Here is a 72,089-nt window from a genome sequence, read left to right as displayed (position 1 = left end):
TTGCGTAGTGGCCCACCCTTTCTAAATACAACAATATTTGTTTTGTCAAGGTTTACCCTAGTTTTGAATTTGTACAATATAACTGGAGTTGGTTGAAAAGTCTTTGTAATTTAATAGCACTCTCTGCAATGAGTACTAAGTCATCTGCAAATAAAATGTAGAAAAGCTTAACCATACCAATAGAGCATCCATCTATCCATTAATCTTTCTTGAACTCATCGTATAAGTCATTAATGAAAAACGAAAACAGAAAAGGTGAGAGAATACAGCCTTGTCTTACTCCATTCGGACAGTTAAAGAAATCTGTCAATCCATCATGGCTCAATACACATGATTTCACTGAATCATATATTGACACAAGTGTCTCAAACATTTTACCCCGAAGTCCTGCCTTTCCCAACTTATAAAACATTGCAGGTCTATTCACTCTATCAAAAGGCCTTTTCAAAATCTATGAACGCACAATAAAATCTCCCTTTCTAACATTTATATACTTTTGAATAAGAGTATGCAAAATGAAAATATTGTCAATTGTACTGTAACCTTTTCTAAAGCCAGCTTGTTTTTCTCTTAAAGGAGCAACGTTTTCTTCCCAAACCGAAGTCTGTTATAGAGAATACGTGTATAGATTTTACTATGATGGGTAGTAATGTGATACCTCTGTAGTTTGTTGCTTTTGACTTATCACCTTTTTAAAGATCGGAAATATTATACCCTCGCACCATGAATCTGGAAATGTACCACTATCGAAAATTTTATTGAATAACTTGCACAAAAGAGGGCAGATTTGATCACTACATTGCTCATTGATTCGAGGAATGTCTTCGTTTTAATCAACTGTTTGTATTCTCTTTTCATAATCTTGTAATTTATCAAGTCCTGGTGACTATGACTTGACCTGTAATTATTCAGTTTAGCGTAAACCTTGCTTCTCACGCGACGACATTCCTCATCGAACCAGCCGTTATCTGCTGAATGGCCTTTTCTACCATATTGCAAGGGTTTTGGCACTTTGTAAAATAACTCATTGAATATGCAAACAGCCGTCTGAACGTCGTCGTCATCTTTGCTCACTGATTCGAGGAATGTCTTCACAATGGCTTGCAATTCGGTTGGCTGTACTCGCTCACAAATTTTTCAAGTAGAAATGAATATTTGTTGAAGGTCTTGCTCGAAATGGGTTGAGTTTAAAAATCTTGGGTTACTACACCACACACCCTTAAATCTACATTATATTTAACAATTAATGGAATGTGGTCAGAATCTAATCGTCTGCCAACCATAAGCTCTACAATACTTGAAAAAAGAGAGGATGAGACTATGACGTAATCCACTACACTTTGACCTCTCTCTGACATGTATGTGAATTCTCCAGCTTGATCGCCAGGTACTCTGCCATTTACAATATACAAAGAAGTTGTTTTGCATAAATCAATCAAATGTCTACCATATATATTTGCTTCAGTGTCACAAAAATTTCTGTCTATTTCAACATCATCATTGACATAAGTATTTCCATCCAATGGCAGATGGTCGGTTGTATCAAGTAAATTATGTCGTCAAGTCCACCTGTCCGTGCATTAAAATCACCTAATAACATAAATTGACAATCATCATATTGGTTTCGAAAAAAGGACATATTATTTTCAATATGAATAAAAATATCATCGTTGGAATATCTTGACGAGCCCTGGGGTGGGACATAAATCGTACCCAATATAATTGCTTTATTGGAAAGGTCCAATTTTAGCCATAAAACTTCAGTTAAATCTAAATCACTATTGAGTTGTTTGACAGGTTTACTCAGCTCTTGTTTTACGAAACATAGAATACCTCCACTTGGCCTACCTCTGCCGGAAAGACTTGAACGAATTACTTCAAAACAAACATAACCCTCCAAGAAAAAGCACCCTTTCAGTCGCCCAAGTTTCAACTAGACTAATAATATCATACCTTCTAATAAATTTAATGAAATTGTCATCCCGCCATTTGTATTTTAGTCCTCTGAAGTTCCAAGCAATATGGGATATTGAGTTCGTGTTACCAACAGGCTGTGACGTGCAACCAGGTTGATGTTTCAAATGTTTGTTCTGTAAAGGGCCTGGCCAGCCTCCTTTGGGCGAGATGGATGGGATTCTGTCTGATAGTGCTGTCTGGATGAAATTTCAACGACTTTTCCAGTGAGATCATCGTAGGCAAACACTTGGCGGCCTTTAGATTCCGAATTCACGACCAGTTTACGGCTGACTCGCAGCGTGTTTGCAAGGTTATATCTGATTGGTCGATTGTCACTATTCACAGCAACTTAGGGAGTTTATTTGTATTGTTTTTCATTATATTGGTAAGATTCAGCCAACCAATAGGATAACAGCTTCGAAATCGCTGCAAGTCGCCCCCAGTTTGTCGTATTTTACCCATGCTCTGGCAGACTTATCATGTTCCAGGATTTCACGACGACAGGCGAATAATTTTCTTCTTGTGGCTCTCGTTCGAGGAGCAAAGTCTTCATCTATTGAAATATTACTAATTTCAGTTTCGATGCCCCACTTAGAATATGTTGTTTGTCCTTAAAGAATGTAAACATGGCAACTATGGGACAAAAGCCACGAACCAATGGTGCGCTTGCAATGCGGTGAACACGTTCGAAGGAGATGTTATCATTGATATCAAGCTTATATTTAATAATATCCTTTAATTTTGTCTCTGAAGTCTCCCAGTCTTCATTTTCTCTCTCTTGTGGTACTCCGTAGAAGAGCAAGTTGCAACGCCGTGTTCTATTGTTCAAGTCCTCGTTGTCTTTGCGTTGTTGTTGTAACTCATTTCTTGTACGTGTCAGCTCTTCTTTTAGTTCTTTTAAACCCTGTTTATCTCTATCTTTTTCTATATCGTCAATTCTTTTAGAGTTTTCATTACCTCTTTCTTCCAGACTGTGTAGTGTGTATTCTATGTTGTTCATCCTAGTCTCAAAACTTGCAAATTTCTCCTAAATTTCTTATGGGTCGTTCGAAAGGTCGTTTAACTTCTCCAACATATTTTCCACATCTTCTCTGGTGACTGCACACTCTTGCGTGCTTGACCGGGTCGTTTTAGGTCCTGGGTTAGCTTCCACGTTACGTGTATAAATATATATATATATATATATATATATATATATATATATATATATATATATATATATATATATATATATATATATATATATATATATATATATATATATATATATTTATGTGTGTGTGTGTGATATAAACTTCTTAGAAAAAATCACACAACTAAATCTGAGTATCTCTTCACAGCAAATTTTTGGGGCTTGAAAAAATGAGCCATGTAGGACTTGAACCCGCGTCCCCCGAATTCATTTCGGGTGCTCTACCAACTGAGCTAACGGATCAGTTCAAGTTGGTTTGACGTGCGCCGTCCTGTTCGCCTTTATTTTCCCCCGAATGAGACCTCAGATTTACACCAGTTTTTCTCTCGAAGGAGTTGTTTTAAGGAACCGTTAATATGTAACTAGAGACATGTTTGTGTAGCGTGGAAATTTAATGTAGAAACTTATTTGAAAAATCACACAAATATATATATATATATATATATATATATATATATATATATATATATATATATATATATATATATATATATATATATATATATTATATATGTCATACATGCTATGCATGTACTGTCATACTTCTATTGTTCAGACGGTACTGATGTGAACCTATATTCAGCTAGTGAAAATACGAATTATATTTTCACTGTAACCGAACTTTTTACAGTACGCGTAAGCGTGACCTTCGCTGGTATGCTTGACCTTCATTGGTATATGTAAAAATAAAACAGCTGAGCGATAAAGACAAATGACAATCCGAAACGTCATTATGATTTAGGTCAAAATTATGTTGTTTGCAGTCACTTCATGGGCATTGCCCTTAGGCACAAGTACAGTTGTACCAAAAACAAACAAACAAACGTATCGAAAATTTGTATCATTTGCCGCGTTGTGGCTATCGACACGATGATCGTGTCGGTAAGCAAGAAAAGGCACCTTATCGACACGATCATAATAACTTGCAATTAAATGCACATTGTATTCTTATGTCACCATTTTCCTTTATAAAATGGTCTCAAATTACGGCTTTCACTGGGCAAAATGCTTGATATACAACAATATTTACACATATACTGATTCTGTACATTTGTCAAATACATTCAGTATACAGTACGTATGCTAATAAAATGCAAAACTACAGTGTACACGTAGTGTTCAAAACTTGCATTACGTATACTCATGATCTGTATAGAAATACGCTACTCATATCAACGTATTGGAATGTTCCATATACAAAGATATAAACTGCATATGCAATTAGTATTCTATTCCATATACATCAATATACGTAAATATGCTAAGAGCATATAAAGCATTTTTCTAGTGTTCGTGTTAAATAAAGTTTCCTTGTGTGACACAAAGTTTATTCTCCGTATTTAGCCTTAGGCCCACGCGTTTAATTGACAATTAAATTGCTGACATCGCTTGCTAAAATCCAATCCAAACGCCATTTCATAACAAACAACCAATGAAATCGTGTTCGAGATCTTAACATTTTACATAGATCATAAAACAGCTCGAGACTCAAACTGTCTCCAAAAATGAATTAGAGAGCATAACAAACAAAATTGTAGCTTCACATATACAGGACATGGTTATTAATGTGGCATACTGGGATAGGGCATGTGAGGGGTGCGGAGAAATGCGTTCCTCCAAAGCAATTGTGTTCGAATCCCACTCTGGACCTAGAATATATATTTCTTTTTTCTCTTTCATTCAGTCTGTTATTTTGTAATTTTTCTCTTCTCTCCCACTCTTCCTTCCCATTTTTTCTCTTTCTCGGTACATTCATTGTATTTTTGACAATCTTCGCTGATCTTTGACGAAGATTCAGAACTTTAAAAATTACGAAATATCATGCCTTTGGCTAAAAGGAAGACAAGAGCATCGATAGATATTAAAGTGAATTTGCTTGACCGATGAGGCATTAACATTACGTGATTTTGCTGTGTTTGATAATCCAAAAAAACAAAGACTCATGATCATGTCAATTTTCAGATTTTCCAGTTTATTTGCACAATCATCGTGCAAATAAGCGGAAAATGCTTCTTATAGACACGATCATCGTGCAAATAAGAAAGAAAACTGCGTATTTGCAAGACCATCGTGCAAATAAGCGGAAATGGGTCTTATAGACATGACCATCGTGTCAATAAGTAAAAAGGACACGCTTGCTGACACGACCATCGTCATGACCGTGTCTGGTGGCACTGGTACGGTCACAGGCGCTCCTTAGCTGGGTCGTCTGCTAAGTCGGTCGCTTTTAGGGTCGATCTATCGATCCTGTTGTCGATATTCCTGCCACAGAAAACCTAAATACTACAGCAGGACTGTTTCGTTTATGAGTGTTTTTTTCGCTGTTCTCGCATAAAAGTAGCTAGCAAGCTTATAAAAAACTGTGGAAACTAACACCGACCACACAAAAACTCTGTGGATAAGTACGGCTACCCTGTATCCCACACACAAGTACGCGGGTGCAGCTAATTATAGCCGGTAAACAGCTGTGGTTGTCCGTGCTGGGTGATCTCATTACCAAGCTCGAGCTTGACTCATACATTGAACAACTAGTGAATTTTTTATTTTTTTTTTAATCTTGATGGTCATAATGTGACATTCATTAAATAATTGATACATAACATCAATGACAAGATTATAGAAATAAAATTTGAAAAAAAAGAAAAATTACATGCAACGGCCTTGTGTACTGTAGCAAAGCCTTTCTAGCAATATGATTGCCATTTATTCTGTCCCGTTTCCATCAAAATAGGGAAAGAGGGCGCTTTGGGTCAAACTCATATAGCAAGAGCTATAAAGAGTTGACCTTATTGAATATTAAATTTGTATAGGCCAGAGAAGGAATAAAAGCTACTTGCCCAATAATATAGTTGTCACGTTGATAGCCCAGAACAGCTGAAAGATGACAGATCACCTGGACGTGATTGGTCACGCTAAAGTTTTCACTTATTTGATTTAAAGTCTGGTGCAGTTGTATTAATATATATATATATATATATATATATATATATATATATATATATATATATATATATATATATATATATATATTATATATATATATATATATCATAGATGCTATGCCTGTATTGCCATTCTTCTATTGTTCAGACGGTATTGATATGAGCCCATATTTTAACTAGTGAAAATACGAATTATATTTTCACTGTAACCGAACTACTTACAGCGACACGTACGCGTGACCTTCGCTGTATGCATAAAACAGCTGAGCGAGTAAGGCAAATGACAATCCGAAATGTCATATATGATTATGGTCACAATTCTGTTGTTTGCAGTCATTTCATGGGCATTGAACTTAGGCACAAGTACAGTTGTACCAAAAACATACAAACAAACGTATTGAAAATTTGTATAATTTGCCGACGCCTGTCAATTCACGGCCGGTCCCGTGGCGGTGCACGGTAAGTGTTTTCGTGTCGTCTACGCTGCTGAAGATTACACCATGGATGTATGATTATACGTAAAGATATCTGTTAACAGAGCATCATGATAGAACCGCTTTACGACAAGTTTCCTGTTGATGAACTTAAAGTATCTGGGTGGTGAATTACATCGTTTACAGCCGTAAATGAGCCACGGAAATCCAACCGCACTGAAAATACTCGCGATAGGCAAGGTTGAAGGTGCACATTATATTCCCGATTTGTACCTGTCAGTGTACAGGTCATGATCGTGTCTGGTGGCACCGATGCGGTGCGGGTTTCAGATACAATGTAAGATCTAGGGAAAGTCAAACTTTCGCTTACTAGGTTTAGTTTAGTTCTATTTAGGCAAGCCAGGAACGAAAGTATACGAGCAGACGACGGAAATACCTTTGAAATGTTTTATTCGTACAGCAACAAAATCACGAACGAGTTACGACACTACAGCTTACAGTGTACTCACTTCATGTTTTCCCTAATCCGCTTACTGCGATGGTAAATTCGGCATATTGACATCTGGGGACATGTATAATTCTTCAAAATAAACTTACTGGTACTGGTATATCCACTGTATGTGTATTCATAGATGTCGCAGAGCTGCTTGCTCTGTGCTCTCAGCTGTTCATACTCGATAAAGTTTGAGCGTGGCGCGAGTATTTTGGCCCGATTTTGGCGGCCTCATAACTTTCACGCAGGGATGGGGTTATGTATCAAAACACGAAAACACACCCATTTTACAAAATCCCGCCTATGTTTACATCCACCGTCATTTCAAACTAAAGATAAATCTTCTTCAAATTGTGAAAACATGTGTCGACATCGTAATATTTAAATTGTTCGCTTTAAAAGTGCTCATAAACCCTTCTTTGAAGTGGAATGGCCCAATAGCGGAATAATATCAAGAAGTGATACGGTGTCATCAGTCCTTAGCAACCAACTTTTTATAAGTACAGCCTGAAGGAAGCAAGGTCGATTTCAAGTTGATTTCGTCGCTAATTTCGGAGCGTCTGTAGGAAAACAGTCATAACCAAAGCATGCATGTATGATAAAGGGGTTATTACACGAAGTTAGGGCGATACCGCGTCGTATTCTCGTGATGTGTCCGTATTTTGACTCGTTGCTGCGCAACTCGTCAAAATACGGACACATCACTCGAATACGACGCGGTATCGCCCAAACTTCGTGTAATAACCCCTAAATATATATATATATATATATATATATTATATATATATATATATATATATATATATATATATATATATATATATATATATATATATATATATATATATATATATATAGATGTCTTGCATCTACCTTGTGTTTTATTCACTGAGAACGTTTGAGGACTGGGGCATTGTCACGATTTATATCATCGAAATTTCAAATCGAAAATTTCAAAAAAAGTGTTTTAGAATAAGATATATCAAGAATCGTGACATCACAAGGGGTGGCACGCAATTTGTCACGGATTCACATCTTGTTGATAAAAGCATGTGCAATTGAATTTCATTTTTTTTCAGTAAAACAATCACTACCAGGACATGTCACGAGATATGTTGACCGCACTCAATGTATATGACTCGGACATTCCAAATGATATAATGTTACATGAAAAAATACGATGAAGTTAGCGAACTCTTTTAAACAAAATTAAGTACAAAAAATAAATCTATAATCACTGAGTGAAGGGATAGAGTACAAACTGTAGAAGTTTACAGGCTACTTATTTCAGCTAGGATGCACAAAACTACAGTATCTGAGTTGAGACAGACCGATGAGCAAGTAGTGCTTTGGCTTGGAGGCTAGTGCAAAGTACGTTGTATATATCTAGCGTGGATGTGAAGGCCTTGAAATCTTGAAATTAAAATATAATACTGCTGAAGTTTCCAAGTTTGAAGTAACACGCAATCGGCCTAATCCCGAATGTGTGACTGAAAGCAGAGCTTAGCAAAATATGCAAATAGTCACACTGTAAAAAATAGCGGACGCCAGACGCGGTTTTTCGCATTAAAAGTGTAAATTTGGTGTTCAGATTTGAACAGCTTGTGTTCATGTTGTTAACACTTGTGTTCATACTACTAGCTCACTTGTCTGTCTCTCCGTGTGTGTGTGTGTGTTTGTGTGTGTAGATGTGTGTGTGGGTGTGCTGTGTGTGTGGTGGTGGTGTGTGTGGGTCTGTTTACACGATAACTCAAAAACGCCTGAACAGATTAAGGTCAGATTTGGTACTTGGGGTACCATATGCTACTTGCAAGAACTGATTAGATTTGGTTATGTTATGTAGGTCATTTCCCCCACACTCATCATGACCTGAGTTCAATTAGTCTAGAACATTCTCAAGGTCACTGCCCTTGATGACCTCACAACCTTGAATTCAATTAGTCATGTTTGGAATGTTCTGGAAAGTGGATTAGTTGTGTAAGGGAGATAATTTTAGAACAGTAATTAGCATGTCAATAAAAGTTCTAGATTGTTCTTATATGCCTTTATAAAAGGGACGTGCACAGCTTCCAGTCAGACTTTTGGGATCGTGTCTCTTGTGTGTTACTAAACTCCAGCAGTAGTCATTCTCAAGACTTTTCAAGACCTTCACTGCCAACGCTGGATTTATACTGTGGACTTTGTGCAACTACAAGCCTGCAAGCCGAAGGACTGTTCATTCATCCGACTGACTGTTACAACTCTGAGACTGGAGCTTTGCCGTCCCAGCTGAGATAAGTAGTCTGTACAATTTTAAAGCTTGTACTCTATCCCTGACTTAGCAATTAGTTTTATTTTTGTAATAAATTTTGTTTAAACGTTAACTGCTGAGTTCACCCTTTTGTTCGTTTTCTCTGCACGTAACAAAATTGGGGGCTCGTCCGGGAGACGAATATTTTGAGCCGTTTGACAACATTTTGCCTACCTTTTCAAAACTACTTTACACTGTGAACTCAGCGAAATTCAATCATGGCGGAATTCAAGCCAGACGAATTTATGGATGACCTTGATCAGGACACATTTAATTCCCTCAGAAAAGACAACCTCATAGCACTGGCAAATTTCCTTAAAGTAGATGTCAAAAGATCTATGCGCAAGCGGGAAATACAGTTCAAGATTGCAAAACATTTAGTTAATTCTGGCCATTTTGAGGAGTCTGCCTTAAAAGATTATGAGCCTGACGGGGAGTCCTCCTTCGAACTCAAAAAATTAGAATTAGAAATACAGGCAGATTTGGAGCTTAAGAAATTGGAATTAGAAAAGGAAATGAAAGAAAAAGAATTGCAAATGGAAGAAAGACAGAAAGAAAAGAAAGGCAGGAAAGATTAGAAATGGAAGAAAGACAGAGAGAAAAAGAATTGCGATTAGAAGAACAGCGATTACAGGTAGAAATAAAACGTTTAGAGCTTGGACAGTCAGGAAAATTCTTCCCTTCAGACAAGTTTGACATCACTAAGCATTTCAGGTTAGTTCCCCTTTCCAAGAAAAGGATGTTGACAAATATTTCTTCCATTTTGAGAAAATTGCTCAGAGTCTGAATTGGCCTAAGGAGTCCTGGTCTATGCTTTTGCAGAGTGCTTTGGTGGGTAAAGCCAGAGAAATTTACATTCAGTTGTCAGTAGAGCAGGCTTCAAATTATGATTCTGTGAAGGAATTAATTCTCAAGGGCTATGAGTTGGTGCCTGAAGCGTACCGTCAGAAATTTAGGGATTGTGAGAAGGTGAAAGATCAAACTTACGTTGAATTTGCTCGAACAAAAGAACAACTGTTTGATCGCTGGTGTTCTTCTGAAAGGTCAGTCAGAATTATGACAAATTACGACAGCTTGTTTTGATTGAAGAATTTAAGAGGTGCATTCGGAGTGACATCAAGACGTTTATCAATGAACAAAAGGCAGATACATTGGAGGTTGCTGCACGTTTGGCCGATGATTATTCATTGACCCACAAATCTTCATTTCTCAGCAAACCATCCCAGTCCTTTTCATACAGAAACAATGCAGGTAAATTTAACTCGTCCTTTTCATCCAAAAATTTTTCAAAGGAGAGTAGAAAATCAAATGACAACAGTTCACAGAATTCAAGTAACACTCCCACATCATCATATCCCAAGTCTCAATCTCCTTCTGACAAACAGTTTGGTACACTTTCTTGTAATTATTGTAAGAAAGACGGCCATTTAATGTCAGATTGTTTCAAATTGAAAAGAAAACGTGAAGGTCAAAGTGGTCAAAGTGGATCTAAGCCCACCGGCTTTATTTCTTCATCAACTCAATTAGAGTCTAATAATGTGTGCAACACATTTTCTGAGGTTAAAACCCCTCTTATCCCCAATTAATGAGGTCAAGGTCAATTCTTCTCAAGATAGCATTATGGGTATTTTCGAGCCATTTATTCATAATGGTTTTATATCACTTTCTAGTGATTTTTCTTCCGCTACCCCTGTCAAAATTTTAAGAGATACCGGGGCTTCCCAGTCTCTTTTGTTGGCAGATACCCTGCCATTTTCTGAAAAGTCATTTTCAGGTTCTAAAGTTCTTATTAAGGGGGTAGATTGTAATGACTACATTCCTGTTCCTCTCCATAATGTCTATTTGTCTTCGGACTTTGTTTCTGGACCTGTGGCTTTAGGTATTAGGCCTTTTTTGCCTTTTGAAGGGATTCACCTTCTTCTTGGAAACGACCTTGCTGGGGACAAGGTCATTACTAATCCACTTGTGACTGATAATCCTAGTTTAGATCAGGATCCAGAGCCAATTGAACAAGAGATACCCGATTTATTTCCTTCATGTGCCATTACTCGAGCCATGTCAAAGAAAACTTCCGAGAATCAAAATACTCTCAAAAATAATGTCACAGATGTTGACTTAAATGACACCTTTCTCAGTCAGGTGTTTGACACGGATCATTCCGTTATCCCTCGTGGATTTGAAACTTCCAGTAAAACTTCTGCTGACCAAAGTCAGACATTTTCTAGATCATATCTCATTGCAGAACAACACAAAGACCCAGATATTTTGTCTTTGTTTGACAGGGTAGATGATGAAGGTAAAACTTCAGATAGCTCTGTTTCCTATTATACAAAGTCTGGTATTCTCATGCGTAAATGGAGACCTCCAGATGTTTTGGTTGATGACGACTGGGCTATAAAACATCAAATTGTGGTTCCAAAGCCCTACCGTGCTGAAATATTGCGCCTGGCCCATGAAACCCCCTGGGCTGGTCACTTAGGAGGTCAGGAAAACTTATCATAAATTCTCAGTCTACTTTTATTTTTTTCTTTTTTTTTTTTTTTTTTCATTAATTCTTCTTAGTTCACTTTTATTGGCCTAATCTCAGGCAGGATGTAGCACATTTCTGTAAAACTTGTCACACATGTCAAATGGTAGGAAAGCCAAATCAGACCATTCCAAAGGCCCCTTTACAGCCAATTCCTGCATTTCAAGAACCATTTAGTAGGATTCTAATAGACTGTGTTGGGCCCCTACCAAAAACAAGATCAGGAAATGAGTACATGTTGACAATTATGTGTACATCAACTCGGTTCCCAGAAGCCATACCACTGAGAAATATAAAGACAAAGACTATAGTGAAAGCTTTAGTCAAATTTTTCACTTTATTTGGCCTCCCTAAATGTGTCCAGTCCGATCAAGGCTCCAACTTTATGTCTGGTATTTTTCAACAAGTAATGGATCAGCTAGGCATTAAACAGTATAGGTCATCCGCCTATCATCCAGAAAGTCAGGGTGCTCTTGAGCGATTTCATCAAACTTTGAAAAACATGATTAGGACCTACTGTTTTGACACAGAGAAGCAGTGGGATGAAGGAATTCATTTTCTGCTCTTTGCTGTTAGAGAGTCAATTCAAGAGTCTCTTGGTTTTAGCCCATTTGAGCTTGTATTTGGACACACAGTCCGTGGCCCACTTAAGCTCTTCAAAGAGAAATTCCTATCAGACGATGATGATTGTCTGAATATTTTACAATATGTGTCAGATTTTCGTACAAAACTCTCTAAAGCATGTGAATTAGCCAGAGAAAATCTTGAGTCATCTCAGCAGTCAATGAAAACCAAATACGATAAAAACACCTCAAAACGGAAGTTTGAACCAGGTCAAAAAGTTCTTGTTCTACTTCCGGTTCCTGGCAAACCACTCCATGCTCGTTACTTTGGGCCATACCTAATTGATAAGAAATTGAGTGATTTAAATTACATCATAATAACACCTGACAGGCGAAAACAAAAACAGCTATGTCACATAAATATGCTTAAGCCATATTTGGATAGGGATAATCCTACTATAACTCAGCCTGTCAGTGCAGTCAGTTCAAACCATTATGAAGATAGTGATACTGAAACTGACTTGAGTGAAAATACTCTAAACTCAAAGCTGGGCTCGGTCAAGCTTCAGAACTCAGAAATCCTGGAGAAGCTGGAGTCTACAAAGTTGGCACACCTCCAGCCAGAACAACAACAACAGGTGAAAGAACTGCTCCATGAATATAAACACCTGTTTCAAGATGTTCCAACGAGGACAAACGTCATCTATCACGACGTTGATGTTGGGGACAGTAAGCCTGTAAAACAACATCCATACAGACTGAATCCAACAAAAGCAAAATATCTCCAGGAAGAAGTCAAATACCTGCTGGACAATGACTTTATTGAACCCAGTAAAAGTAACTGGAGTTCGCCGTGCATACTTGTTCCCAAATCAGATCACAGTTATCGTATGTGCACAGACTTTAGGAAGGTCAACACTTTAACAAAGACAGACACTTTCCCAATCCCGAGGATTGATGACTGCATCGACCGAGTGGGAAAAGCCAAGTATGTGACGAAATTTGACCTACTGAAGGGATTTTGGCAAGTCCCTCTGACGGCTCGTGCTCGTGAAATATCCGCCTTTGTTACACCAGACGGATTGTTCCAGTACAAGGTGATGCCATTCGGAATGAAGAACTCTCCGGCAACGTTCCAACGGATGATCAACGACGTCTCATATCCGGGCTAGACGGGTGTGCAGCTTACGTTGACGACGTCGTCCTGTATAGTGACACCTGGGAGGAACACATCAAGCTCATGCGGAAGTTCTTTGAGAGACTGAGTAAAGCAATGTTGACTGTCAACCTTGCCAAATCTGAGTTTGGTTGGGCGAGGGTAACTTACCTCGGACATACTGTAGGACAGGGTGAGGTAAAACCTGTTGATGCCAAAATCAGTGCCATTTCAAGTTTTCCCATACCAAACTGCAAACGACAACTGATGCGCTTTCTTGGTATGGCTGGTTACTACAGAAAATTCTGTCCAAATTTCTCCACAATTACTGAGCCTTTGACTAACTTACTAAAAAGAAAGTAAAGTTTGTTTGGTCAGAGCAATGCCAACAGGCATTTGATACACTTAAAGCCATACTGCAAAGTGCTCCAGTGTTGTCTGCACCAGATTTCACTTTGCCATTCAAATTAGCTGTGGATGCTAGTGATACGGCTGCTGGTGCTGTTTTATTGCAAGAGGATAGTCATGGTATAGATCATCCTGTTTGCTATTTTTCACGCAAATTTAACAAATCCCAGAGAAGCTACTCTACAATTGAAAAAGAGTGTTTATCTTTGATATTAGCTTTACAGCATTTTGAAGTTTATGTTACTTCTTCAAATCAGCCAATAGTGGTTTATATTGATCACAACCCTCTTGTTTTTCTGCAGAAATTTAAAGGCAAAAATCAGAGATTGCTAAGATGGAGTTTAATGTTACAGGAGTTTAATCTTGACATTAGACATATCAAAGGCAGAGACAATTTAATTGCAGACTGTCTCTCTCGTATTTAGAGTTTATTGTTGTTCACTTTCAAGAAGTTTTACTTTAGAGTAAGAAAAAAAATTGAGTACTTGAATCTTTTCAAGATTACATTTGCAAAAGAAAGATTTTTCTTTGAAAAATTTTCTTTTTTTGAAGAGGGGGTGTGTTATGTAGGTCATTTCCCCCACACTCATCATGACCTGAGTTCAATTAGTCTAGAACATTCTCAAGGTCACTGCCCTTGATGACCTCACAACCTTGAATTCAATTAGTCATGTTTGGAATGTTCTGGAAAGTGGATTAGTTGTGTAAGGGAGATAATTTTAGAACAGTAATTAGCATGTCAATAAAGTTCTAGATTGTTCTTATATGCCTTTATAAAAGGGACGTGCACAGCTTCCAGTCAGACTTTTGGATCGTGTCTCTTGTGTGTTACTAAACTCCAGCAGTAGTCATTCTCAAGACTTTTCAAGACCTTCACTGCCAACGCTGGATTTATACTGTGGACTTTGTGCAACTACAAGCCTGCAAGCCGAAGGACTGTTCATTCATCCGACTGACTGTTACAACTCTGAGACTGGAGCTTTGCCGTCCCAGCTGAGATAAGTAGTCTGTACAATTTTAAAGCTTGTACTCTATCCCTGACTTAGCAATTAGTTTTATTTTTGTAATAAATTTTGTTTAAACGTTAACTGCTGAGTTCACCCTTTTGTTCGTTTTCTCTGCACGTAACAGTTAGTATGGCTTGCATATTAATGAAGTTATGTAATATCATTTTCCGTACAATGGTTTACCTAGGGACACGGTAATGACAGTGTCGACATATATCAAGAAATACCGCACAAAATTTCGTGAAGCGTTTCACAGATGACAATCTCAGAACATTATGATGATACTGTGAGTGTCATGTCAATTATCTGCTCATTTAATGAACTTTTGTTAATAGTGAAATAACTCTTAAATTCATGCACCGAACTTGATGATATGTGCAACAAATATTGATCTGATATATATCTTGTTATACTAAGAAGCATTGGACAGTGTCAAGTAAATAAATAGCTCATTTGCATATTTTATGAAGTTTATAATTAGTCATACAACTCCGATATAACGTCACCAAATTGATGAATTCTGCTGCAGAGACTGATCTTACTGATATCGTCCTGTGGTGTAAAGCACTTAGTAGTGTCAAGTTAATTAAGGGTTCATTTGCATGTTCAATGACGTTTGTAATTCGGTGTATAACTCTGAAATTACGGCGCCCAAGTCAGTGAAATCTCGTACAGATATTGATCTGATAAATATCTGATTGTAATGACAAGCATTTAACAGTGTCTGGTTAACAAATAGCTCATTTCCATATTTTATGAAGTTTGTAATTAGTCGTATAACTCCGAAATAAATGCACCAAATGTGATGAAATCTGCTGCAGATACTGATCTGAAAAATATCTTATTGTGGTCTAAAGCATTTAGTTGTGTTGACTTAATTAAGGGTTTATTTGCATATTCAATGAACTTTGTAATTAGTGATATTACTCAAAAATTACAGCATAACATTTGATGAAACTTGCTATAGATATTGATCTGATAAATACTTTATTGGTCTGAGAAGCATCGGGCGTGCCAAATTAATCTCATTTGCATATTAAATAAAGTTTTTGTAATAAGTGATTTAACTCTGAGAGTACTGTTCAAAAATTGATTAAATCCGCCACATAAAATGATATAACAGATATCTGATTGTTCTTATTACACGCCTCACGAGGTTGTCGATTATGTTGGTATAAATTGGGTTTATTGACAGGAATATTGAAAAACACAATGCAATAAATCCTCGTCAGAGATAGTTACTGTGGCAGTAGACCGTATACACATCTAGACTTATCAGTCTGTCTTCCACTCCACGTTGTGTGCTCAATTGAACTGCTATCAGAATATACAACGTCTGTCTTTGTTCTTGTGTTTTGGTTTGTGATTATCCTGAGGTCTGTAAATGCTGTGTAACATCTCCTTGCTCCTTGTTTTTTCACTTTAAAATGAGACAGGTCAAAGGTACAATTTTTTTTTCACAAATTCATAACAGTCAAAAAGTATCCAGTTATTCATGTCATACTGTATTACTTCATGCGTTAAGTAGTGTCTGATAAATGTCAATACATGTCGAGTCATCAGCAGTTAATTTCAATGCTTGATAATTGAGTTTGTAATTTTGTCAAAATTTTCTTATCTGTTTACTGGATACCAAACATTATGTGAAGCGTACTACTATTAATGAACCTGTTGTAAAACACGTGAGCATATTCAGTTCATATCTGGTTAACAATGGTGTTCTAAACCTGAACAGGGAGTGTTAACAACCATTTCGTTCAAGTGTTCAAAAACTCAGCATTACAGAAATTTTACAATACTGTAATCCAATTAACAATACTTGGTGTTTTTCACTTTTCTGTGGCTATATTAAATTTACTACTGCCTCGCTGTCCGGCAAACGTACATGGATTTTAATGTAACGAATTTCACACTAAGTGAAAAATATTCCGGTTTAAAATAGCTGAAAGCATGTTTTTTTTTCTAAAACAGGAAGTATACAAAATAATTTTACACATTTATTACGGGTCGAAATGAAAATCACATAACCACCATTAAAGTTTAATTTTAACATCGGCGTGCAAGAGACGTTCTACTCCTTAACACTTTGTGTACAAGTTTGGTGCCTTTTCTTATCCCTTCATGCATCAAAACGGAAGTTGCGACATTGTTCTTGTTAACGCACGCTGAAGTCGTGATCGTTCGAAAGTAAGACCAGAAAGGGTAAGTGTTTTCTCCAAAATAGTAAAAGATGTAAAATTTTGAAGCATCTGTATTATTATCCTTTTGAATTGTATGTTTAGTACTTTTGACTAGCTAAATACGTGAAGAATCCTTTCATTCTTTCAGTGGCTGGTAGACCATACACTAGCTGTGAATACGTAGCGGTGTGTGGGCCATGGCGTACCAATCGCACTTGGGTCAAGGGTCATCACCGGAGAACTTTAGCGATGACCCTTGACCCGAGCGCGATCGATATGCCACATTACCGCTGCGTAATCACAGCTAACGCATGTATTTTAGTAATCACAATCGTATGTACATTTTAAAGCATTAGTTAAATATCGCAGAGTGTACACTCTATTGTTTCAGCATATATGAGAGTTGGCTTTTTTCACTTTTCATCAGTTGATGACAGAGAGACGCCAGTATTTTGTAACATTATCGAAAAGAGGCATACCAAAGTCATCCCTTTTCCTTGACCCAATAAGGCCAACTTGCCTTTCATTTGAAGTCTCATGTCACCGTATTACCTATCCGTGCATTATTTTCAGGATGTGAAAAGTTGGATTACTGTGAAATCGAAGAGTTGTTACAGAAGCTGATGTTTCAGAAATTGAAGAAGATGAGTGTAGAGGTAGCTGTCTGGAAACAATGCTTAAAGGGAAACCTAAGTCCAGCGACTTTGACAGTTTATCCCTTCCAAAATCACCCTTGAGTAAAATGCAGCTCAAATTTGCAACATAATTGCACGCGCTGACGACTACGGCACGACGAAAAGAGAACTTGAAGTAGACGACATTTATGGAAATGAGCCCAGAATTCCATGGGCGCGAAAGGGCTCATGGGAGGAGCGTGCGTGACGTCATCGGCGATACAGACGATTGTAGCTTGCAGCTGGAGGAGTACTGTGAACAGTTCAGCGCGTTCGTAAGACGACTATGGAGAGTTCGGACAGCGATATTTCTGACATCGAGTATTACTTTTCCCTGACTGAAATCAAACCATACTAATTTGAACCTGTCCAAGATATGTAATAATTAGAAAGCATCTCAAAACATCGTTCATATCTTGTTTGCTTGCGTTTTGTGTATGATTCAGCGGAGGGAGTCACTGTGCTTGTACAGACCCCGAACTGGATTGGAGAGACTGAGTGTCCCTGCGATCCTTCAACGCTACGTTTCTAAAACAGAGTTTTCTGTATAATTTTTGGTTCGTGAATGATACGGAATGATTGACTGATTGTATGTGTTACCGTGTAAGTCGAGCTTGGCCAGATCTTTAAGGTTGCGAAATCTCCGATATGTATCAGAAAATATTTATTCGCGATTTGACAAATCTATTATAGTGTCGTCTGTTTTTCGAAGCTGGTGTCGAACTTAGGAAGTCGGACTTACTCAGATCTACAAAGTGATGAAATCGCCGATATAATGAATATTTGCCCGCTATTTAAAAAAATAGTATCGTCTTAAAGCTTGTTGTAAGGAATGTGTTTCATACAAGACCAGCCCAAACTCCCGATGATTTCCGATATGTCCTCTGTTCAAGTCCCGATCGCCAAGTAAAAATGTTTACATGTAAAGAATGTAATTTGTTCAAGGGCTCCCGAGTCCCGATGATATCCGATCGGCCCTCTCGACGAAGTCCGTGTGCTCGGACAGAGGTATTCGGGTGGTCAGATCTGTTAGGTGGTGAAATCTCTGATATACATCGGATATTTACCCACGATTTGACAAAGTATCGTCTAGTATCAGAGTTAAAGTCCTAAGTCGCCGATATTTATCGGATAAGTCGCCGATATTTATCGGATAAATATCCGTGATTTCGTAGACCCGGCATGCCAACACCACACAGTGCAAGTAAATCTAGGATCGTCTGGTATCGATATTAGCCTAGGAGTTCCGGCGCAATTGATATTTATCGGGTAAATATAATATCGGCGATTTCTCACACCCGGCGTGCCGAGACACAGTAGGCAAAAAGTCATTCCAATATCTTGTAATATCAATATTACAAGGTAAAGTCCCGAAATTGCCTATATTTATTGGTTATATATCGGCGATGTGGCAGACCCGGGATGTCAAGATAAGAGACGCTTTGTGTAGTTTCGTCTTCGGATTTTAGAGTCCCGAAATCGCCAATATTATCTGGTTAAACCGGCGATAGTAGGCTGACTCAGCATGTCAAGATACGAACCGCATTGTGTAGTATCGTCTTGTATCGGTATCAGAATCCCGAAATCCATATAAAAACAATCATCCTGAAAGAATTAGAACATAACGTTGTATCTTTTACAGATTTTTAAACTCGCCCGACTTTCTTTAGCCACTGTCTTCGAAAAAGCTGTTCTGTGGGAAGACGGTAAAAGCTGACTCCGTTTGTTCTTCCCTGAGTGATTTTTGCACTCAACTGAACAACAGTTAACTATTTTTTATGCTACTGAACATTAAAGAGTCGTAACGTGCAGAACTGCACTCCTGCAGTCATAGACTCCAATGCTTTGGTAGGCTGTCACACACGTTCGTGTATCGCCGATGACGTCACGCACGCTCCTCCCATGAGCCCTTTCGCGCCCATGGGATTCCGAGCTCATTTCCATAAATGTCGTCTACTTCAATGTCTCTTTTCGTCGCTCCGTAGTCGTCGGCGCGTGCAATTATGTTGCAAATTTGAGCTGCATTTTATTCAAGGGTGATTTGGAAGGGATAACGGTCAATGTCGCTGGACTTAGGTTTCCCTTTAAGAACCTCAGTTATCTCCAATGTCGATTTAAACTTTCGAGGGTCAGTAACTGAATTTTGATAAGTTTCTGTATTTTTGTTCTGAATATATCTGACCTTTGGTAGAATGCTATGATCAACTAAAGTTACTGGAAAATGAGCTTTGAAATAAGTGTAGTCTCCCTTATTAGGTGCAAGGTTGAAATGAAGAATTTAAGCAGAAAGCGACAGAAAATTCTGTGAAATATGTACACTCTGAATTCTGAATTTTCTGCAATTTTCGCTCTGAATTTTCTGTCGTATTCTGCTTCAAATCTTCATTCCACTCTTGTATCTGATAAAGGAGACGTCACGCTTTTGAAGGCTTATGCTCCAATAATGTTTAGTTGATCATACCCTGCTTCAAAATCTTAGATTATTTTTATTTTAGATCAAAACGTCTTTTGTTGTCGATATGTTACTGTTTTTAGCTTTGCTGTTAAGGACGCAGGGCGTATATTGTTATGTAGGTCATTTTCCCCCACACTCATCATGACCTGATTAATTAGTCTAGAACATTCTCAAGGTCACTGCCTTAATGACTTCACAACCTTAAATTCAATTAGTCATGTTTGGAATATTCTGGAAATTTGTTAGTTTCGTAAGAGAGATAATTCAGAACAGTAATTAGCATGTCAATAAAAGTTATAGATTGTTCTTATATGCTCTTATGTAAGCACATGGTATAAAAAAGGACGTGCACAGCTTGCAGTTAGACATTTGGGATTGTGTCTCTTGCGTGTTACTTCAAGTCTTTAGAAACTCCAGCAGTATTAATTTTCAAGACTTTTCAAGGCCTTCACTGCCAACGCTGGATTTATAGTGAGGACTTTGTGCAACTTCAAGCCTGCAAGCCAAAGGACTGTTCATTCATCTGACTGACTGTTACAACTTTGAGACTGGAGCTTTGGCGTCCCAGCTGAGATAAGTAGTCCGTAAACTTTTACAGTTTGCATTCTATCCCTGACTTAGCAATTAGTTTTATTTTTTGGAATGAATTTCATTTTACACGGAAACTGCTGAGTTCACCTATTGTTCGTTTTCTGTCGCGTAACAATATCATAGGTGAATGTTTGGAATCGTCCTCAATTTTTTATATCAAGAGCTTTTTCTTTAAAACGGCCTTTACAATTCCGTTAATATCACGAGTACAGGCTTCAATGGATTATCCTAATCATATATGTACAAGTTATGATGAAATACGCAAATGTGTATTTTTGAGACTTTAAAGACATTTCAGACATTTTGAGACATAAAGAATTATCAGAATTTGATATATTCAAGTAAGCCAATTTTGAGCTGTTTCAGAACATGTATTATACGATTTTACAAGTATGAACATATTACGTAATCCACAATATTTACGTAAAACTTGTTTTGTCACTTTACTTTGTTCATATTGTTTGAAAACGATCTAATGTGTTTATTTGGACTTTTTGTTTATGTTTATATTGGAAGGTGTTAACACCGTTGGTGTTTTCCTCTGACAAACTTTACAAAGTGGCCATGTTAATTTGCCAAATTTACACTAAATAATTGTATTTTACTCAAAGATATTTTGTGTATTTTAAATAACATAATTTTACTGAATATCAGTTGTCTATTTTGTTATTTCCCGGCTTGAATCCCCCTGAACGCCCAAAATTAAAGGTGTTCTAACCTTTAATACACTTGTCGTTCAACGGCGTCCATGCGTTTAAAGAGTGTTACAGTCCTCTGAACTCGTAAATGCGTTCAATTTTTGAACACATTTCATGTGCAACGTGTGTTCAGATATGGAACACTATGGTGTTCAATATAATGTCTGATGAACACGGAGTGTTCAAAATCTGCACACGTGAATTCAAAAGTGAGCATTGGTTGAACACGTAGTGTTAAATTTCTGAACGTCTAGACGCGTTAAAGAAGTGTTACAAAAGGCGCTTTATTGGTGTTCTACACTGTAAAAATAGCGGACGCTAGACGCGTCTTTACGCGTTCAAAATGTAGATGTCAGTGTTCAAATTTGAACGGCTAGTGTTCATATTGTTAACACTAGTGTTCATATTATGAGCAATGATGTTCTAAACCTGGACACGTAGTGTTAACAACCATCTCCTTCAAGTGTTCAAAAACTCAGCATGACAGAAATTTTGCAATACTGTAAAACAATTAACACTCTTTAGTGTTTTTTATTTTACTGTGGCTATATTAAATTTACTACTAAGTGAAAAATATCTCCGGTCTAAAATTACTGAAAGCATGTTTTTTCTAAAAAAGAAAGTGTACAAAATGATGTTACACGTTTATTACGGGTTGAAATATTGAAATTAGGAAAAGAAAATCAGATAACCACCATGAACGTTTTAATTTTAACATCGGCGTGCAAGGGGCGTTCTACTCCTTAACACTTGGTGTTCACGTTTGGTGCCTCTTCATATCCGTCATGCATAAAAACGGAAGTTGCGACATTTGTCTTGTAAACGCACGCTGAAGACGTGATCGTGCGGAAGCAAGACCAGAAAGGGTAAGTTTTCTCTCCAAAATAGTGAAAGGTGTTGAATTTTGAAGCATCTGTATTATTATCCTTTGAAATTATTTGTGTAGTACTTTGGAATAGCTAAAATACGTGAAGAAACCTTTTTTTTTCTTTCAGTGGTTTGTATACCATACGCTAGCTGTAAATACGCAGCGGTGTTTTGGGCCATGGCGTATCGATCGCACTCGGGTCAAGGGTCATAACCGCAAAACTGTAGCGATGACCCGAGCGAGATCGATATGCCACACACCGCTGCGTAATCACAGCTAACACATGTCTTCTACACAATCGCATATAAAACATTAGTTAAACATCGCAGAGTGTACACTCTATTGTTTCAGCATATGAGAGTTGGCCTTTCTTTTACTTTTCATCAGTTGATGACAAAAAGAAGCCAATATTTTGTAACAGTATCGAAAAGAGGCACTGTATACCAAAGTAACCCCTTTTCCTTAACCTAATAAGGCCACCCTGTCTTTCATTTAAAGTCTCATGTCGCCATATTACCTATTGTTGCATTATTTTCAGGATGTGAAAAGTTGGATTTACCTGGTAATCGAAGAGTTGTTACAGAAGCTGATGGTGCAGAAATTAAAGAAGATGAGTGTAGAGGTAGCTATCTGGAAACAAGCTTGAAAACTCAGTTCATCTCTAATGTAGATTTAAACTTCCGAGGGTCACTAACTGAATTTTGATAAGTTTCTGTATTTTTGTTCTGGATTTATCTCAGCTTTGGTAGAACGCTATGATCAACTAAACGTTACTGGAGGATAAATACGTGTAGTCTCCCTTATCAGATGCAAGAATGGAATGAAAAATTAAAGCAGAATGCGACAGAAAATTCAGAGCGAAAAATGTACTCTCTGAATTTCTGAATTTTTCTGAAATTTTCACTCTGAATTTCTGTCGCTTTCTGCTTCAATTCCTCATTGAACCCTTTCATCTGATGAAGGAGACTTCACGTCTTTGAAGGCTTATGCTCCAGTAACATTTAGTTGATCATAGCCTGCTACCAAATCTTAGATTATTTTGTATTGTTGATCAACACGTCTTTTGTTCTCGATTTGTTACTGTTTTTAGCTTTGCTTTTAGCGACACAGAGCTTATCTAATAGGTGAATGTGAGGCATCGTCCTCAAATTTTACATCCCAAGCTTTTTCTTTAAAACGGCCAGTGCGATTCCTTTAATATTTTGAGTACAGGTTCCCAGAGATTACCCTAATCAGATATGTTCAAGTTATGGTGAAATACGCAAATTTGTATTTTTGAGGCGAATTTTGCTATTTTTTGGCAAAAATCTTCTTCTCTCTTACTGGTGGTTCGACGTCTTCAATATTTAGTAAACATGTCCCTAAGAATGACCTTCGTAAAATTTGTGCTAGTTGTGATGAAATATATATATAATCAAATCTTTATTTTTCATGGCAATTTTTTTTCGTTTTTGGTCAAAAAAGCTTTAAAAATATTTTTCAAAAGTACTTCATGAACAGCTTTGATATTTTTGATATAAGTCTCTGCGGATAGCTTTATCAGATTGTTCAAATTATGCAGAAATATGCAAATTTGTATTTTTGAGACATAAAAGACATTTCAGACATTTTTAAGACATAGGGAACTATCAGAATGTGATATATTCAAGTTATGATGAAATCTGCAAGTTTTTATTTTGGGGTCACTTTTTACCAGTTTTGGTCAAAAAATTTGTATCTTAAAAAATTACCTCTCAGATAGCGTTAATATTTGCTACACATCTTTTTTGGGATGATCTCAATTTGATATGTCCAAATCATAGTGAAATCTTCAATTGTGTATTTTTGCAGCTTTTCTCCCATTTTTGGTGAGGCCATCCCGAAGTGAGCTGTCAGAGATCCTTTACATAACACTGCGAGGTCTTTCGACGTCTAATTCGCTCTTGTTGTATTGCTATATTGCGTTGGAATGGCTAACATTTAGGTTGTTGCCATTGGTTTTAGACTGCAGTTTCCTTTTACAAGTGAATTTTAGTAAGGACTGAAGTTTCCAGGTTCAACAGCAAATGCTTATTGACATACAGAACAAAACTTATGAAACGAAGTCAAAATTAGTTAATGTGTTATTAATTTATGAGAAGTGGAGTTTTGGAATGTCACTGATTTATTTCAGAGTTTATTTAAAGGTATTACAAGCCAACAAATCTTTTCGTTCATGAAGGACTTTGTTGGACAAGGAAATGGGTTTTACACCTCCAAGGACCCCTCTACCCACTTTCTGCATGCTGTGTCTTACTGTGACACTTTGTGACAACTTGACATGTTGTGTTTACTTTAGTGTGGACATATGTACCATGTGCATCAGAGAAGCCGTGACTAACCTTTTTCCAAGTTTGCAATTGTCTATACAAGAGGAAATGTCTCAAACTATTTTACAAACCGGAGTAAACATTTCATACGAATACGTGTTTTCAACACAATAACTAAGACAAATTTTGAGCTTTTTCAGAACAGATATTTTGTACGATTGTACAAGTATAAACATATAACGTAATCAACAATATTGAAGTTAAACCTGTTTTGTCAATACTTTGTTCTTATATATTGAGAAAACGATCAACAGTGTTAATAAATATTTTATTGTGTTTATGTTTAATTAGGAAGGTGTTTACACCGTTGGTGTTTTCCTCTGACAAACTTTACAAAGTGGCCTATTTGTTTTCCCATTTTACACTAAATAATTGTATTTTACTCAAGTAATTTTTGCGTATTTTTAGAATAAAATAATTTTACTGAATATCAGTGGTTCGTTATGTTATTTCCAGGCTTGAACACCCCCTGAACGCCAAAAGATAATGTGTTCAACAAGTGCATATCATGTGTTCAATCCTTTAACACACTTATCGTTGAACGGCGTCCATGCGTTCAAAAAGTGTTACAGCCCTTTGAACGCGTAAATGCGTTCAAATTTTTGAACACATTTCATGTGCAACAAGTGTTCAGATATGGAACACCATATGTTCAATACAATGTCTGATGAACACATGGTGTTCAAAATCTGCACACGTGTGTTCAAAAATTGAACGTTGGTTGAACACGTAGTGTTAAATTTCTGAACGTCTGGACGCGTTCAAAAGTGTTACAAAAAGGCGTTTAATTGGTGTTCTATCCTTGAACACTTTACTTTACTGTGTATCCTTGAACACTTAACTTGACAGTGCACATACCATTCACGTAGTCTCTCAATCTGTATTTACCATTCATCTAAAACCTCAATAACTTCTACTGCTGTTTTCTCCTTGTTTGGTGAACAGTTTTTAACATTGCATCATTTATATTGGACTAATATCATGCTAAAAAGAGGATAGTGCAAATTGTACGGAGTTTGAATGAAAATTTTCTAGGTATCATTTTACAAAAGTTGGCTTAATGCAAAAGAAAAAAATAAAACAGCCGCACGTCGACCGTTTGGGACTGTGCAACAAAACATATTTATGATAATATACATGTCCTAATACAGACTTTGAAACAAATAGGTCTATTCTTGTCTTAGTTATTTGTCTTAATTATTTGGTTTAGGCCCGAAGAAAATGCCTTGTTGCCACTTTTTATTCAATCACCAAGCAAATTGGATTGTATATGAGGACAAATACAAAGACACTCCATTTATGTCTTAGAATAATTTGCAGGTGAATGCATGAATGGAGATATAACCAAAAAAAATTTGCTCACCACAGTTTTTGTAATCGAGCGTTGACAAAACTGATGTAATCAAATTTGAAATTTGAAACAACTTCAAATGCTCACGCAAAATGTTATCTTGCAAAGTTTCATACTGTGTTGCCTCATGACCTATAAATAACTAACATCTTTCCGACAAACCCTACAGTTGACAGGAACAGTATACCCTATTTATTTTTTTCCAACGTTGTCAGGGCCCTTTTTAAGGATTTCTAAATTCAGATTAAGTCAGAAGTGTCAGTGCTATTTGAAGTGGGATGGTTGCATGTCTGACATGTCCGCACTCTAGAATAATTTCCTCTGGTAATCAAGGCAGCTATTACTGTTCGCAATTGTTGTTGCAACTTGACAGTTTACCTTTTTACTATTTTTTTTTGTAATTTTTAATGGCTTCGTTTGATCAATTTCATTGCTTTTATACAGTGATTTTTCTCTCTTTAGCGTCATGTATGATTGTACTTTTATAATTTTACTTTTTATTATGCTATGTACAATGCGCCGCGACGTGTGTTTCCTGCATTTCAAGACGTTTTTAATCACCCTCATCACATCATTATCATCGTGATATATCTGGTCATTTTAAAAACAATGAAATCATGCACAACAAATGTATGCCGGTAAAGGCTTTCGTCTGTTTAGTGGTATAAGAGCAGCCTTTCGTTATAATTTATGTAGAACATTCCAAACTTTTCAAGCTATTCTACAAAAAGTTTCCATGATCACATAAGTGGCTGATCAGTTGCTGCACAGTTTCACGTGACAGCGTAGGATCATTCTCAATGATTATAAAATTGGCTACGCCATGGCTTCTCATCGGATTGATATGCTCACATTGGCGGTCAGCAGGATTAAGAGTGAAAATATTTTCCTCTTCAAAATGAACTTTGCAAGTGATTTTGAACCTTAAGAAGGTATGAACCTAGAGATAAATGAAATTTGAGACAGAAAATTAACTTGGGCATAAAAACTGGCTTGAATAAGAACAGAGATTTATATATTCAATGCAAAAATGCTGATTTGAACTGCTTGGTTTCAATTGACCACAGGTCTACCTAATGTTTTTTCTCCTAACATATTTCCTACCTTGTACAAGATTTTCTACATATAGTGAGCAATCCCTTTGACACGGTTGGGTAGCTAATATTCGATACATTATGTATTACGACTTCATAGAAAAAATAATTGTAGTCATTCTTGTGATTTCCTTACACCACTGGATTAAAAGCTTCGGTTATAGGTGAAGTACACTGCATTTAAAAATCGCATTACTTCGGTAATATTCTCTGCAACACGCAAAAGTTGCCAGATGTATTGGTCGTACCCATTATGAACGTGGGGTGGCCTATATTCCGCACATTATATTCTATATAACCACTGCAGAAGGTTAACTCTTTTGGGGGCTGAAAAGTTGACAAATATGTCATGACACAGCGATGCTGAAGTTGAACTCAGTTTCGGATCTTGTTTCGTATTCGGTTTCAGATTCGAATAACTGATATTTCCAGCTTATTTATTATTTTTCCGAAGGATATGATAACTACTAATACACAAGGAGATAATTTAACTAGATTACCTTACTGCATATGTAGCACGTATTTCATGACATAAATGTTTCGTACATAATCATAATTTATACAGTTTTAAAAAACAAAATTCTAGTGCATGAATACACCAGACAAAACTCCTGAAAAATTAGTCAAACGTTACAACTTATGAGCAACTATGGGCATTATGCAGTCTGGACTATTCAAACTAACACTAATATGCTCTATACAAAGAAATGCATTCAATGCAATCTTTATTAAACAACATATTAACTGATAGTTTACTCAGATTCAAAATGAAATCTATGTAGAAAAACATCAATCAAAACAACAAAGTAATACAACACATTAGCATTACACCATGTGATACACATTGTGACAAATAAATAAATAAAATATAAATGTTTCTGTAAATGTTTTTTTCGTTGCCCAACACTTCCTTTCAATTCGAATTAAAGTACTTTGAAATTTTCCGTATTTTTTTAAACCAATTTATTTTATTTGTAAATAGATGCCCACAGGCAACCCATTAAAACTTGTTCGTGACGACAAGTATTTATCTTTGCATACGGAAGTACTATGGGCCATTTTATTTTCACTGTAATTCATTTCAGATGATAATAGATTTTCAATGTTTCAATGTGGTCTTATTTTCACTTTGTTCAGTCTGATTCGGTTTGATTTTAGCTGAAAAAAGGTCCAGGGAAAGTAATGAAAATAAATTCGAAGTGAAAATAAAGTAGTCCACATTTTAACAAAATCGGCTGAAAGTATAAATTTCTTACAGCTACTCGAATCCGAACCGAATCCGGAACCGAGTCTGACTTCAGCATCATTATGACAGAAAAGGGAGTGAATTAAGCAAGTTCCTCATAAAACTCAATTTACTTAAACTAATAAATATCTCCGGGAAAAATTGAAAACATTACAAAAAAGTTCGAAGATTATAATATTATAACTTCGATGGCACTTGAATCTCCAAAAGAATGAGTAAGGTAAAAAAACACTGTGTATGAAAATCCTAACTACACATATGCATTCGAATATTTAACATAGTTTAACTACACCAAAATGTCTATCCGAACTAACAGTATGCTCTTCATACAACAGCTGTTGTCATTCTTTCAGAAGGCATATCTACATCAATAACTCGATCCCTCAGTAAAATTATTTTATTCTAAAAATACACAAAGCATTTCTAGAGTAAAATACGATAATTTACTGTAAAATGGGCAAATAAACATTGCCACTTTGTATGTAATAAACATTGCCACTTTGTATGTAAAATAACGCTCAATAGCCGAAATCAAACGATCCGTGCTAGCTGTCTAAAAAACATTTGACGATTTACTACACGTTTATCCAGCACCCGTAACCGGACAATCCTGCCTGCACAAGAGCCACTTAACAAGGGCGCGAACAAAGTCCCCTTGTCGTAAGTGTTATTACCAGGCCAATGCGATATTTTCTTTAAAGCCAAAATAGCTGTGAATGTAAAATAGATCAATCTCAAAATATCCCCCGTTTTCCAAGAGTTTTCTTTGTTTTTGAATTATAGCCATTAAAAACTAAAAAATTATAAATGACATGTGAATTCAAACGTTTTACATCATTTTAGATTTCTCGCCATTTTAAAAGTAATCATACGACTGAGAAAATAAACTTTAAGAGTACAGCAATAAAATGTTAGTCATAGTCAATTGCGCGTCCGGATAAATGCTTGTTTCTGGTATGATCACGATGTGTATGTGCTGGAAATACTGCGTTACTCTGAGGATGCCATTTTATGTTGCAGCATGCTTTTATTATTCAGCTTGTTGAAATGTATACACTGTAAAGTTAAGTGTTCAAGGATAGAACACCAATTAAACGCCTTTTTGTAACACTTTTTGAACGCGTCTAGACGTTCAGAAATTTAACACTACGTGTTCAACCAACGTTCAATTTTTGAACACACGTGTACAGATTTTGAACACTATGTGTTCATCAGACATTATATTGAACACATGGTGTTCCATATCTGAACACATGTTGCACATGAAATGTGTTCAAAAAATTGAACGCATCTACGCGTTCAAAGGGCTGTAACACATTTTGAAGGCATGGATGCCGTTCAACGATAAGTGTGTTAAAGTCTAGAACACATGATGCGGGCTTGTTGAACACCTTTAATTTTGGGCGTTCAGGGGTGTTCAAATAACATTACAGACCACTGATATTCAGTAAAATTATTTTATTCTAAAAGTACACAAAGCATTTCTAGAGTAAAATACGATAATATACTGTAAAATGGGCAAATAAACATTGCCACTTTGTATGTACAGTTTGTCAATGGAAAATACCAACGGTGTTAACACCCTTCTATCAAAAACATAAGCAATAAAAATCCCAATGAACACTGTAGATCGTTTTAAAAAATATGAACAAGGTAATGACAAAACAGGTTTTACTTAAATATTGTGGATTACGTTTTAAGGTTCATACTTGTTTAAAATGTACAAAAAATCATCTGAAAAAGCTCAAAATTGGCTTACTTGTTGTGTTGAAAATACGTATATGTATGGAATGCATACTTCATTGTTGTAAGATGGTTTCGTAAAAACATTTCCTCTTGTATAAACAATTGTACATTTTGAAGAAAAAAAGTTAGTCAAGGCTTCTCTAGTGCACATGGTATATAGTTGTCCACATTAAAGTAAACACAACATGTCAAGTTGTCAAAGTGTCACAGTAAGGAACAACATGCAGAAAGTGGGGAAAGTTGGTCCTTGGCAGGGTAAAACCTATTTCCTTGTCCAACAAAGTCCTTCATAAACAAAAAGGTTTGTTTGTTTGTAATATCTTTAAATAAACAATGAAATAAATCGGTGACATTCTCAAAAATCTACTTCTCAGAAATTAAAAACATATTCGTAAAGACCTTTCAAATTCTGGTGTACCTTGCTATTAATTTTTATACAAATGTTTTTACCAAAAATGGTAAAAATCACCCTTAAAATAAAAAAAACTGTAGATTTCATCATAACGTATATATATCACATTTTGGTAAGCCCTCATATATTAAAAATGTCTGAAATGTCTTTGATGTATTAAAATAGACAGTAGCAAATTTCTGCATATTTTGAACAATCTGAAGAAGGCTATCAGTAGAGATCTATGTCCTAACTATTAAAGCTCTTAAATTAGCACTTTTAAAGAAGATTTTTAAAGAGTTTTTGACCAAAATGACGAAAATTGCCATGAAATATAAAAATTTGAATATTACATCCCAACTAGCACAAATTTGACTAGGGTCATTCGTAGGGACATGTTTACCAATATTGAAGACGTCAGTAAAAGAGAAGGAGAACTTTGCCTTAAATAACAAAATTAGCCTCAAAAATATAAATTTGCATGGTTCGTCATTATTTGAACATATGTGATTAGGGTAATCCCTTGGGACCTGTTATCCAAATATTAAAGGATTCGTAGAGACTGTTTTGAAGAAAAACCTTTGGATGTACAAATTTAAGGACAATGCTACACATCCCCTATTTAGCTGACGGCACAGCTAAAAAAACCTGTTGCTAAAAACAAGAGTTGTGTTTAGCTACAATACAAATTCTCTTAGGTTTCGACAGCATGCTATGATCAACTAAATGTTATAAGGGCATAAGCTTCCAAAGACGTGAAGTCTCCTTCATCAGATGCAAGGGGAATGAAAAATTGAAGCAGAAAGTGACAGAAAATTCAGAGTGAAAATTTCAGAAAATTAAATAATTCAGAGTGGACATTTTACTCTGAATTTTCCGTCGCTTTCAGCTTTAATTGTTCATTCCACCCTTGCAACTGACAGAGGAGACTACACATCTGTGAAAGCTTATTCACCGGCAACATTTAGTTGATCATAGCATGCTACCAAAGCTTAGATTAATCCGGAAAAAAATACAGAAACTTATCAAAATTCAGTTACTGACCCTTGAAGTTTATATCTACACTACAGATGAACTGAGGTTCTCAAGTTTGTTTCAAGAAAGCTACCTGTTTACTCATTTTCTTCATTATCTGTACCACCAGATTCTGTAACAACTCTTCGAGTTTCAGTAAATCCAACTTTTTATATCCTGAAAAATAATGCAATAATGGGTAATATGGCGAAAGACAAGGGGCTTCTTAGGTTAAAAAAAGGGGAGACTTTCATATACAGTGCCTCTTTTCAATACTGTTGCTTCTTCTTGTCATCAACTGATTAAAATAAAAAAGCCAAACTCTCATATGCTGAAACAATACATTGTATACTCTACAATGTTTAATTGATTTTTTTACATGCGATTGTCTCTACTAAAAGACATGTGTCAGCTGTGATTACGCAGCGGTACTATGCAAGGCGTATCGATCGCGCTCAGGTCAAGGGTTATCGCTACAGTTGTGTTGCGATGACCCTTGACCCGAGTGAAATCGATCGATAGGCCATGGCCAAAGTACCACTGCGTATTCACAGCTTGTTGTTGGTATACAAGCCACTGAAAGAAAAAAAAGGTTTCTTCACGTAGTTAAGCTATTTCAAAGTACAATACGATTAATTTCGAAGCATATTAATACAGATGCTTCAAAATCTAATACCGTTTACTACTTTGGAGAGAAAACTTACCCTTTCTGGTCTTGCTTCCGCACGGTCACGACTTCAGGGTGCTCTTACAAGAAAAATGTCGCAACTTCCGCTTTGATGCATCATGGGATAGGAAAAAGGACCAAACTTGAACACCACGTGTTTAGAAATAGAACGCCTCTTGCACGCCGATATTAAAATTAAAACGTTCGTGGTGGTTTTCTGATTTTCTTTTCAAATTTTCAAAATTTCAACACGTAATAAACGTGTAAAATTATTTTGTATACTTCTTTTTTTAGAAAAAAAAACATGCTTTCAGCAATTGTAGACCGGAAATATTTTTCACTTAGTGGGAAATTCGTTACACCGACATCCGTGTACATTTGCCGGACAGCGAGGCAGTAGTAAATTTAATATAGCCATTGTAAAGTAAATAAAACAAAAGATTGTTAATTGTTTCACAGTATTGTAAAATTTCAGTGATGCTGAGTTTTTGACCACTTGCAGGAGATGGTTGTTAACACTGCGTGTTCAGGTTTAGAACATCATTTTTAATAATATGAACACGAGTGTAAAGAATATGCACACTAGCCGTTCAAAATTGAAAGCCGACACGTATATTTTGAACGCGTAAAGACGCGTCAAGCGTCCTCTATTTTTACAGTGTAGGCATGGTCCAAATCAGCAAGTAGTGATACTTCTCTACATTCCCTTCAGGTAGAACATTTACACGAACCAACTTTGGTTTGAAATAAAATTATGAAAGTAGTGCATAAAATCCGCAGCAATTGGGGCTTTAACAACCCCTATCTTATCAATGATTTGAAACTAGAATTTCACGTGCTCCTGTTGTCAACCCGCTACTTCACTGAAGCAGGAGTACCATGATTTTCCTAAACTCTTCTTTCTAACAGGCTATGTGAATTAGAAAGAACTCTATTTTTTCTGTCAGAATCGCTCCCTGTACCTCTAGCATTAAATACCTCGATGAAAGACAGTACACTTGAGAATACTATACTTTCCCAGCAATGGCATAGTCCCTTTCCTTTCGTGCATAGAGCACAAGTCTCTATCCCTTAATATAACTCGATAAGGGCGAACTGATGGTTGGATATGCGAACCCTTCTACGTTGTTGTGCCGCCTGACTTGACAAGCCGTACATTGTATTGCAACGTCTTTATGCGTTGCGAGGTTCTCACACAGTGATCAACTTCCAGTAAGATCATTGTGACATGCGATCCATGGAAATAGCTGTAAAACAACCACAAAGTAGAGTCCAACTGAATCGATCCAAAAATAATAGTATGTGTCTCATCAACAGGCTTAAGACTATCGCTCGATTTTATCTGTATCTGTGCGGATCAGACTGGTAGCGATTTTACATGGATTCTAACCGTTTGGTCGCGGAAAACCGATTGGGAAATCATAATATAACCTTAGCGCAACGGATAAGCAAAACAAACAACGAGAAATGAAAAGGTAGACCGGACACTAACGTCATATGAAAGTTGTGATGCTGAGCAGTGCTCGGTAAAACATCTAACTTAATCGAAATGCAGCAAACAATCGTATTTTGCAACTTCCCGGGCACAGACACAAGGTCCCTACTTGTACTGGTCAATCAATGACAGGAAGCATGGCCCTTTGATGATAACATCACTGTGAATGAGCAAACAGTAAATTGAAACAAATAAAATACTAACTTGCTTGATGTGGACATATTTTACATGGAAACAAAGTGGTTAATTGGCGTGTTACCTGGCATTTGCCCAGTAAGAGGCAGAGATTGTTTCTGTATTATTTGTAACATTTATACATGAAAAGTTATTATAGCATTGCCTTCTGTCTTACGGTAAGTTTCCTGAAGAAGAATTGTTTAGGTGAGGGAATAATCTTTAGGGCAATTATACGTGCTCTACGTACAGAGGTTATAAGGTAGAAGGGTCCAAGCGAGCAATGAAATGAAAAGTATGTAGTCAACACTCTTAGGCAAAGGTTATGAAAATAAATACATACAATATCAAATATTTCATCGCCATTTTAAGCAATGGCCGCACCCTGTCTCATTTTGATCTATACAATGACGTCCTTGACTTATTCTAACATCCTCTAAACTCTTGGAATTTATCATTCGCTAATCGAACAGTTGTCATCGGGCATACTATTCAATATCAATATAAGGACGATTTATATCTCATCACGGTGGTCAGATATAAGCACATGTGAGAAAACTAGTTATTATAGGAAATTTTAAGACATATGTAATATTAGAACAGTAAATTTCAAGTAAAAATCTTTTTAAATATCGACGAGCCTTGGCAAGATTTAGATGTGGAAACCACGAATTAGAAATAGAATTAGGACGTCACAGAGGAGTCGATAGAGAATTTAGGATCTGTCAACTATGTCACAAAGAAATGGAGGATGGCTATCCCTTATTATTTAAATGTAGTGCATAAAACTATTTAAGGAAAAAATACCTTCCAAGTATTCTTTACAGGTCGCCATCATTGTTCACTTTCAATATACTTATAGAAACAAAAGACGAAAATCAAATGAAAACTCTGGCTAAATTTATCTATCACACATTCAGAATTAAAGAGCAACAGTAATTATTGCTATTTTTCCCTTCATTCTGTAAATGTATTATTTCACGCCATATTCTATTAAATTTCTGATAAAAATACTTGTCTGTGGAAGACACGTAGATATTGTAAGCTCATATAAGGGCCAAAGGCCTACATTATGCAGGAATAAATTATCATAGATAAGGACGACTTGAAATATACTTAAAAACATTTTAAAGGTCAACCTTTAAAGCACGAGTAGAGTAAAACATAAATTCAATGTATCATATCAATCTTTATCTTCGAATGTCCAACAATAACATAAAGCATGGACCAGTGGAACATGTGTCTTCAATGACAATACATTTTTTTATATTCTTAATGTTTAAATATCATACTATATGCCACAAAAATATCACTCGTCTCCCGGATTTTCATTTTAATATTATTGCAGAGTTACTATAATAAACTGATGTCACTTTTTATTCTTCTTTCATCTATAGGTGATCCTCCGAGCAATGTGTGAATAGCGACACGTTTACCGATTACAGATCTTGCAAAAAATTTCATCAATATACCGATTGTATCAACCTGCAAACTGGTTACACATATCGTTTAGAGCTGCAGCAATTTTCTATTTTCTCGTGCTCTATAATGTGAAGTACGAGGCTATTTTTATGATAATTCGACAAATATCTGCCTTCATGTGGTAAACATTTGTACGGATGTTCGAACGACATAAGAATATAAATACCAATAGATGTATGACGTGTATGCAAATTTTTCCTTATATGCGTCGCATTAAAATTTGCTGTACTAATTTCGATAGTGACTTTTTGGTCAAATTGAGCATACTGGTTATGAAGAGCGTTTTGTTGAGGTAACAAAAAGTTTTAGAGTCTTTTGCATATTTCTATAGGAAAGAAATTCTTAAAATTTAATACACAATTTTATCAGACTTCTAAACAAATTTGTCGTAATAATCTTAGTCGTGTGATTTGCACAGCATATCTCTACAAGCATGTTCGTTGAAGTAAAGCATCGTCGTTTGACAGGAGGATTTTCTTATTCTATTTATCGTTGTCTTTGCATATGTCATAACTGGCAACACAAATCGATCGCCATGAGATGTGTATCATCGTTTTCGTTTAGTAATGCTTTACATTCATTGCTTTGTATTTTTGATTTCTTAAACCGAATTTCTGTAATATGAAAATCAACAGTGTCGTAGTTAAACAATTTCTGGAAAATACATTTTCCAAGTAATTATCCAAAGATGTTTCCTACAGTAAACGTCGAGTGAACCCAGCACTTCAGCAGAAAAATTATGTTCTCATAGATAAGTGCGGTCATGCGGTTTGCAAATTAAATCATCGGCAGAAAATCCACCATCTCGGCCGATCAATGATTGTTCAATGGGTTAGAAATCTTCATTGTGAGTGTAAATTCTTCATTTACAGCTGGTTGTTCATAAAAATTGAATGCTAATATTACTGCTGTCTATAGGAAAGTACACTTTATCAATGAACATGGCAACTTGAAGGTCGGAGAAATATCCTACCAACCATTGCTATATCGGAAATATACACGGTCGCATTCATTGTCTACATCTCCACTTGAAATTGTCTTAATTTGCAATGTCGGAGTCATTTCAGAATTCCAACATTGCGATATTAAAGGAAGATTTTTAATAATTTGTAATTGTTTATTTTAAGCATATATTGTTCAAGTACTGCTGCTGGAAAATTACAATACAGCCTGCCATCTGTAAAAGCAAACCATTGTCATCTTTTACTAATTGGGATAATTAGATTTTCTCAAAAGTGTTCGGTACCTTATAGTTTAATATTTCGATATTAAAATTCACTCGTAAAAACAAGTGTATAACTTAAAAAGAAAAGCAGAAAAGCTTACATTTGCAATTCAAAATGATATTACTACACGTTCGAATTATTCAAAATAAGTTCCAATCATGTTTATTGCAGGTATTAATCATAATATTGGTGTGTACAAACAAGATACATGGATTTTGTTAATATCCTTTCACGCGCTAATATAGCTATTGTACAATACTTTGACAGTTAACTTTACAAATATTGACTTTTTCACTGAAATGTTAACTACTTATTTGTTTGCCGTTTATTAAGTAAGATTTACCGTATATTCTCAGTTTGGCTACAAATGTACTGAGTCTCTTAGACGGATCATTGTATGATTTACTGCTAGTTGTTTCAGAGACTTCATTATCTATTGAGCATGGGATGTTAACATCTAGCTGCACGGAGAATCCCTTGAATATAATGCATTGAATTTGAATTAGGATACATTTTCCCCATTGATCGAAATAGCTGAACATTTCATCGGAAATAACATTAAGTGTGGTACTGATTGGTCACAACTTTTGTCCTATAAGATAACTTATTATCAAATATCGAGAAAATAATACACATTATCTTTGTGCATATATACTTGCATGTATCCCAGCAGTTATGTTACCTTTACTCGTGTACGGTTTGGTAATTAAACTTTCCCTTATTTTTTAAAGGCTATTTATAACATTCATCAAAAAGAGGTTGATAAGCGAAGGTTTCAGGTTATGTATTCTTGGATATAAAATCATAGTGTTTATCAATTGTTGTGTAGATCTTGTATGCGTCTTTACATCAATCATCTTTAGGGGTCGTGGCTAATTAATACATGCGCACGGTAAACGAAACTTAGTGTGTTTATCCTCAACCCCCTCCCCCTCCCCTAAACGAAAGTTTGAAAGTGCGAAAATCCAACCACCCCTCTTTCTGTATCTGCATCCAACAATCGGTGATTATTTCGCTATGAAATCACGCATACGCTACAGACCCCCATACCCCTCTAAAGTAATTTTTGTTCAGCGCTAAGACAACAATGACGCAACAAACAGAATGAAATGAAACAGTGTATCCAAAATTACTGTTATGTTATTTTACTCGTGTACTGATTCAAATATATGTCGAAAGAATGCTGGTTTAGTGCCGATGCCGCTCTGACCTGGTACACGCAACATAATGTAGCGCGACATTTTGCGATAAAGAAAAACGTGTGTAGCGAGATGTTGCAATAGGAGAACTTGTAGTGCGAAATTTATGCACGGTAATCAAAATACAGCCAAACTCCCTCTCCCCTTAAGCACGGGAGTTGCGTTTACCGTGCTCGTGTTTTAATTATCCACGGCACATCAAGGAGCTTACTTTGTTTAGCTGCAAGAAATACATGGAAAAAATGAAATTGCATGTAGAAAAGTACAAGGTTGGCATATTTTACTTGATCTTGACATTTGCTCTCAAGAGGTTATTTAACAGTTATCTTTCAGTGCTAGTGCTTTTGCCCAGCCTCCGTTAAGTCGGCACACTTATCGCGGCAGGTTAATGCTTGTGTTCTATTCTTCTTCCCCGTTATTAATTTCACATTGAGCGCTTTGATCACGTGCATAATGTCATGTTACCCGTAGCTTAATTCAACTAAGTACCATCTTTTCTTACATACATACGATGACGAATGTGTATTTCCACATAAGAAACGAAGACACGTGCACAATACAATCTTACTTGAACTTACAATACTCGCAGGTTGGACACAGGCGAAAAACACATGCATGTTTAGAGCACAAGGTACAACGCAATTAAATTGAAATTTATATTCAAATAAATTACGCATTGAAACTATGACAGGCTCCCGTTGCGAGACAGTGAAAGCAGGCTACTCGGGGTATTTGCAAGAGGGCTTGCGGTGTATCTGCTGCCGTCTCATACACGTTGTAAACTCCATAAGTGTAATAGTCTCCACAAATGTAATAAAACAGTGAACCATTAATGTAACAACCCGCAACCACAAATGTAATAAACAAATTAACCATAAATGTAATAAACTCAACCATAAATGTAATAAACTTGAACTTGTATTTGTGATTATTTGTTTATCAATGCCCTGAGTAAATAATAACTTTAATAAGACTAGTGAAATGTTATTGCATACTTCCCTGAAACTATGCTTCCTTTCCGAAACATAGAGGAGAATACTTGAGAATACAATCAAAAACGGCGGGGTACCGATCAAACCTTTAGATAATGGAAATGGAACAGCAGTTCTAGACACTGATAATTACATAATAAGGAAGCGACAAAATAACTCGTCAACCAGTGATACCACACTAAGTTTATGACAGATGGCTCAGAACAAATTCTAGAGAAATATACAACCTTATAGCAGAAACTTACGACACGAAACGTGTTGACGAGAACATATATCTAAGTATATTTCAATCTAGTATAAAAAAACACGAACACTACCCGGAACACAGTACAACAAAACTAGAAATCCTTGCATCCCTAGTGAAGGAACAAATTTCAAGTGGTACAACATAGGAATACAGACACTCTATCGATTATTCCACACAATTTATCCACTGAAGACGACTTTGAGGCGACCGATTAAGAAAGTACAGCACATTTTCGAAAAAATGGCGTTAAAGGATCGTAATATTAAACAGTCTCCTCCACTCTGGAGTAGAGACTGCACTGACATTTACATTATAGCTGTGTCTTGCCATGGCCAATCAGTTCTGCACACAAAACAGGGACACGTAAAATACACTTTCAAAATACACTAAACGCAACAACTAAGACAAGAATAATGTGTGGAGTTGCTTTCCTTATTGCATATATAAATATCTAAGGGCTAATTCCTCAATTGCAACGATAAAATAGATTCATTACATTTATGGTTGATAAGTATTACATTTATGGGTGATTTCTTTATTACATTGTGGTTGATGTTTTTATTACATTTATGCTTGATTTTTGTTACATTTATGGGTGCATTTTACTACAATTATGGTTGATGTTACATTTATGGAGATTATTACATTTATGGAGGTTACACACGTCATGCTTCAGCACAAACACGCAGAGTACAACACACTTGATGTCTCGCCATGGGGTTCTTTAATTATTGCAAAAAAACCGCACGAATAAAGCGGAATGATATACAACAAATTCCTGTTTTTGTAACCAGGTTTGATGTCTGATTTAATTGCATTTTCGTTCGCTATTTGTGTTACGCCGCGGTTCAGATTATGTTGTGTGTCGTTCACGTGTTCCAGATCATTTTTTTTTGAAAACAACTCCATAAAGCTTTTCATGACAGCCCTGCACCCACACAGAACTTGACGGGGCTCAGAGTGTCGTTTGGGCCTGAAACGACGTTCTGGGCCCCGTCTATTAGTTATGCATAGTTTACTTTACTACTTTATCGGAGGCGCACTTGACACCTTTTGATCGTCTTAGCAAACGATCGGCTGTTCCAGTTATACGGTAACCACCCGACTAAGACTTATCAAGTGCAGCGCCACTGCCAGTCGCGACGCGTCGACGGCCACTTTCACCTAATTACATATTCATGACATCATCAGCAGATTTCATCAGTCGCTAGATGCTCACGCTTGTCTCCTCACGTCACAGAAAACAACAAACGAATCGACAACACGATCAAGTCAGCCAATGATAACATCAACGAAATCAGCGACACTGCTGACAAGAAGGCTACTAACACCTACTCACTAGCACATCGAATCGGCGAAAAGAAGCATTTAAGGCTCATCGCCAAAACAAACGCGCCAAGCGTTAACAAAAAACCATACCAAGCGGCCCTTTTTAGGGCAAAAGGGCCACCAAATACTCCAAAAAGAGAACAACCAAAAAAACACCATAAAATGACATAGAATACACAAACAAATAAAAAATCACCGTAACGTAACAGAAAAAATGGCCGTGGAAATAAATCAGCTATTTCCAAAGAAGAGCCGACAACAACATGAAACTCAGCAAGAACCTATCATCGCTCAAACTATCAAACTCCGATATCAGGATTTCAACAAATATAGTCGTAAAATGTGACTACGCTACATCATGAGACACAAACAATCGCAACAACACCAAATCAAAGAAAAGTCAAAATTGGACTCCACGAACAGCAAAAAATACAAAAACCTGAAAGCTATCTGAAGCTGCTAAACTCGCACTTCTAGAGATACCCTTTCAAACAAGGAAACAAAACATTTTGCGTGCCCAAAGAATCGCGATAAACCAGCTTGCAAACAGTAGACAAATTACCATAAAAACCTTTCGACAAGGGTCGGGTATTCGCCTTTGTAACACAAAAGATTACATACACGAATGCGAAAGACAATTACGCAACACTAAGTATTATACACAACTAGTCAGTGACGACACAGAACAAACAGTAAACAAAGTACACCAACTATTAAACAAAATGCAAGAGAACAAACACATCGATCATGATACTTTTATCTTGATCCAGAAAACATAAAATCCGTACCCTGCAGTGGTACTTATTGCCAAAAAATTCACAAACCTCGGCAAAAATCTAAAAGACACCTTAATCAAAACAAAATTTACTGAAGTAAAGAAACATAGAACAAACAAACAACCACCAAACGGACTCACAAAGAGCCCCAAACATTAATATACTTGCCTCGCTACTCGAAGAGCAAGACCACTAAAATGCATTAAAATAATTTTTCACAAACACAAACTAAGGAAAGAATCTACACTGCGACTGATGAGAATCCACACTCGGGTTCGAAACGCAAGCGTCAAAGGGCCACTCTATCAACTTTGTAACACAATAGGTCCGGCTGCGTCTCGCCATAAGCTTTCCCCACACAAACAATTCATTACCGTACACACTAATCCAAACTTCCTACAAATATCCGAGGCGAAACAAACATTTTATTAACACAAACAATCGGATAAGAATGTAGGAACACATTTTTGAAACGAATCAAACACAAACTCGACACAAAAACATTTTGGATAGTTAGGTGGGGAGCCTCTTTCACACTCTTTACCTTCCATGGTGTCTCAACCGATGCTATGCAGTTGTAATACTGATCACTTGTGTATAGCTGAGACTATACTACTGTTAAAAAGAAGTTTAACACCTCACCAGCACGAGGGGTCATAAAAAATTATCGGAAGAGCCCTTTAGACCAACCAGGTACAAGTTTCCCGAAAGGTGTCAAGTACATAGGACTAACCAAACATTTAAGGAAAAACAGCAGGAACAATGAAATTGGTTGATAAGCCATAATCCCAAATTGGTCAATTTTTGTGTGGGCGCGGGGCTGGAATGAGTCTATAACTTTCATTAAATTGTAAGCTTTCTCGTAGTTATCGTTTATGAAACATCATACGCCGAAAGGTTATTTCTCGCACTTTTTGTATGTTTATAAAATACTATTTGCTTAAAAACAACCAAAATCCCAGTCACCTATGTTCACTAAGGTGGAGCTGCATGTTTCCAACACAGTTATTTTCAAAGCAATATTTCTCATCAAAGATGACAAGGAAACCCGGTTCATACTACATATTTTCAAAAACCAGAGACTCTGAAGTTTAGTATGGTAGCAGTAGTTAACTCAAAGGATGCAGTTCCTTAATTTTGGTATCAATGATAACAATTAATTTAAGTCAAAAACTTGACGCTATGTGTTTCAATGTAAATATTTCCCTTGAAAGAAGAGTATATGTAGAAAATAACGACTATTTTAGTTTACTTCATCTATCCTTTTTCTGAAATGGCATAAGTTGAAAGACTGACACTCAAAAAAGCGGTTAAAACCATGATTAGCAAAATTAAAATGCCTCTTATTCAAGTGTAAGACCTTTATTGCCAAACAAAAAGTTATATTTTATTTAGCATTTAACCCTTTTCCTGCCAAGTCCATATTTCACCACCAGGTCAAGATGGTTAGAATTAATGAATTAATTAACATATTCCATATGGTGTATTTTAACATAATACTGTACATTTGAAAGCTGTTGAAAGCTGTTGAAAACATAAATATTGTAAACTTGATTTTTTGGAATAAAGATGCTATAACAGACCAAGCCAAATGGGTGAAAATACGTCATGTTTTGGCTCGATACCACTTTTTACTGACTTGGCTGATGGCGAAGTGATACTGTCTGGAAGGAAAAGGGTTAAAGAACATAATGTTAAAATTGACCCAACCAGAGTGGAGTTAACTTGTTTGGAAATCTTGAAATTGGAGAAGAAAGAAGCCACGAAATCGGGTGATTTGCATACATTTGCATGAAGTAACGCTTATTTCTTAACCTTTGTAAGCTAACAACTCTCTTGCGGTAAATAAGCTCAGCAATTCTTCAATTTTTGTCCTATATTATATGCCTCTTAAATGATTGTCTTAATATCTCTATTATACTTTGCACGTACAGATCGTTTTACTTTATATATCAAATGTGGTAACCATATTTTACGCCAGAAAAACCATCTTTGAAATATTGAATGGAAGCGGGTCTCTGACTTGTTTTCTCCAGGCATACATGATAGTTTCCCATAGCATTAAGAAAATATACATTATTTAGAAAAACAGAAATGTTGCCAACTGCTTCCGCTCAAAGACAAACAGTCCGCATGCATTTAATAGATTTACATGAATAGGTACGTTGCATGAGTTGTTTACGGAGAAAATATGAAGACCAAGACAAAATAACTGTAAAATGGTCTCTTTGTCTTTGCCAACAGTCACATGAAAATCAACAACTCACAACAGTGAACAAAAATGTTTCTGGCGCTTGATAAAATACGCAACATAATTACTAATCACAACATTTCAAAGGTACTGTTTACACTGGCATATTTAAATAGTTAATTGAAATCTCTCTTATACTGAGAACTTCATGAAAAATGAACCCCAGCGATTGCACTCGGTCCGTTGGTGCTGTACTACAATAAGCGCAAGATTAATTATACACTGAGAGAAATGTGTATACATTGTTTTTTACCCAAGCAGGGTTCTAAAAGACACGGCCGACGTCAAAGAACATCAAAATACGGTGAATAAACAAAACAATTGTTGGTTGGTTGTCCAGTTCCTTTGCAGTTTTTGATATTAGCCTTCCTGGGCATGACTTTGGTCAGATATGAACAAAATGTTATTAATTTGCATACTTGTAGTTGAGGTAAAATACAATATTATCACTGAAACGAACAAACCATATCGACAACCACATTATGGACAGCTCATTCTCTGGTATGCACAATACTAAATAAATAGGAAAGAATGAAACAGGAAAAAGAGACATTCTCTAGCATTCTTACTTAATCTAAGAGCTTCAGTTTGGTAGCCAGATAATACAAATAGGGTCGAATTTTAATACAAGCGGTCGAAAGAATGACATTTAAAAAGTGATTAAAATCATGATGGGCAAAATTAAAATGCCTATTATACAAAACGTAAGAACTTTATTGCCAGAAAAATATTTGTTTTGGTAAATAGTATTTAAAGAATGTAATGTGAAAATTTCAGAACATTTGACCCAGCCAGAGTTGAGTTAATTCTTTGGAAATTATAACTGGGGGGATAAGGAAACGCAGAAGTTGGGTGATTTGCATGAATTTCCATGAATTTCTCTTTGACAACAATATTGGACAGCATCACGAAATAATTTAACGTCAGTGGATATGTATCTGGTAGATGACCATCCTTTTGCCCCCAATATTAGTTGTTACCCTATGCTGAGTTATAAAATAACTCATAAAATGTAAGAAAAGCGAACAATACTAGCTCGCACAATCTGAACATTAGTGGCATTACACTTTTGCTATACTTAGGGGTCTTTTGAGTGAAAACAGATATAACTTGCAATGGTGATGTATGGCAAGCCTCGTATATCGAATGTCGTGTGCTTCATTTATTCATTGGTAACTTATCGATGACGTTGCGGGCCACATAGCCATCCTTCGAGTGAAAGTGAACCTGAATTAATTTCAACTTGAAAACTTTTGGATTTAAAACTATCAAATTACATATCTATATTAGGAAAAACCGTTGTTACAAAATTAGGCTAGAAATTTCAATAGCCCGCATAACAGTGATTTTCATATTCATTTCACTGTTCGATGATGACAACCATTTTTTCAACAGTTTTTCGTCTGACATGGAAATAAAGTACATCATTGTCATTTGTATGTAAACCCTAAAAATGAAGTGAAAGGCAAGCAATAAAAACATTATGCCCTATGTATTTTAGAGGCAGGAGACCATTAGCTGCAATAATTGTAGCCCTTGGTTGGTGGGGCTTGGGCTTCTGTCGTGCGGCTCGCCCTTTCCCCAACCAGGGGACAAGGCGTGAGCCACGCGACAGAAGCCCAAGCCCTACCAACCAAGGGCTACAATAATTGCAGCTAGGAAACCATTAGCCCTCCTCACGTAGGGCAAATGATCACATACCCTAGGGCATTTAGTCCAAATTTAGTCTATAATGTATAGAATATCATTGAAAAATAATTGCAGTAAGAACTAAGGAAGCCTTCAGTAATTACAGGGGGTATGCCGGGGGATTTTGGGGAGGGTCACTTTTTATAAACCTATCCTGGGGGAAGGGTAAATTATGACAGTAGCTGATTTTATGGCCAAAACTTTCATTGTCTGTGTGATACTTCCTGAATAGGAAATCACCAACAAAATGCGTACACATTATCCACAGGTTTCACAAGCAAAGAAGATGCAGTGGTATCCTACATTAAACACCTTGAACAGTTAAAACTGATAAAAGACAAGCGACAAAAACATATGCAACAGGTGGAAAAGTGTATATCGATTATCAAATGTACAAAAATGCAAAGATATTGTCAGTTTTATATAGGAAAAAATTGTGCATAGTGCTCTAATAGACTACCACGTACAGTAATTCATCTTTTCAGTGAAGTTCCAAAATAACATTTCTTGCACAACCATGGATTTATTAACCTAGTTTTGTATCGGAAAAACATAGATTTATCTTATTTTGTACTGAAAAAAAATTATTCCTTTTTTCATCATAGACCCCCCCCCCCCCCATACATAGTGAATTGACATTTCAGTGAAATTCAAAAATCAAATTCTTGCACAACCAGGGACTTGTAACCACTCTAGACTAATCAAGAACAATAATGTAAATAATCAAGCATGCACAAATCATAGACCCTCGAGAAAAACGGGACAGGCAACTGCGAAGAGAACAAAGGGTCTATGGGATTAGCAGCGTGCGATCTATCTTGGAATAATTAAGAGGTGTTAATGGGTCGGGGACGGAATGAAGCTGGACCCCATCGACTGCACAAAGGCCGGTTCATAGACCACGTGCATGCGGGTATCACTGGTGAAAACCCTATAATACAGGCCAATACAGGCACGTATTTTAGCCTGTATTTAGGGTAAATACATGTAAATAAAGGGCAATAAACAATAATACAGGTAACACAAATACTGACCCTGTATTTTTGCCTGTATTTACCTGTATATGCACTCTTACAAATACATTGTAAATACAGGTAAATAAAGGTTAATACAGATTATAAATACAATCTGTATCAATCATGTATTTGCCATGAATTTGTATGTTTTAAATTCATCTATATTCATTCCTGTATTTGGGATGTATTTCCATGGCTTGAATTTACCATGTATTATGCCTAGATTTGCCATGAATTTCTTAGCCCCAAAGGAACCTGAGTGAACCGTTTTGCTAAATGGCTTGACGCATTGCAGAATTGAACATTGACAAGGCGTGTGTAGACTTATCTTGCCAAGAGCCTTGAGACAAAAACGAACATATATAACATAAAAGTGATGACCGATTGTCAAACTGCTGAAAGCGAAACACAATCTGCCATTTTAGGAATCGAGCTACTTTCAGATAAATGGAGCTAATTTCAGATAAGTGCGAGGTTGTAATATGCCATGGTAACCATAGATTATTGTGTTCTGACACGGAAGTAATGACTGTGATTTTTTTGTTAGATCATCCTAATCGTTCCTTAGTTACAGTCGTCAGTAAACTATCAAAATTTTGTTATCAGTGATCTTTGCCTGATTATTATCACATTTTAAACAGCAGCGGCATCACGCTAGTGTGCTGCTGGTATGCAGATCGATCCGTGTTGTGCAAGGCAGTGATTGTTTTATGTACAGTAATTGTACAATATGTTTATATGTTATTTGAAACTTGGTCGTCTTGGTAAAATGTACAATTTCTATTCACTTTTCTTAGGCTTAATATAGCCATCAAGGTATGGGCAGACCTCCATGGTGTAGCTAAACTGCCGTAAATGGCTTCACTCGTTACCACTGTTTGGGGGTACGTCCGGATGCATGCCAACCGTCATTTTCACAATAGAGACTCATAGCTTGCATTGTTCATCCACATTCATCACATTTTTTTTTTTTTAGCCAGACAGTCTTGGAATTTGGAGCATAGATCGGCAGAATGAGGTATAATTGAACATGGAAAGTCTAGCAGATAATCTCTTCAGTGATTGGAGATGTGATCACGGATGTAAAAAATGAGGGTTGACTCGGGCATGGATGTAAAAAGAGATGTTTGGGGTGGAGATGACTGTGACTTGGTCACCTTGTCCCAAACCAATGTACCAGTCCCTCCACCACGGACGGTGACCAAGCCTTGCTTCTGTGATCATCATTGACTGTCATAGTTTCACAGGTTTATACTCTCATAGTTTTTACATTTTACCAGAGCCGTTGTCGGTATAATGTATGAGAGATGTAATGCCATAAGGACCATGCCACAATCTATTCACTCTGTCAAATTATTTCACCATGTACTGAAAGAATTTTGTCATTAAAAAAACGAAGAGAATATATCTGTTTGGCAGGACAGGGATTCACTGGCAGTCCGGGGAAATTGTTAAACCAGGCACGATACACGTGAGTGTATGTCACGGTCCCGTGTGTATGGAGGTAAAAAGCGACCACGCTGATCAAAAATGTTTTAAGGCTCTATTGGAAAGAAAATACACATTTCCCAATACAGATTTGTATTCTATTGCTGTAATGTGTTTATACTGTGTCAACCTCAGACCATATTTTGATGTGCCTCTAGACATGCAGTCTGCACTGTGTGTAGAGTCCCTCCATCACGGATCTGTGCTCTGTGGGAAAACCACCTTGCCACCTAATTTACCATTCTCCCTATTATAATCAATGTATTGTTTTTATTCAACAGCTACCTGTTAGATAAGCGCCCGCTAATTGACTAATCTGTTGACACTAGTAGGTGTTTGACAAGCCCGCAGCCTCCGTACAGGCCCTGGCACTAACCACTTTTTGTCAGTGGGCTGAGGCCGAACAAAAAAATTGTGCTGTTCCGATAACCCGACCTACGCTATTTTTACCTGCCGACCCTAAACTTTTTAGAGCTACGTAAACACGGAAGTAAAAGAAAGACAGAAAAAAATCCATAAAATCACGCATTCGTTACTTGGCATTTGATTTTTTGTTTGAACACAGATGAAATGTTGTGGTCAGTGTTTGACTAGTCCTGCATGTGAAGACGAGGCTGTGTCCCGATGAGATTGCATAAATCATGAATGTAGTATAGTTAATTTTCTCCCGACAGAAATCAGACATGTAGGCTAAAGAATAGTTATAAATATATCTGAAAAGCGTTCATAAAAATTGGCATAATAAGATAAATGTCAAACAAAGTTCTGTTTTTTTTTCAATTGAACTTATTTATCGCACTTGCTATAGTCTAGACACACATGCTTGTCTTGAAATCCATTTCGCTTTTATGCACAGACACTTCTCCTTGTCTGTGCTCACACATAGCAGATCGACCTGGTTGGGCGCTGTCGTGCTTACAAATACATTTCTTCGCCGCTTCGAAAAACATCTCGCCAACTTTCAACTTTGGGGCATGGGCTACGTCTTTGTAAAGTTAAAGGAACTAATGACAGTAGGCTGGATATTATTTCGATCAAATAAGAATATAATATTGTAGATAAAATCCTTTTTATCAAGCATGTGTCAAATATCTAATCACAGTCGGCCGTCCGGAGACGTTAGACTGTCTATGATTTCATCAACAGGGAACGAAAATATTTCGATTTATTGACTAACATATCGAGAATGAACGTTTTATTTTCTGAAAAGTAAACTCGTCTTTCCTTGACATCTCCGTTCGTTGAGTGAATATTTAGTCCTCAGTCAGTATGAAGGTCTAGCCGCCTCCGTATTATTCACTCAGGCCATGGAATTAGTAACACTCTTACTAATTCCATACTCAGGCCGACACTTGGTTGTTTTGCCAAAGATCTCGTCAGCTTTCCGGTTTATTGCATGGGACACGTCCGTATACGTTCGCAAGGAACCCGCCACAGTAATTTAGGATACTATATCGGTCAAATTAACACGGCATATTGTAGATGAAAATACTGTTATCGATTGACTCAAAGAGCTAGAACGAGTCAGTGAATCTGTAAATAGAGACGGACGGGATAGGCACAGGCAAGTCTGTATATAAAAATTGATCCCCCTAGCCTGCTCCTCGTAGATGAAGTCGAACCTGTCCCTTAATTAATCTGGCGAATCACAAATATATGGTGCATTGTGTAATATTTTTTGTCTAACAAGAGTGACAGAAATTGCATTTTGTCATAATTGAACATAAATAATAATAACTTCTAAGCAAATTCTTCCTGTGAATATTTGAGCACTTAGGGGGTCGTAAACAGTAAAGCGCCACCTTGATGACTTTGCTGTACCTGTGTTAAAGTTGTACCTGGTCCCTGGAGTGGGTTGTCATGCAGTTACGAGCCGTCCAGATCGACAAGCAACACGTTTTATTCAAGTTATTCTCCGTTCAACCCCAGTTTAACCATGACGAAACTACACAACCCATTTTCGAAACTTGGACGGAGAGAGCAAACTTTTCAACAACAGCGACATGTCGACAAGTACCTAAATCGCCGCAATCATAGTTATACAACATCAGCTGGACAGCCATTGTGTAGTCCAGGTATGTATCGTTGTCCTCTCAACTTGTCCCAGTGTTTTCGATACTTTTTCTTGTATAGCTCTTTATAGAAATATCTTTATCAGGTACAAGTATCTAACATTTTTATATGTTTTCATTCACCAATAGTCCTGACTGTTGCAAATGTACACCAATTCCTAGCTCTCCGTTCCAAAGCCCTTTATAAAGGCTTTATGCTAATGTGACCTTTTCATGCCATGCCCTGCATCAGACCCAGGGAAGAGTGTAAATGCCTTGCAGACAAATGTACACGCATAAGCCCTAAAATGACAAAGTAACATGGATGGTTTATGTTCTACCGTTTGTTAAACCCCGACTTGAAAAGGTCAGGGATCGTAAAAACTGAAGTCTTGAGAAGACTAGGCGTTTCTGTCTTTTGTTTTCCTCTCAAAGTGCAGTCATTGTATAAATATGTTGCGAGGATTTTGGATTAATATGACCAGACTCTTAATTCTTACATCTCAAATTTATGTTCTATGTATTGTGATTTCATGATGGGAAGAGCCCTATTCAGTTTTGGGGGTCTTTTCGGTAGCATTCTCAGAGGCATATGCATCTCCATTCATCAGTTGCCATTCAGCGATGACCACTATGACCACTACTATAATTAATTACATTGTTATGCAAATAAGCCACTTTGCTATCAGTAATTCCTTGGGAGCAGACTTTTCACACCTGACCAAACCTTTCCAAACTTCTAAAAATTTGGGTTTCCTTTCAGTGACAAGAAAGTCAAGCTGATGCTTTAGCGCTGAAAGTTTCACACAATTCCTTGAGCCAATGTTAATGCAGTATTGTTTTATAGCAAATAATAACATCTTTTTCAGCAATGTTAAAAAGCTGAAAATGAAGAATCAAAAGATAGAAATATCACACAATTTTTATAGATAATTGCAAACACAAATTTAAATAACACTGTTATTCAGTAACGCAGTGACCCTTATCTCTTATTTATTCATTTACTGCCTCTGTGGTTAGTTACCCTTTTAACTAATCTGTTTTCAATTTATTTTGTCTCGCAGGCCATGAAGACGAGTCTTCGTGTGCTTCTGAATGATGACAAAATGACTCTCTTGACGGGTTTACTCCTGAACGGATGTAAGATGAAGAAGAGGAGGGTGGATTTGTCATCTTGAGGTCTCCTGCTTGAAGAGCCAACCCATTGAATGAATTTTCATGTACATTAGATGCCTGTCTAAAAGAAAAAGTGTATTTAAAATTCTAAGAGGAAGGCAGTCATTCTACTCATTGCATCTGAAAACAGTGAGGAAATACGCAGCAGATCTCATCTTATCAACGCATTATGATTACCCAGATTTCACTACCATAGTTGACTCAATTTTTTCAAACGCTGATTATCTCTTGGCCCTCCACCTGTCCCTCCACAGTTAACATCTCTTAAAACAACTTGTTGTGAACTTTGGTATACATGAAATTTTCTCTTAAACCACTTGTTCATTTGCTTTGAAATTTAGTAGGCAGGTTCCTGAAGCCAAAACAACCGAGTAAGATTTTATTAAATTATGGTGAAGTTTGCATGTAATTGTATTTTGGGGGCAATTTTTGCCCACAAATATCTTCTGAGAAACTGCAACTCAACTAATTCCTTTGAAATTTTGCACGCAGGTTGCCACCGGTGATCTGAGTAAGTTGTCTTCTGATATATGTTTATCCCCATTGATGAGTTGTAATGCATGCCAATATCACGAAGGGGCTCTGTTAGCTGCAACATAGCTTGTTTTCTTTCCAAACAAAAAAGAACATGTGCTATACTCGATTAGAGAATTTCCCAAAGGCCAGTGCAGTAATTCCAATATCTGTGCAACATGCAACTGTTCTGAAATATTGTTTACAGTTCTAGTGGTTCTTTTTACTCCTTTATGTATTTATTTTTTAAAACTCTGATTGAATTCTAGTTTTGAAATAAAATTTTAATTTTTCTTTGTAAATATTTGCTGTGTAAAATATTTGTTGAGTGTGTGTGTGATAAGTGACACTACTTCTGGCGAAAATATCATGTCATCATGTTGGTAAAAGGTCTATAGATATATAGACAACTTTTTTACCTCACTTGATTTAAATATCGAATCACAACAGTGATCCTCAAGTTTATAATCGGATGCAATGTTTTTATTTGTAGCAGTAGCTCAGTTACTGTCCTAAGTTACTGTTGAAATGTAATAATTTGCCTTGTAGATTAGTACACGCCTCTCGATGGGCTTTCATTGATTTAGTGGCTAAAATTATTCCGTGAAAATTCAGTATTGTTCACTGCCAGCATTCTAATGTTTGAGAAGCTCAAACCAAATATGATAATTACAGATGCCATATATGGTAACATTTGTATATAAATACAGAACTGTATTAACCTGAATTTATGTAAATCCTGAAAAATAAACAGGAAGCGCTGCCAGTACATTGGCTAGAAATACACGTAAATACAGGCAAATGTAGCCCTTTATTTACAGTGAATATAGGTAAATACAGGAGATGTATTTACCATGTATCAACAGTGCATATACAGGTAAATACAGGCTGTATTTACCTGTATTTACCATAAATACATGGCTGTATTTACCTGTATCTGTCTGAATTTGCAGCAAATACAGCCAAAATAAAGGTCATACACTCTGAATTTTAGCCTTTTCACGCAGTGTATACGGTAATAATGTTTTCGGATTACAAGTTATTCCTGATTACCCGCAAGTCCATTTTTAGAAAGAAAAGTGTTACAACTTTTTTGAGAAGAATTCGTGCAAATTGTTTTAAAGTACTTTTTACATATTGGTAGCGAGATTCGATGCAACTAGAAGTCTGCAAGGAGTGAATATGTTGCTGTAAATTGAAAAGTTTCGAATAGAAATCCGAAACACATACCGCTACAGTTCCAGACTTGACAGCAGTTGACATCACAGAGTTGTTTATGTTCCGCAATCGTCCGTGTATCTCCGAATTTTCCCTCGTTTTTGCAGTTTTTTAACCCTCGGAATATTTTCTGTGCGAGGAGTGCTCCATGATTCGGTAAAGTATGTATGTTAACCTCTGAAATGTTGTTGTTTGAAAACTGTGAACGGCCAAATTTACGAGGACAGCATTCAGCTTTGTGTAAATGCATGTCTACCTTACCGCTTTGGACTTCACCAACCGTAAGAGAGTCCCGATTTATCGCAAAGTTTCTCCTGACAGCGAAAGTCAGTGTTACAAATATATTTTCTAGTACTTTGCGGATGTACACATGTGTAGCTTATCCAAACTTTGGTGTTTCTTTAGGCTGAAACAGTACCAAAATGTTACAGGTCGTGTATTTGAGCTTCGATGGAGTAGTCATATTTATGTTCCCTGATTTTCGTCAAATGTTGCGTGACAGATGAAATAAAGGTCAGATTTTTGTTTCGCAGGACTGGGGAAGTGTAAAGCTGTCTAACTTGTAAATGTTTGTTGTTATCGGAGATTTTTATAGTAGGGAATGTGAACTTATATTGTCGATACCTAGCAAGAGTTTTCTGGAGCGTCTATGGCTAAATGTACATTGTATTATCGTCTGTTTTTTTCCCGTTGGCTTCGGCTAGAATCCAAAATGTGATCTTCATCGTTACCAGAACATTCACCATGACTAGTATCAAAAAACCCTCAAATTCTCCGTGTCATTACTCGGAACGTGCCATGCAAGAGCAAAGTGTACATATTCAGAACGTCAGTTTGATCGTTAATAAGATTCAGTGTTAAGTACGAAGTATTGTTGTCGGGGACCGCTTTGTAAATAAACTTAAATATATTCCAAGATAGATCGCACAAAGAAACCTCGGCAGTTGCCTGTCCCGTTTATCTCGAGGGTCTATGCACAAATGCACAGATTTATCTAATTTTGTAGTGAGAAAATTTTCATGATAGACCCCCATGCATAGTGAATTGACATTTCGGTGAAATTCCAAAATCAAATTTTTGCACAACCATGGACTTGTAACCACTCTAGTCTAATCAAGAACAATAATGTAAATAATCGAGCATACATTAATTCACAGATTTATCTAATTTTGTACTGAAAAAAATTATTCATGGTATCATAATAGGCGGCCATGCATAGTGAATCGACATTTCGGTGAAATTCTAAAATCAAATTTCTTACACCCATAGACTTGTAAACACTCTAGTCTAATCAAGAACATTAATATCAATAATAAACAGTACAAAATGCAAGGATTTACCTATTTTTGTATTGAAAAAACTATTCATAGTTTCATCATAGACACCATGGAGAGTTAGACCAACATTTTAGATGAAATTCAGAAATCAATTTCTTGTACACAAATGCACATTTCCTTCCCAATTCAAGCAAAGTACATTTAAATATATTACCAAACATATATAATATACAGATATAGCATGTTTTTTGGGGGGGTTGTCAATAATTTGCCTGATAGACTCCGTGTATTATGATTTGATATGTTTGGATGAAGCACTAAATCAGCCACATCTTGTCTTTTTATAGTTGCACAAAATATGGTGACCTCCCTCAAATGTATGAAATACCATATCTCTTCAAAATTTCTTGCATGATAAATTGCGACTGTCCCTCGAAAAACACCAACCCTCCCCTCTGTCACTTGTCCCTGACATAACAATTGAACCAATTGTTATGTAAATTAGCTGATACTTTTTCAGTTATACCTGGGGAGAATACCGTGAAGGGGGAGGGTCAAGTTTTAGAATATCCGACAGGGGGGTCACGTTTTAGACAGGCGGATAGGGAGAGGGTCCATTTTACGGTACAGGTGTGCGCGAAATCCCCCCTGTAATTACTGAAGGCTCCGTAAGGCCAGTTAGAACTATTTCTATATTCACCAATGAGCCCGGTCCTGAATTAAAATGTTAAATGCGATGATAATCACTGAATAGAGTTATGTTACTCACAACAGTTGTAACTGGCAGAGACAAAATAGTAGTGACAAAATTGAAGAGTGTTGCTCTGTATGACTCCAGTTATTTTGCAATAATCAATGAAATGGCTGAAAGTCGTAGATCGATTGAAACAACAAAGCTTGCTAGAATGATGGCAAACAAGAACGTTTTCATACTGTTTTACAAGCTAAGTATTAGAGACTGTACACAAATTACAAGGGGGTGGGCCGACGTTTTTTGGGGGTGGGTCGCCATTTTTCGCGCAAGCATTTTTGAAGGGGCATAAAATTTTGTGCAAGCCTATGGGAAGGGTTCACTTTTTTTATGCATCAAAGCTGAAATTGCATGTGCACGTATTAAAGAATATGGAATACTGAAAAAAGAGAAAATGCCTCCTGGCACTTTCATTTTCTGTCATTTCCTTTTCAGCACGCCCTTCGGGCGCAAGTTTAAGGGCATGATAAACAATGTATTGATGATCCAATCAGCCACATTGATTTAAGTTGTCATGATTTCTACTTATCCAACTCCTCTATTGTACATATAAACTGTCCCCTATAATGACACTTTCAATAACAATTTGGGAGATCACTTATTTGATATCATTCTCCATTGACAATACATTTGATATAGGTGGGTGTCAAAGGTTTATGAAGCTGTATGTACATTTTTCATTTTTTGAGGACATTGACAGAATGCAAACTATTCAGAATAGAGCAAAATGTCATCAATAACAACTGGAAGCTTCAGGTCGAACAACTTTTGAATAAAACTTTAGGATCAGATAACCTATGAGTATTTGTAGTTTCCTCATAGCCTACAATGTATAGTGAATCAACATTCGGTACCGGTGAAATTCCAAAATGAAATTTCTTGCACAACCATGAACTTGAAACACTCTAGTCGAATCATGAAATTAATACTAATTATTAGGTGTACATAAATGCACAGATTTACCCAGTTTTGTATTGGAAAAAAATATTCATAATTTCATCATAGGCTGCCATGCATTGAGAACGGACATTTCAGTGAAATTCCAAAATCAAATTTCTTGCACAACCATGGACTTGAAACAACTGTAGTCTAGTCATGAACATTAATACTAATAATTAGGTGTACATAAATGCACAGATTTACCTATTTGTTTATTGGGGAAAAAATATTCATAGTTTCATCATAGGCTGCCATGCATAGTGAGTCGACATTATCGATGAAATCTAAAAATTACATTTTTTGTACATTGCCACTTCAAGCAAGGTACATTTACATGATTTATCACACACATATGATTTGATATTTTTGGACAAAGCGTTATATCGGCCGCATTTTGCCTTCCTTTTGGGAGGGGACTTGAAAAGTATAGCAAGTCAGAAGGGGGTCTTGAACACATTCGGATTTGTTAGGGAGGGGGTATTGAGTAACAGGGGAGGGTCACTTATTTCATATACGGATAAGGGGAGGGTCACTAATGTTTGTGCATGAACTTTTGAATGGTTTCTATTTTTGATGCAGCGGTGTTTCGAAAAAAACCAGCCCACCCACCCCCTGTTATTTACGTCCAGTCCCTAAACAAGCTTGTTTCATGGCAGATATCGTTGACGCTTCCCTCGTGCAGTGGCAGCAGTCCAAGGACACTCATATTTTCTTTTCCTGTAGTTTGTAAAACCTCAGGTCCATGTTTTTCCAGCGACATCTCCTTAAATACCGTGACCTTTAATTACAGGGTCAACTTATGTTCCTATCGGGCAGCAGTTCATCAATTCAATCTTTCTCAAATAATGGAGCACATACAAACAAATGTTTGACATCTTTCGTGTAAGGTTGTTCCAAAGCTGCCAAGATATCGTTGTTTGCAATCTTCAAGAATTTTAAATTAGGAGAAAAGGATTATTCTGAGAAATGTTTCGGTGCAATAGAATCGGAGAATTAATTGATATATTCTCTTCGTCCGTAAATGACGACAGGAATGAAGCTAAAATTTTATATTATTTGCAGAGCTTTCGGTGCATTTTGAAAAAAACACTTTTCACAAACCCACTCCTCTGTTGTTTTGACTTACACTTTCATGCCTGTAAAGACCCGCTAGTACTTGACCTTGATTGACCTCGTCATTCACTACCGTCATTAGTGTTGGTGCAGGGAATAACGCTGTGCCAACCAACCGCTTGAAACTAACTCTAACGTTAAAGGGGAAGTTCACCAAGGATGATTTTTACATATGTGGTAGCTCTGTGGTCATTTACCCCAGAAAAGCTATTTTCACCATTTATAACTCGCCCGATTTTCTACGAAAATGATAAAAATAGTACAGGAAAATGCCCATGTAATTTGAATCATGGGAAAAAAGCCCCAAGCTTGGAGCTTGCATCATGTGATATGGAAGGGACCATCTTCGGATGGGTATGGCCCCCACATTGTCCACTCACAGTAATACAGTAGTAAACAGCAACACAAAATCTGACAGTGGACAGTTTATTATAAGTGATTCACCGTTTATGCAAGGATACTCAGTATAAACAAAAGTTATGTAAATACGCACAGCCTGGTTTAAGCATGGGTGAGTGGACAATGCCATACCCATGGGAAAATGGTGCCTTCCATATCACATGATGCAAGCTCCAAGCTTGGCGCTTTTTTCCCATGATTCAAATTACATGGGCAACTTCCTGTACTATTTCTATCGGTTTTTGTAAAAATCGGGCGAGTTATAAATGGTGAAAATAGGTTTTCTGGGGTAAATGACCACAGAGCTACCACATATGTAAAAATCATCCTTGGTGAACTTCCCTTTAACTCAAACGACCAAAATATACGTAACAATTTTAGTACTGAATTAGTAAAGCACACCATACGTTGCTTTTTATATGAACATAGAAGAACGCTTTTCGCCATAAATGTAGTCCTAAGACTTTTAATTAACATAGACTGTCATGAACTTCCCACTGTAACAAGGTTGGCTACAACGTAAACTGTGGATGTGGTGATCTTTACCTGCTATTGAGTAGTTCTATTAATATGCAAATATTCCTCTGGTTTATTTTCTATGAGCAAACTTGCCTGTGTGACCCCTGCGTTGGGAGGAGGGTTTTAAGTGACACGCTGGCTAACGGTAAAGCTCGACATGAAGTATTTGCAATTTGAATGGGGAAATGTCATATCCTGTTTGGTCTCACGGAAAGGTCGCGATAAAAACTGATCCTACTGTGAGCAAGGTCATACATCGAACATGGTCATGTGACTTTCAGCCACTACTAAAAGACGACAGCAGTGACATTTAATATACGTACAAGGCCGACACAAAACAAAGTTAGACCTAATGATACTGTACAAAACTAGATAGATTATTTTTATATCTTGATGGCTTTGAACGTTTTGTAAATTCCCATGGTTAGTTTTCTATAAGTTTTCTTCCAAACACTCCCTTGTACAGCCACCAAAACGGTAACCGGATTCAACCTGACCTAGTGTCAACATTCCTACCAGAAAAGACACCGATACCGCCAAATACGTGACAACATCAGCCAATGAGGTTACAAGGTTCGTCATCGCTGTCAACGATGTAGTTGCCTGATATCGATTGTAACTATGATGGAGTATTTTCAATAAACACACACCTTGTTAATTGTTGTAGACGGCATACGCCATAGTGCGCATTCAGGAAGTATTCTTGAAGCCAAAACGACGAATGAACCATTTTCGTTAGAGGTATGGCTAAGTGCAAAATGGGGGCACTCTTAGTGGGGGATTTAGGCCTACAGCGTTCGTTACCTAATAGGCTAGGAACTCTTACACCACAACAACTCGGCGATGTGGTCCATATTTTTTTAGACAATAATTGACTTTTTTTATTTGAATTTCGAATCCTTCGAGACAGCTTGCCCGTTGTTCGATATCAATAAGAGTATTTTATATAAACAAATTTCTTGCAGCAGCGAAAAATATCATAATGAATTGTCACGCTTATCGGGGTCTTGAAGTATGCATGAATTGCAATATTTTTATTATGAAATAGTCAAAAGGGAGCCCTAGGAACGCAGACCTCCTCTCCTAACCATATCGAATAAATTAGGGCGCGCTTTCTTATACTTGTAATCCTGAAAGTCGCAGATCCAAAAGGCTAATAAACGGAGGAATAGTGCTCCCTGCAGCGTTGGTAGTAATTTGACTCACGGACTTACTGCTGTTCATATGTCTCATACTGACGATATTTACTCCTCATTCAGAAACGTTGGGTTTTTTTGTCTCCCCAAAATAGTAGAACTTACTGCTACGTATCCACGAGACAGGCAGAAATCGTGTACTAATAATTGCGACAACTTTGTTAGGCAGTTTTGTACTCCTAGCTCATCCTAACTCATTGTGAAGTACAATGACTGGCCATCAGCTGCAATAGGACACGGTACTTTCGTACAACTACTACTTGACAAAATAATCCCCAATTGGTTATCCATTATCTCAAAAAAAGAAAGTGCTTGGTCACATAACTATCACATACATGTTTTGCAATATGTTGAGCATTCTTTATAAGAGCAAGGAACATTCAGTTAGATACCTTCAGTCCATCCATGAAAGTGAGACTTTGGCAAGATCTCTTTCTTCAGTCTCTGGTGCCCTGAGAAAACTAGGAATTGCATTATTATTATTTTTCACTATATTTCGGACAAATAGTTCTGATTTCGCAGGTAAGAAAAGTTTCTCAGAACATTACAAAAATATACTTCTTTTGAATAATATTGTGTTAATACAGAAAGACAAAATCAAAGGTAAAGGGAATCGATCCACAATTTACAAAAATCTCAAATGAAATAAGACGTACAAGCCTCGCGATCATATTTTCACTTTCCGATAAGCGTGTCATAAAAGCATACATTTGTTTTCTACGAAGTGCATCGAAATTGTACAAATTATTGATAACAAACATTTCACTGGCACTACTCCGTTTATCAAATCCTAGAAATATCCGAGCCGCTTTGTTTAAGGTGACCTCAACTTTTTTTCTCAACGAAAACAAAGTTTAACACCATTAAGATACACCGTGGGCAAACGAACAGTACTTGACTTGTCAGGAGTGACACATAAACATTCAGTCTTTTTAGTATTAAGGTTCCAAGACAAGAAATGTGACCTTTTTAATCTAACAATTCTCAAACGGTTAATTAACTTAGAACCCCAGTAAAGTATACATTTTCTGAAAGCCTACATATATGGAAACATTTTGGTAACCACAGTGTCACAATTGTTTACGTAACTATCACGTGACAAGATAATTTGCATAACCTTTGAAAAGTCGGTTTTCTCTATGTTTTGTCTCAATACTTCAACATATCTGACTCAAACTTGCTGGACTGCAAGCTGTCACAATGCTCTTTCAAAGTGTGTCTCAGATTTTTTTATATCTTGCTTAGTTTTTTTTGCAGCTCAATTTTAAAGAAATCAACTATGGTAAAATTCACTGCTCTGGAAGTTTTTCTGGCATAAAAACTGTTTAAGGGTTTAAAAAAATTCTGAGTCAAACCTTTGAAGATCTGTAGGATAACTTGCACTCACGTGAATTTCAGCCACATATCTCAAAGCATTGAAACAAAACATAGGGAAAACCAATTTTTGAAAGGTTATGCAAATTACCTGTCACGTTATAGTTATGTAAACAATGGTGACACTCTGGTAACCAAAATTTTCCCCTTTATCTAGGCTTTCCGAAAATATACAATTTACGGGGGTTCTGAGCTTATTAAACACTAGAAAATAGTTAGTTAAAATGGTCAATTTCTTGTCTTGGAACCTTAAAGGTAATTTCGTACACGTCACCATAATGACTTTATGTATTTACCAGCTTCTGTGTCCCTTTGACGGGAAAACTCGTCAGCATACATGAGGTGGTTTATGAAGCAACCCCTTACGGATGGGGGAGTGATTAAGGTGGCTGGAAAGGCTATTTTTGCACCAATTATTTTCTCAGATTTAATGTCAAGTTTCAAGTGTTAGAATCAAGATATTTAGTTCAAATTTTCAGGACAACTCCCTTACTTATTACTTTCTCCAAAGAATATAAAAATTGTATATTTGCGTCCATGATTTTGAAATATGACAACAGTAAATTTTAAAATTTAATTTGTCATATTTTTTTACATATCTGAATTTAGTAATAATTGGATAGTACTTAATATTACCAAATTAGTTATAAATATGTTGACATTATTAACTGTATGGCAGGATTTGTAAATAAAATTTGTTTTATGATTTTACATGGGTTATATATCAAAAAATTATGAAAAATTCTTTCAAATTTAAACTGTGAGTTTTCAAAAAGTACTTCAAATACAGGAAAATTGTGCCATAGTCATCTTGTCTGTAACCTTGATAATAGGCTGTAAAAATTCCATGTCCATATCTCATTTCATAGGTTGGATTCAAATGGCATAAAATTATGTAGGAAAACTCTTATTCTGTCAAAAATGTTGAAAACAAGCCATATTTGCACCCCTCTTTTGAAGTCACACAGCAGTTTTTTGGTAAATCTCACTTTTGACACCTCTTTGACACTCAAAGAATGTAAAAATGCATTTACAATAGCAGTCACTCACTCTAAATGCAAGCACTGCCTTGTCAAACTTGCCTGAAAAACAGCAAATAATGACTTTCCCTTTTCAACATTTATTAAAAACTAGGGGACCTCTACCATAGTTAATACACTAAGGACTCACCAACTTCTTCTTAATTGGTCAGTTTTTCAGAAGTTTTAACAGGCTATAACTCTGCAATGCCTTGTGCCCAAATGTCTAGTTTTTTTTATTCAACAGTGAATGTTGACTACTTTCATATTTTAATAGTTTTATAGAAGTTTATAACTGACGCTCTAGCCTTTCCAACCACCTTAATTTGTTTCAATTGACATATCCTTGTAAACAATCAAAACCGTACATTTGAAGATTTATGTGCAATAAGGGCATTCTGAGACAATTAAATAGATTAAAACGTCCTTTACTGATACGATGAACTCAGGAGTGGCGGATAAATAAAATCACGCGAGGGTTCCTCTCATGAAATATTGATAATCGATAGACATACATACGTTGGCAAACATAAACCGGGTCACCAAGGTCTGTTTGTCTGCTTGGGGTGAAGCGTGCCGACCAGGTACTTTACAATGCCGTCCAACAAATGTATAAAGAAGAATTGACATTGTTCTTGTGCAAAAATAACACATTTATCAGATTTAATGTTCGATAAAAGGAAACCTCTTGACTGACAATGCCTTATATTCAAATTACTTTTTCAATATTGAAAAGCATTGAGAAACTACCATGGCTCTCCTGAAGACTGTAGCGTTGCTCTTCTGCATGAACCAACTTACACAGACAGCTGTCACTCAGCTTGTCAGCGTTATTGCCAATCCAATGATGACTACTGTTACAGATCCTGTGTGCTTATGTCTTCACACTTTCCAGCCGACGACGAGACTTGCCCAGGCCGCCAGGACGCACGGTGAGAGATGCGCTGAACAAGCAGGAATCCAGTATTGAAAAAATTGCTGACATAAGTGACGGACTGGTCGACAGCTTGAGTAAAGCTAAAACACACCTCAAAAGACACGATGAAAGCTTGGTGAAAAGTCAGAGATATATCGCAAGTGTTTCCGACACACTTGACCAATTCAAGGACGAAGGCAGGGCCAAATCTGAAGTCCTAGAAGCAGAACTTACGCGACTAAAGCGTGAGAATGAAGAACAACAACAGATACTTGCAAATCAAACTAGAAAACTGATTGAGCAAAGAGAAGAGATCAACTCAATACGAGATAGTATCACCATTACAATGCCAGACGCTGGTAAGTGATCTTCCTGTCATAAAATCTCACTTTTTGAATTTCAAATTCACTTCTACTGTGTTTTAAACTACCGAAGGAAAATCCAGGGCAGGGTACAATCGTTACCTTGCAATCATCATTACAAATATAGAGATTCTTTTTCACTGAGATAAAAATACAAGGTCGGCACAAGTCTGTACGCGCATAAAAGTTTTCCGTAGAAACAACAGACACAAAATAATGAACCTTTAGGGATAGGTACCATAGAAAAACAATTAACACTGCCCCCACAATGCTTTGTATAATGTCCGTAAAACTTTTTTACGTCATTAAACTTCTCTTACAAAGTAACAGCATATAACTAGATCACACATAAGTCAGATGTGACAGTGTTCTGTCACGCTGTCAAGAATTATCGATAGCGACACCTTATTGGTCTTGTCAGTTGTGATCCATCACTATGGATTGGGGTTATGCGACAAGACAAGTTCTGGTACGAAATGGCCATGGCATAATAATAATAATTTGTTGTGACGTAGACGAATCCAGCAACATTTTTGGAAAAAAATATAGGTTAGCTTTCAGATCGCTTTGTTATCTGCGAGCAGTTTTTACTTTGTCACCCTTCAATGTTATTTTTAGGTTTTATAATCACAACTTCAAAAGTTCAACTTCTTAAACTCTGCTTCTTTCGTTTCCACGATTCCTACAAAATTTATATTACATCTATTGTGCACATAATACCAACGCTAACACGCTGTTTTGGCTCGATTATAGTGATATTGAAGTTGGTAACACCGAAAAACAACTTGTTCTTACTTGTTTGAAGTATCTGTTCACGTAGACTTCCCTGGAACGGACAGCGAGATGGCGACTGTTGACGAAATGTATATCGGGGAAATATTATCTTTACCTGTAGGAAAATAGAATTTGATATTTCCGAGAAAGATTTTTTTAGGAAATTCTGTGGCGTTGTTCCGTTTTGAGTGACGGGGCTAATCAACGTTTCTAGAATTAGACCAGCACATCTACCTTAATCGGTAAAATTATTGTAAACGCACGTCAACATGCATTTTATATTTAAGGGGAACAAATGTTTTTTATATGCGCAAACCGAAAATGAAAAGTCAAGAGAAATATTCGCTAGCATGCCTAAAATGTTCCCACAATTTCGATAACAATCGTTTTTTTAAAATCGTAATGTTTGATATGAATAGGTAAATCCCTGTACTAATTGACGACGGTACAAAGTCAAACTACTCACACCCTGAGTGTAAAATCAATTCCCGGATAGCTTTTAGGAACATTCGATAGATTGTTATTGACTTTTTTCGTTTCCTTGTCCTTGGTTTCATGTCAATCGTTGTAGTCTGTGAGGAGAATTGGCATTACTACAACAACCACTGCTACTACATCGAACAAGACATCAAAACGTTCCGTGCAGCGGAAGACAACTGTCAAGGAAAAGATTCCCATCTTGCGAAAGTGACAGACATAGAAGAATCTCACTTTCTGACTGGTAAGTACAAGCGTGCTATGATTAAAATACGCTGTGGTCCCGTCATGCTAACTTGACTGTTTTCAGCATAGCGTTAACATATAATCATATTATTGTAAATCTAAACAGTCTTATAAGTGGCTGTACAGTATGACCAAACAACAATAATGTACTGTTCATGGTTTTTGATCACTTCAAGCTAAAATTGCTGAGACAAATGACGATCGAAAACGGTTTCATGATAGTAATTGCTATTCATAAAAATGTCCACAGGTATACTTGGCGACGCAGACTGGGCTTGGATTGGCTTGGAATATAAGGGCCTTTCGCAAACTGGACGATGGGAATGGATTAATGGAACATAGGTAATCTCAATTTTGCCCATTTAATGCACTGGTTAAACTCTACTTTTCTAATGTTTTTATGTATAGATGGTTTATATCGAGAATAATTTATATCGAAATATTATTATATCGAAATTACACTAACCTTTCATTACTATCCCATTTTTACTTAAGGCTACGTTTTTCGATTGGGTTCCCGGAGAGCCAAATAATTTCCAGGGAACACGAGAAAATTGTGTTCATATCAGAATGGAAAAAGATGGTCAGTGGAATGACTGGGCTTGCTGGGGTGAAATCAAGTCGATATGCGAAAAGGAATCGGTAAGTCTTCACAGACAGTGCTGTGTACACGTTGTAGTCAAAAATAACTGTACAACACTGCTTACTTCACTTTGTCCGCGCTTTGAATCTGAAAGTAATACACGTTTGCTGATATTCTGCTCAAAAATACGTAAGCTTTTTCTATTTCATAATATCATAAAGGGCTTAGCACTTGGTGTCGCGCCCGGGGCTAGGATAAGAAATTTTATTTGTATTGATCCATGATTAGTAATAATACAGGATGAAATGGAATTAATTTTTACTTACTATATACGTTTGCTATGTACCAGTTTGCCAAGTTTACCCTCTGATGAAAAAAGTTCACACACGTACACTATGTCAGACCTTGCAGGTATAGCTTTTCTATTTATGTTTAAAAATTTTGGACATAAACTGGCAATTTTTAAAATGATAACAACCTATTGTGTTTAACAAGGGACGCATTGTGCCATCTTTATCGTCGCAATAGTACTGCACTGCCCAACTTCCAATTGCCAGCTGAAAACTAAATACTGGCAATTTTTGTATCTGGTAATTGACACAGAGGGCTCTTTTCTAAATTCAATCCCAGCATTCTTTGAGTATGTCGTCGTTCATATGTATGGCAGTCCTCGCTCTTTTTTACTTTTAGGCGTGATAGTAATATTTTGTACCATTGACATGGTTGATAATAATACTTACTGGCTAATAAAAGGGACAAATTATATTAATGTCATTTTATAAAATAATACTTCGCACGTTTCGTATTTGTTTATTTACGAGTACTCAAAAAAGATGGCGGCGCCCAAGATTTAGTCGATTTAGTCGTGTACACTTCTGGTTACTGGTATGCGTATACTATTTTATGAACCTGCGCATGCGTTGTCAGTAAGCCGCTGGCGTTACTATTAAAGATTACAAATCTTGAGTCATGGTAGGAATGTTTGGATTATAGAAACACATCGTGTAAGAAATATAAATTTGAAATCACAATTGACCTAAAAACCCTTTGTTTACTGTATGAGAAATAAAACACAAATAAAACAGTGAAAGCTTCAATTATATGGAATATGCAAAACGGTGAATCCATTCAAGTATCATGCCGGCAAAATATAATTGTATTTTTGAGAATTCTATCATCACCTTACAAACTGATACTACCGCAAAGCTACACGGAGATAAAAATGTGAGTTTTGACTTTTTTATCATTGTAATAGTCATTCACAATAATGTAACACAACGATTTGGCAGAATTTTAGCTCAAACATTATTTTGTGTGAGTTCAAACTTTCGTATATGTACTTCATGCAGCCAAATCACAGCGGAGACACGAACAAAGTGTCGTATATATACACACAACCACTTAAAAGTTATTCACTAATGTCTTCCCATAACAGTTCAGTCACTTACAAGCTGGCATTGTTTGTATATAAAGCAGATAAACTGAGGAAAGAATTTTTCTAACTGCTATGTACTCTTTCTTTTGTTACTTATTTTCTGTACTTGCTCTGTAAAGCTGCTATTTGGGCCGGAGGCCTTTAAGAGCAATAAAGATTATTATTATTACACAACCACTGACTAGTACTTTCTTCTAAACATCTGGTACATGTTCAATCGCCACTCTCTAAAATACGCGTATTAAGGTCGTAAGCGCCGCCAAAGTGAAATAGCTAACCTTTGCTCAAACTCTCCTTGATGAAACTTTCGGCCGTTCTCTTACAAAATAATCAGGGCAAAATTTGGAACTAGAGAGACAAGTTACCTAAGATTTTCCGATATTTGAAATTCAAAATGGCCGCCATCCCTGTGTTAACTCTATGGAGAAAAATAAAATTTTCGATTTTCGAAACAATAAGACGGTTAAAACTCTTCTAACGCCGAGAATAAAATGAGCCCCAACAAGTGGTAAATCAGAGTAGAATAAATAAAAGCCAAATATCCGTCCGTGGGACGCGTTTTACCTTAATACGTCTCACTTAGTCCATGACAATGGTATTATTAGAATACAGTTACAGAGAGATATCTCAGAAAGGAAAAAGCAGTTGCAACCATGACCCCTTGAATAGGATACTGTTCGACAACTATCAACATCCACGTTAAAGGATATGTTTCATTGTTAGTATCTAAAACAGTAATCTCTATTTTTTTTGTCAGAAGCTGCGATCGAAGATCCTGTGGAAGCGAGACTTTCCCGTCTTGAAAGAAACTCTGCGTACAATAACAACAGATTGGCAGCGTTAGCAGATGATGTTGCACACCTGAAGCAACTTATCACCGAACAGGGTGAATTGCTACAACAGCAAAGTCAACAGCTGGACAATCAACAGTAGGAGAACCTTTCCGAGAGGAGTAAAATTTACGATGGTCTAGGAGACAGAAAGTATACACATTCACCCTGACAAATAAAGCTTAGAGATATGATCCTTAAGAGCCCTATTCATGATTAAGTTAAAGTTATGTAAACCGAAACTTCATTCTTTTTCAAAGGACGAACAAATTTAGTAGCTTCTCGCAGATTTGGCTATTGTAGGTTTAATACCTTGTCGTCATTCATCTAATATACTGACAAAATCATTTGTTTTTATGAACATGGACCTTATCTTCTAAATTTCTCCATTAGTGTACCGTGGCCTGTGTACAAAGTAATAACAGCAACATTGATAGATATAACAAACAGTTCTATATTTCTCTTTATGTACAGTATTGTTAAATCAACTCAAGTGTTACTCTCGTGCTTGTACAATTTAGCATCATATATTACCAGATCACAATTCTGTCATGATTTATAGTACCTACAAATAAAATCTTGGTGAGGAACTTAAAGCTAGCTATGTCCATCTACCCATGTTTATCCCAAACAATCACTGGACAAATATTACCACTTCGCAACCACTTTGTTGAATTTGTTTATGTATTCAACTATTTACACAAACTAGCGTAACTAATTCAATTCGTACGTGGTACATCAAAAGTGCAATCACACATCAATATGCGAGGTTAATACTTTCGGAGCCATTTTCGTGATATTCTTTACAAAGTTCACTTTATCATGATTTCCGTTAATGTTTTCCAAATCATTAACCAAGCGGTGACTTTGTCATTTTACAATGACTTGTAACAAATAAATCTAGAAGGACGTTTTCAAGGGCATTTCACTCCAGCGAAACCATCGTCTGCAAAGAAAATCATACTTTATTGCCAAAAATGACGGCAAATAGCGCCACTGTAGGCGGTACATCTCCAGAGAAGTATATGGGAGTCAGGCTTTATGAGTTCAAGCGGTAAGTGAGAATTTGGTAAACCCAAGTTTTATAATGAGGACGTAAAATTGAGTAGGACATACACAGAAACAAAAATATACATCAAGCAAGACAATCACACGAGTTTTGCGAAACAATGCAAGAAAGTCAAATTATGTTGAACAAACCTGAAATTGCTGTGAGGGAAAAGCGAAATTTGATGGCAAAAACATGGGTTTGTACACAATCCCTCCAGATGGAGGGACTCTCATAGTGGTTTGAGGATGAAGAACGTAAATACGACCGAGCCTACTGAAGTTGTTAGGACATGAACGTAGGATGTATGAAAAGAGAACAACGGTGCCAGCATTATCGCCTATCTATGTACTCCGTTTATGATGACTATGTCTTGCAAACCACAGATCATATTTGACAAAACGGGCATACCACTTTTAATACATTTATAAACCACTAATAATTTATTTAATTTGTCAAGATATCTGGATGGATCTCTGAATCTCTGACAAACAATATCGTCAAAGAGCTGTGTTTGGAAATAGTCGTGTAAAAAGTCTGATAAAAATCACATTTTACACTTTACATTCTCGAAATTTAATGATCTCGTGTTAACCAATGCCCAGATCATTGGAAGTTCAAACGATGATGTCCCGTACCAATAGCTCTAGCTCCTTCTCTCTATCACAGACAAAGAGAATCACAGACTATAGAAACACGGCATGCGTTTGATGTCATAGTCGTCTCTATGAACTATGGCTTCTTCATATTAAAATGAGCTTCACGGGTGTCAGATTTCGTGCGTGATTGATAATTGCACGAGATTATGAGAAAAATACGACAACATTTCTCAGATTGTTTTTTTCTTTTCTGTGGTTTTGATAGACTGAAAGACCCGTGGCCCCAGGACGCTCCCTATGCTCCCCTCCTCGTAAGAAGGGGGAGCGTAGAGAACGCATGGAACGCCTTCGAGTGACGGATCTTCCAGTCTATGGTTTTGACAAGTCGATGGCGTCGTGCTGCCTGTCGCGTGTCAACCATGTTTACCCTGTGTGCTGTTAGGGCAGAAACACTGCTTCACGCCAATCAAACTATAACACGCCAGCAGTTTAATAAAAACTTCCTCCAATGACAAACTTGCAGAAGACAATATGACTGATAGTAAACCATTGAGTAAAATCTGACGGAAGGACTTTCAAATTTGGTTCAAACACACTAAGCATTCATTAAAATGTGAGAGGAATTTTTAAAATGGTAAAAGTCATCTCTCGGAATCTCAAACCTTTTCCCTTTTTCGCCAGCAGGCCAATTCCCCTCAGCACTACATGACATCAGCAACACGAACTTTGCCTAACATACTGTCACTTGAAAATTGGCGAAAATCCGGAAACTACCGAAGGGTGCATGTTCGGCACTCTTCGGAAAAAGGGAGTCGAGAGTTACCTGAGGCAAGCATACATGGAGGGGGATTACATTTACATCTTGAACAATACCCGTTTCTAGTCTGTTTCTTTTTGTCTGTATCTATATTGATCTAGGAATCACTTCCATACCTCTCTAACATGCTTACTTGTCAGACGAATCCAGCACCTCTGCTGATGGAAAACTTTTCGTGCAACTGTTCGAGTAAGGTGATTGTCATGGCGATTGCGCAAGAAGAGTCCACAAATCATCAGTTTTAAAAAGCATGTCCTATCAGCCTCGTCTGACACGTAGTGCTGATAATCTTTGAAGGAACGTTACTCTGGCAAACAATTGAGAAGGATGGTGATTGAATTGCTCTAGAACGAAAGATCGTAGTGTAGCTTTGGGCGTAATTATGGAAATGAGTCAATGGTGTCAATATCGATTATGGTGTTGTGATCGAGGGCAAGGACATTCTACTCACTTTTGCGCGACCGCTTTAAGGACAATCTCTTACTTTGACCTTACTGTGACCCCGGACGTCGACCTACTTGGCGCCGAAAACAATTGTCAAACTTTAGCACTGTAAGATTAAAGTTTGACGGCGATGAACACAACGTATACGACGATGATTGCTGAAAATTGTATCTTCATTGTTGCTTGCTAACATGACACAGCATCCTTTGAGTTACAAGATAGGAATATCATATTCATAACCAGGAAGTTATTTGTTTAGGCTGCATTCACAAACACGTCTTGATCAAAACAGGCCTCAAGTACGCCCAAAAAATCACAATGCATTAAAATCCCCATCTAGACTTGCTATAATTTTGAAATCACGCCCTCAAAGGGATGGAACAGAAAATAAAGGCCTAATAGGTGCGATTGTGAGATAAACCGATCTCAAGTTTCTTTGAATAAGAACTATTAAAAACTCAAAACGTGTCTAACACTGTCATAAGTGTCGAAAGTGGCATGTATATTCGAACGTTATATTATCATTTTAGATTTCCCGCCATTTCAAAAACTAATCATGTGACAAAAAATATAGATTACAACGAAAAAATGTTGGTCATCGTGTGTTGTGCATTCAAGTGAATAGAACCATGCTAGTTTCTTTTATGATCACGATGTACATGTGCAGAAAATACTGCATTTTTTGTACTTTTCCATGGAGGCGCCATTTTATAAGTGCGGCATCCGTTTATTATTTAAACTATTAAAATACGTAGGCATAGTCCAAATCAGCTTGCAGTGTTACTTTCATGCATGTCCTTCGCACATTTACATGAACAAACTTTTGTTTGAAAATAAAATCATGCAAATAATGCATAAACGTCCCAGGTATTGGGGATTTAAATGTGGTCATATTTTTGTTTTGACGAACATTATTGAAGGGTCATGAAATTTAACGCATAGCTTTTCAGGGAGGGTCACCTTTTTGGCCGATATAGTGCTTCGACGAAATATATCAAATCATAATACATGGGAGTCTACAGGGCAAACTATTAACATTTTCTCATAAAAACAACTTACATCTGTACATTCATATATGTTTGAAATTCATGTACATGCACTTTGCTTATGAACTGGCAGGTAAAAAAAGCATGTGTGTACAAAAATATACAAAGAATGTACTTGATTCAAATATGGTATTCGAAAGTTCATAAGTGGACAACAAAATAATATGATATTGGAATTTCATTCAAAATTATTATTCACTTTTAATGGTAGTCTACAGGTAAACAATTGAATATTTTCCCTATGACTTGCTACATTTGAAATATGTAAGTAGCTATGTATATAATTATGTAAGTGTTTATGCTGTAATATGTAAGTGTTTATGGTGTAATACGTTTCTTGATAAACAATAATAATGCTCTCTGTACAATTCCAAGCCAAACTATAAATGGAGGTATACATTACAGCTGATGTCACTTTTGCGATCACTAAAGAAGGTTTGGAAACAATGAACATATTTGTTAAAAGGGACATCAGGTGTACCTCTTGGCCAATCAAGTATGTTTATCTGGGTATCGACTGCAGTTTCTTGTTCTACACCCAATAGCATGCTAGAATAACAAACCTTTGTCTGGCAAATTCTTTGTATATGCATGTGTAAAGACCGCAACCATCGTTATTGATGACAAATGAATTCTAGTCTTGACTTTAATTCAATATTAAACAATAATACTGTACACATGTAGATGTGTGGACGTTTTATCACGCTTCAGGGAGTAGAACAAGAAACTGCAGTGGATACACAAAACAAACCACCCAAAATTAGCCAAGCTTATAGCTTAAAATTGACTATAGAAATAACGGACGACGCGCTGACCATTAACGTTTATTTATGGGCAAGGGAGAGAGGAAAGCCGTTAATTTGGCTTTCCTCTCGCCCGTGCCCATAAATAAACATTAATGGTCAGCGCGGAGTCTGTTATTATAATTATATTATCAACGAACCCCGAAAAACCGTCAAAATTTACAAAAAAATTATCGTGCGAACGACAACGGGGCCCCAGAACCTGTCAGTGAATAGTGCGCGCTCAGCGAAAATTTTGCAAATGCGTAGATTGTTTTGAAAAAAGCGTCTAAACTTTGCCCACAAATGCTTTATTTTATTTTGTGGTTGATTATGATCTTTGTACAAATCACAATTACGTTTTAGCCATAAAGTTACTATGTTTACAATATTATTCATATTGACGGGCATGGAAACAAACATTACTGTGTAATTGTGGCAGTAACGTGGTTAAGCTCAACAGGGCATGGTAATATAATTTATATTTAATTGCAGTCGAGTCTACCCCTTTAAGTCCCCAAATCTTTTCA

General features: G+C 36.6%; 1 protein-coding gene across 1 annotated transcript; it reads left to right on the top strand.

Annotated features, from left to right (window-relative positions):
* The first annotated feature begins 21,711 nt into the window (after nucleotides 1-21,711).
* LOC139126169 (C-type lectin domain family 10 member A-like) lies at nucleotides 21,712-67,419 on the top strand. The gene is made up of 6 exons (XM_070692219.1): nucleotides 21,712-21,775; nucleotides 22,973-23,100; nucleotides 62,064-62,475; nucleotides 63,824-63,973; nucleotides 64,226-65,939; nucleotides 66,150-67,419. The coding sequence occupies exons 1-5, from the start codon at nucleotides 21,712-21,714 to the stop codon at nucleotides 64,315-64,317; spliced, it is 846 nt and encodes a 281-aa protein (XP_070548320.1). The 3' UTR covers nucleotides 64,318-65,939; nucleotides 66,150-67,419.
* The last annotated feature ends 4,670 nt before the right edge of the window (nucleotides 67,420-72,089 follow it).

Source organism: Ptychodera flava, assembly GCF_041260155.1.
Source record: "Ptychodera flava strain L36383 chromosome 3 unlocalized genomic scaffold, AS_Pfla_20210202 Scaffold_27__1_contigs__length_13241970_pilon, whole genome shotgun sequence".
NCBI lineage: Eukaryota > Metazoa > Hemichordata > Enteropneusta > Ptychoderidae > Ptychodera > Ptychodera flava.
Note: the sequence above shows the minus strand (reverse complement) of the source record. Positions and strands in the feature narration are given on the sequence as shown.

Bases quoted from the DNA above. Each gene is read 5' to 3' on its own strand.
- LOC139126169 (XM_070692219.1), top strand. From the start codon at position 21,712: ATGGTGTTCAATATAATGTCTGATGAACACGGAGTGTTCAAAATCTGC. The intron at 21,776-22,972 runs GTGAGCATTGGT...CATTATTTTCAG, and splicing joins CTGCACACGTGAATTCAAAA to GATGTGAAAAGTTGGATTTA. The intron at 63,974-64,225 runs GTAAGTACAAGC...AAATGTCCACAG, and splicing joins AGAATCTCACTTTCTGACTG to GTATACTTGGCGACGCAGAC.